Source organism: Anastrepha ludens, chromosome 2 (assembly GCF_028408465.1).
Source record: "Anastrepha ludens isolate Willacy chromosome 2, idAnaLude1.1, whole genome shotgun sequence".
Taxonomy (NCBI): Eukaryota; Metazoa; Arthropoda; class Insecta; order Diptera; family Tephritidae; genus Anastrepha; species Anastrepha ludens.
In genome coordinates this window covers 59705336-59777424 of record NC_071498.1, presented here as the reverse complement: position 1 = coordinate 59777424, position 72089 = coordinate 59705336, and the positions used below count along the sequence as shown (strand labels likewise).

Here is a 72089-nt window from a genome sequence, read left to right as displayed (position 1 = left end):
GAAAAGTCTTGTTCTCACTCATCGTATTGACAGTTAAATACTCCAGTATTCATTTTCGAAATGCCCCACCAAATTGTTTCATCAAAATCTGGGTCTTTTGCTTACTGGTAGGCAAAAATATTTATGCAAGTGTGCATGCATACATACAAATATTAGTCACACTTTCGCACAAATCTATTTGGGTTTCTGAGTATTTTTGCATATCTGGCCGCAATAACGGTAAGTGTAGCAGAGTAACATATACCGCCCATTCAGCTTTCAGATCTCACTACAGCCACCCGGTGGCAGAGAGTACAAACCATCCAACTGGTGCTCCCTTCCCAGTGCTTCTAACAACCGTTTCAGCGCCCATTTGTTTCCTTTGGCTTTTGCTTTCGTTGTTTTTTTCAGAAGTTGTTTACTGCATCCTACCGCTTTGTTTCATAAATATTCATGCGTTTCGGTTTTTTAATTTAAATGCAAAAATCCTGTATGAATTGATTGCAATTTAAAAAGAGCAGCAGGAAAATGTTTAGCTACTAACCAGAGGGTCGAAATGGAAAGTATAATAAAAGATAAAAATTAAATAATGCAATAACGCCTCTGTAAAGCTATTTATTTTCTTGGACACAAAATCCAATAAGTTTTAAAATTTTTTCTTGTATTTTTTTAATTTTATTTTTATTTTTATTTTTTTTTATTGAGCACTTCTTTAATTGCCTAGTGCAAATGGTTGCCCATGTGAGAGTCCACTTGGACGAATATACAAAATTTTATGCGTTTTGATATCGTTTTGAAAATAAAAGAGAGAAAAACAGGAAGGACAAAATGTGGAAGAGGGGCGTGTGTTTGGAGGTTATGGGAATCAAGATTGACCGATGACTATTTAAAATTCGATGACTATTCGAAATTCATCAGGTGTGCTATATCCGCAGGTGTAGCAAAAATTGTTGAGCAAAAATGTTTGAGTCTAAATTTCTGGAGAACAGAACAGCTGAATAGAAAACGCTGAGATAATTACACCACATCCTTAAGACAATTGCTACAGAAAGGTCTTGAAGCAATACCCAGTCTCATCGCGTAGATAACTAGTGGACAATACCCACAAAGGACGCCTACGAAATTCGAGCGCTGCGGCTTTCTTAGACTTGGAAGTCCCTCGTGTGTTGTCAATATACTCATGCTCGGAAAGATCTCACGACTTTACACGACTTTACGCTCGTTGACACCCATCGAGTGGATGTCAACTCCACCTTTCCAAGAGCAGACCACAGGCTTTCGCGGGAACCCCAATCATTTCATTTTGCGGAGAAACCATCCCGAAGGTTACCTGCCACTAGCTAGCTCATCCATACATCCGTTCCCACTACGTTCCTGTGAGTACGAACTCAAATAAGACTAATATCGAGCTATTCGAAAGCGATGGTTCGGTCTAGAATGCCGCAGAACTTCAAAGTGTTTTGTGACCAGCCCGAACAGGAAACTGTCGAACTTTCTTCTAAAACTTGGAAGAAAATAAGTTCGGTTGATTGAATTCATTACCGATTTGCCTGTCTTGCGTAGACGAGGCGTATAGCACTGGGCATTTTTTTGTTAGTGCACTGCATTTGCTAGAACGAGAAAAATTCGTTCCCTCAAACTGGAGGATATTTTCAGATTTATGCCTCAATTCTATCCAATCTCTTTCTTTCTGTTATTTCTCTCCTTTCCTTCTTTCTATCTACCCTTTCACTTTCCAGAGATTTAAATACAATGGACTTTTTAGCCTGAGTGTTTTAGAAGTTAGCAAATCTCTTGGTGCTTCCTGGCTCGACTTTTCAAATATTAATTTCAAATTCGGAAACAGTCGGAAGTGAATAAATTGATTAAATAAGAAGTGCAGAAATTTTTTGCTAGATTTGAGACAATATTACACTTCAAAAAGTTCTTCCACACTTTTGTATTATGTGGACCCAAAATAATTTTATTAAGAAGCATATTTTATACTCAAAAATGTTGAAAATTTTAAGAAGAGCCGAAGATATTTCACTCAAGCTAAATGACAAAATGAAAGACAATGACCAAAATACTTAGTTCTCTTGACATGGACTCGCACAGAACCGTTGGTGCATTACTAATAACTGTAAAACAGCAAAGAGTTTCCTAAAAATATCTGACAGCTGGTAGCATAATTTCCTTTCAAACAGAGAAGGAAGAAGAGGATGAGTTACGAACACTGAAAGTATTAATTGCCGGGCACAATACATGGTAGTACGGAGCATTTTCTCTACCGGTGTCTGACTTTCGCCGGACTTAGACCGTACATTTCCTGGTCAGTTGTAATGAACTTTATCTTTCCCCTGGCAAACTGCTTCGATACAGAAAATTATCCGAGAAGTTTGTCTCCTCTATCCTTTAAATGTCTGAAATTCGTGAGTGTCTGGAAAATTGCCACTCACAACTCCATTCTACTGAACCAATACGGCCAAGGTGAAAATACTGAAAAGGCGTGCATAAAAATGCGGTGGATTCAACAATGCCATGTTGGGAGGTTAATAATCTCAGTGGCTAGACTAAACTTCTGTGGGCATTGAGAAAATGTAATACGGAGACCGGTCTAGTCCAGGAATTAATTTCTTTCAACGAATGCCTTAAGAGAATTGAGATAGGACAGGATAGGAAATAGATAAAGGTCCTAAAGGTGCTCAGATTGGAGGTACTTTTTCCAATAGGATTTTTTTAACCGATCCCTAATAAATAATTTTTTTTTTCGTATTCATTGACATTTCATCATGGAAAGACTTACGCCTCAATGCCGCTTATAAATCGTACAATTATATTACAGAGCATCACCGCGATGAAGCCTATTTTTGGCTTGAAGGCTACTTCGAGAAAGAAAATTACAGTATTTGTGCAGAAGAGCAACCCGAAGGTAAGCCTTTATTTCCATTGAAAACAACCGCTTGGTGCGGCTTATGGTCTGGAGGAATCATGGGCCCATATTTCTTCAAAAACCAGGCTGGCGCCAATGTAACAGTGAATCTCGAACACTATCGCATCATGATAAACGACCAACGACTTTTTGATACAGGAAATAGAAACCCATGATCTCTGCGACATTTGCTTCCAGCAAGATGGCGCTACCTGCCATACATCCCGTGAAACAATAGATTTACTGCGTTCTCGTTTCGATGCGCAATTTATCTCTCGTCTTGGATCGTATGATATCACACCTTTGGACATTTAATTGTTTAGGTATTCCGGCTTTGATTGAGGAATTTGAATCAACCATAACTGAAGTTATTCACGAGATACCGACCAAATTACTCCAGCGAGTCACAGTTGCGGCCAACATTTGAAAGGGTTTGCCTTTCAAAGATAAATGTCATGAATGCTTTGCCACAAAATAATAAATATTGTCCAATCGATTTGAATTTCCGTTGTTTTATTCCAATTTAAAATCCGATACCTCTAAGCTGATCACCCTGTAATTGGCTTTGAAATAACTAACTTTTGGTCGCATAAGGTGTTTGTGGTATGGTAGGAGCTTCAAGCAGGTTTACCCCATAGAGCTGCAGAGCTTTGAGGAACCTAGTTCGCGTGAAGCGACGTTGATGACTGTAGACGGGATATGCCTACAAAGCAAGAAGAAGGTTTCTCGCTGAAGCAATAGATTAATATCAATCACTTGTAGAATAAAGGTGATTCTCAAGTAAAAAAAAGAGTGGTTAAGCTTCTCATGTTAATTTACGAGCTCTCTTCAATGCCTGTCTATTTATACTAGATAATTTTACTACTGTACGTCAGTATAAATTTTTTCGAGGAACCGTGAACTTAATATTTAAATTATTTCTGGCAAAAAAATCGGATGACTAAATATGAAATATGCAAAACAACATTCAACTAATTTACAAGAACTTTTATACAACATTGTTGTAAAATTTACGTATTTGAGAACATACAAATTCAAGTCAAATGGCTGTATTGCATTTGAGTTCACTTAAGCAAGCATATTTTCAAGAGTGCTGCGATTATTAGAAAAATAAAAAAGAATGGTGCGGAATAAATCGCTGAATTTCTTCCGATATTACACACAACTACAGTTGCAAGTGCCCCAAACTTGTGAGTTCTGCGAGATGATGCTTCTCTTAAATGCCAAGAGACTAATCACTGCCAAACACATTGAGATGAAATTCACATTTTGAGCTGCGCAGTTAAGCGCTCTTTTATGGCCCGGAACGCACAAAAACTGTCAATTAAGCGACTAATGAGTTTCGAATGGCCAACGCGATTGGAGAGTGAGTGCTCACGAATCGCAAGATTTGCGAGTTTAGCGATACAATACATGCAATATGTGCGCATGTGTTGCAAGTGATACATTAGTAGAGAATCGCGTAGATGTACATATAAGCGCGTCAAGAAGGCTAGGGATGCGGGTTATAGAAAACTCTGTTACAAGCACTCAGAAACTTTTGAAAACTTTGAATTTGCCAATGTACTTACACACCACCTTTGAGCGTATCACCTTTCACACTCATCCGCTGAGAAATACACTCGGAGGTTTGCCATTGCCTTCCGACGCACGACCACTATTAGGAAAAACTTTTTCTTTATTTTGATGTTTCACCGGGGATTTCGAACCTACGTTCTCTCTCTCAATTTCGAATGGTAGTCACGCATCAACCTATTCGGATACGGCGGCCGCCGTTTAATATCTTACCATTTCAATAATTAATGTCTATCGTAAGGTAGATCCGGCAGCCGCATCGCACATAGGAACACCCGCATCGCACAGGGACTGGGCTACATTTCTCCTTCCACATGGAATCGCCTTGAGCTTTGAAAAAAGCGCAAACGGTTGTTGATACCTAAAATGTATAGATCATCCATATTCATTAAGAAGTAAGATATATCGGTTCCTGCTTCTAGCTAGAGCCGGGCATGTGCAAGGGAGGTGTTGAATTGTTTCCAACTCCACCTCGTTCCTACAGCTAAAACATAAATCATGCATTTAAACGCCTAACCTCTTTGAGTGATTTCCAATGAGACGATGACCTGTGAAGGCCCCTACTAAGATTCTAATTAGAATTCTATTCAATTTTATAATATTCTTGGATACACGTAAATTTAGCATTGGTCATGTTTGCCTAGTAATTTCACAGGTATTGGCAATAGTCCATCTTTAATTTACAGAACTGATTAGTGCGTCCACAACAAGAAGCATACAAGTTTCGAGAGCTACTACCATAAAATTATTGATGTTTGGCATACAGGTGCCTTCTCTTGCAAGTTGGTCAGTCCCCTGGGATGCCTCTGTGGCCTGGAAGCCAGCATAAGAGAAGACGATGCTATTTAGCCATTAAGAGATTGGCGACGATGTAAAACACTCCTGGATGCATTCAGATCTCGTAGGACAGCATGGCTGCCTGATAGAATGCGGACATCTTTTCATGATATTCTGTTTATCTCTAACAACCGTAAGGTTTCACGAATAGCGTTTATTTCAGCTTCGAAAACACTAAAGTCATCCGGTAGTTGAAAGGCTTCAGTGATAAAAAGATGTTCGCAATATAACCCGGATCCTACACCGGTGTCCATTTTAGATCCGTCCATGTAGATCTTAACGGGTATGTTGAGTGATGGATCTTCTGCAAGCCGTTCCAGTCTAGGAGGGACTTTCACTGAAAAATTCCTTTCGCAGGAGAGAATAGGAGGATGATAATCAGAATCGCTTTGTATATCTATATAGGAGTCTAAGATGGTTGAATGTCCACGTGTGACAGTCTTCCATTGTGAGCTCGCTTTGTTTGCAGAAAAGATCAAGAGGCAGCAGATGTAACATGGTGTCCAAAGTCACGAATGGTGTGGTTTTCATGACGCCACATGTTGTCAATTCCGTTGATCTCTGCACCTTACTCAATAAATTAGAATAGGTTTTTTTCTGCATAGCACTCCACCAGACAACATTTCTGTATAGAAGAATGAGCCTTACAACTGCAGTGTAAAGGCAACGAGCAACCTGAGGTTTAATTCTCAAGGTCTTACCTAAAGCGCCCTTATATATATATATATATATAAATGGCGCATACACCCTTTCTGGGTGTTTGGCCGAGCTCCTCCTCCATCGTGCGTCTTGATGTTGTTCCACAAATGGAGGGACCTACAGTTTCAAGCCGACTCTGAACGGCAAATATTTTTAAGAGGAGCTTCTTCATGGCAGAAATACAATCGGAGGTTTGCCATTGCCTGCCGAGGGGCGACCGCTATTAGAAAAATGTTTTTCTTTATTTTGGTGTTTCACCGAGATTCGAACCTACGTTCTCTCTGTGAATTCCGAACGGTAGTCACGCACCAACCCATTCGGCTACGGCGAGCGCCCTTGCAGACATAGAAAGCTAGGCTAGCTTTCCTAACTGTTTATAAGATGCTTGACTTCCCAGTCGATTTCCCATCTATGGTTAGTCTCTAGTACTTGGTTTGTTCCGAAATCACAAGAGATTCCCCCTTAAGCATAATTGGACTTAACTGGGAGATTCTATGTTTCCTAGGCAACATTATGAGTTGTGTTTTGCCTGGGTTGACTTCTAGACCACACATTTTTGGCCACCTAGAAAGTATATCTAGAGCATTTTGCATGATGTCTCTTAATAAAGATATGAATTTACCAGAGACCGCAATAGCAACATCGTCGTGCGATCTGGCTCTAACAAAGGGACTTACCCGAAGCACTGTTACCGGAAGCTCTATGACATGTGGGCTGTTAAACTAGCAACAACTAAAAACGGTCACAATAGAGAGATTTCTTTAACAGAATAAACTCTCAATATTAATGAAGATCTTGAACGGGCACTGTCAAATAGCAATTCATAAAGTTTGACTGAATACTTCAAGCAATAACTGCCCTGTGGAGGAGTTGTCTAGTGAATAGCTCCGAAGCTCAGTGCTTTGCGGAGACTATTATTCAGATATCTAATTACTCATTTCAACAACACGTCTGCTGAATCTGCAAGTTCCATTGCAATATATTCGCAGGTTAGTAAGATGCTAATTCAATATGCAGTGCCCTCTTAGAATTCCTGTTATAATTCGAAAATTATTCGTATCTAACTCCATGCAGTCTTTAAAAAGGTTTAGGTTAAATCCACCTATTTATGATTTTGATTGCAATAAACGCTGGCCGCCGTAGCCGAATGGGCTGATGCGTGACTGACATTCGGAATTTCGAGAGAATGTAGGTTCGAGTGTAGGTGAAAGACCAAAATGAAGAAAAGTTTTTTTTCTAACAGTGGTCGCCCCTCGGCAGGCAAGCCTCCGTGTGTATTTCTGCTATGAAACATCTCCGTATAAAAAATACCTGCCATTCAGAGTCGACTTGAAACTGTAGGTCCCTCCATTTGTGGAACCACATCAAGACGCACACCAAATATAGGAGAAGGAGCTCTGCCAAACACCCAAAAAGGAGTAGGAAAAATAATATGTCCTATACCACAAAATAGCTCTGGACCTATAAATGACTAACCCGCCAGTTTCTTGATTAATTTATCTGCCTTTTCGTTCCCAGAAATTCCTATGTGCGTGGAATCCATAATAAAATATGTATCAAGTTGTACAGACGTCAAATATTCAACTTATTAAGGCATTCCAGCATCAGTTTAGATGCAACCTGGAAAGAGTTGAGAGTCTTAATTGCTGCCTGACTATCAGTAAGGGCAACTATGCATCTGTTGTTATATTTAGTTGCGTTTCAGGTTAAAGTGACCGCATATTGGCATAGACTTCCGCATTATATTTGTATTCTTGTCTAGCGCTTCCGTGTATATTTTCCCGAATCCACAGATACCTGCCCCTGCACCTTCCACGGTGAGTGATTCGTCCGTGTAGCATCTTATCGAGTTGTAGTTTATCTCTTTGGCTTTAGGTAACCCTTCCCCAGTATTTTTTATTGCCCAGTTAGTTCAGTCTTGAAGTATTTGATAAAACAGAGCATCAGTATCATCGTGTTCCATGAGATCTCAGGGGTCATGCTTCCTTGTTTTTATGAGCGCCTGAGACAATGGTAGCTTTAGTTGTCCTTAGTATGGCCCTTGGGATTGCATTTTAATGTGAAGAGCTGTGAGTTGTAAAAGAATCTCCATGGATATGTGTGATATATGGAGATATATGTAGATGTGTACATGTTTTCTGTTATGCAAACACGAAACCTTTGCAACCTTTTTAATGGGGAAAATTGATATTAATTTTGCTAGTATTTAATTGACTTATTTCATGCCAAAAGGAAGTTATTGTTAAATCCTCCTTATCTTTTAATCTCCGAAAAATCTTAAAATGCATTCATTTTTTCTGCCAATTTTTGGAAATAATAGCAAAGGTGATACGCTCTTTGCCTCTCCGGAAATAACTGGTTTTGGGCTTATGATTGGTATCATTGAAAAAAAAAATGCTTTCTAGGATTCATTATTTCTTTCTAATCTTGGAGCTGTTGAAATTTTACTAAAAACCGCAATTTGTATATTTTAAAATAACTTGTTCTGAAATGGCTATCACTGATACATACACTCTCGCTTACTCTCTTTAAGTACCTGCTACCTCTCAGCCATAGTCACAGTCTTCATATAGAGAATACAAAAGGTGTCGCCTTTTTGAAACCGCTACTCAACTTATGGCAAATTTGACAATTGAGTGACGTCAGTAAAGAAAATAAACATATCTTTGTGTGCAAATTTATGCACGTGCAGATGTGTGTGTACACGATTTATTCTATATACTTGTCTTGCCTCTCACTTTTGTTTATTCTTCCCCTTCTTTTCATTTATTTATTTCCTGTGTTACCGCCACGGCACTGGGGAAGGTGTAGCTTTATATTCAATTATTCCTGGGTCATAGTTCTGCCAAAGATACATCGAATTTTCTCCTTTTTGTCCTAAGTGTCGGTATGCGAAATCTTTATCGGTAATGTCTGAAAATGTCAACAAAAAACGGCTTAGTTAGTTACTAACTTAATGACAAACTAAACTAATAATGAATTTTCTTACTTTTAAGTAAAAGATAAACTATTTGGGTGACTGATATTCAAACAATGTGATCCATTTTCGCTACATAATTTCCATAAATGTTTTCCTAGGAATATTCCCCAATTGCTGCTATTATTATAATTAAAGTGCTAAATAACAAAATTCAAGTGCTAAGATGCTTAAAATTCCTAACTATTGCCCAACCAGAAATGAGCAAAACTGTGAAAACCAATTTTCCTGAATTTAAATACTAAAAATATATAAACACTGCTTGGCATATTTGCTGGCATGAAAATATGTTGACCTAAAATATTGTCAATTAGAACGAAAATATGTTGAGTCCCTGGCAAAACTATGCTAAGTGCAACAATTGTAAATGGAGAGCGACAAGTGGAAAGCAAGTAGCTAAATAGCAATGCCCGCAGGCAGCAAGCAGAAGGAGAGAGGATGTGAATTGAAATGCGAAAACTTTAATTGCGCCTTTTGCCTTGGAAATTAATAGGTGGGGTGAAGGAAGAGATGGTCAGAGGTAGAAAGAGGATAATTTCAATATTGTTGCATTAGAATGGAATGTACAAAAATTCAAGTAATAGGAATATTGAGGTAAATGAATACGCTCATGGACAATTACGTGTCATTATGTGCAAGAACAGAGAGACGAAATCCTGAAAGCATCGAAACTTTTGAATGAGTTCAACGCTTGAAATGCTTGAGAGTGCTAATAAAAAAATGACAACAGTAGTCACAACGCAATACAAGACAGAGTGTTAACAGTAAACAAAGCCTATTACGCCCGCACAAAATTGCTGAAGTCTAACTGCTAACACGCGACACACGAAACTCTGCCTCGGCCAGTCAATATTTGCTGTCGTACGGCTGCGAGTGCTGGACAATGACAAGCAAATACGAAAGAAAGAGTGTTCGAGCAAAAAGTGATTCGAAGAGTGTTTGGCCCCATACGTTACAACGATTAGTTGCTGAACTTATGCCGGGAAGAAGATATCGTTAAACACATAAAATCCCAAAGGCTTCGACTGTTATTACACACTGTGCGCATGTAGGACAGCCGTCCTCAAAAATCCTCCTTAACAACAAAATCTCAAACGACCCACGTCCGCAGACGTTCAAGATTAACCTGACTTGATAAGGTCATCGCCGACCTGGAAAAGCTACGAGTTAGGAGCTGGAAGTCTGCTGCTATGAACAATGCAGATTGGAAGAGGATTTTGGACAAAGCTAAAGCTCAACCTGATCTGTAATCGCTACTTTATCATTACGAAGATGATGATGTGCGACATTTCTACTTTGGACTTTTATTTATTTAAATAAATAAAATTCCAAAAAAATAAATAAAAGCCCAAATTGGTAGAAATGTCGCACATCATCATTATCGCCATCATCAAGTAACGATATCGTACACTAAATAAACTATTGCGAGTTAATTTTCTGCCCCAGCTCAAATGATTACACAACAAAAACCATATAAACTTTGTTCTCAAACTTTGAACAAAGTTTAACATTTTTAATCAGAATCTGTAGAAAAAATGTTTGTGGAGATCTGGACATCAGTAGGTAAGTAAGTAAAGTGCAAGTTGCAAGTGACTATAGAATTTTTACGATTTTTTTTTTTAATTTTTTGCTGACGGCGCTAGGCTTTTCTTTCAAGTGACGGTGGGATGCCTTAGCGAAAGAATTGTACAAAAATCACTTGTATTTTGTAGTCATATAGAGCTTGTTTACACTGACTTTGCTATACTAAATTCAAAGGTCTTAAAAATTGTAAGAAATCTTGTTAAAAAGGTCAAAACTTTGATGGAAATCCTAGCAACGAAATAATTGTGGTCAGCGACAAAATAGTTTTTTAATGAACTAGTTGAGAAATTTTATTCAAAGCCTTTCAAAATCAAATTACTTTTTTAGCAATGCCTGGTTTTGGCAATCCAATATTGTGTCTTGTGCCAAATATCAAGCAGAATATCTAATAAAGTGAGACATGAAAATCTAATGCTACCTCTCTGAAACCACGTATATAAATAATTTTATTCAAAAGAGGGCTCTTAACAATTATATGGGAAAAATGGCATAATTTAGGTGTCCGCGAGGAGCACAGGTATCACAGGCAAAATCCGCTAAAAAGTCAATTCATGAATGCCTAGTTGTTGAGAACGTCGAGATATCGATGTTGAAGGTTGTTCAGCAACGCTTTGCTTTACAACAGCAATAACCTCGAAAGGACGTCCAGCTTTTAGCCTGCCACAAAAATTGGTGACTATTTCAGACGATTTTTCTCAAGAAAAAAGTCATGAATTATGAGGTTTATTGTTCTTTAAAAGAGACAATTTTCGCAATAATAATTGGAGGTGATTGGCCGCGCTCCTCCTCCTATTAGTGGCGTTCGTCTTGATGTTTTTCCACAATTGGAGGGACCTACAATTTTAAGCCAACTCCCAATGGCAAATGGTTTTCTATGAGAAGCTTTTTCATAGCAGCCGCCGTAGCCGAATGGGTTGGTGCGTGACTACCATTCGAAGTTCAGAGAGAACGTAGATTCAGATCTCCGTGAAACACCGGATTTCATCTGCGCTCTTCGTGGACACTTTGCCATTGCCTGCCAAGGGCTGACCGCTGTTAGGAAACATTTTTTCTATCATTTCGCTGTTTCATGCAGAGATTCAAACCTACGCACTGGCAAATGGTACTCACGCGTCAATCCATTCGACTATGGCAGCCGAATTAGTTTGATAAATTGTATAAAACAATCTTACTATCCACACCTCGTTCGTTTTAATATTCAGCTTTTTATTTATTGTTCCAAAATTTAACTTAAATTCTTTTAACAAAATATTTGGTTTAAAATGCAATGGAAATAATAAATGAATCTTATATTTCATTTACTTCTTAGTTTTCTTATGTTTATATGATCAAATATATTTCATATACATCATCCGCATGCATTGGTTCGCATAGTCGCGTGGCTACTCTTCTTTCCCATAATAGGTTTGATGCATCCACTAGCGCAATTTCTTCTTCGTTGAGGCTCACAAATCTCCCAACTCAAAAGTAAGCACTTTTATTTCAACTGTGGGTAATATATTAGCTATGAGATTTTGCCACAAAATAAAAGTACACTTAGGTGGATTTTCATCTTTTCCTAAAGCACATAAGTGCCTTCTTTCCATTGTATTTCATTTTTAGCTGATACGTTTCTCATCTACATAAAAGATATCTACCGCCTTGTATGAACTGTATGTAGACCAGTTTTGTTATCTCGTCTTGATATTTTCAATTTTGCGGTCATCTTAAAATATTTTATTTTGGTTTAATGCGGCAATTAAAGTTAATCCACTTAAATGCTTATCGTTTGATATCAGCAAAGTGCTGACAAAAGAAAGAAATAAACTTTTACTTTCAAGCGGAATGTTAAATTTGCTTAGCTCAAGTAAAGAAGTGTTCACAATTTCAAGTATTTGGAAATGTGTAAAACTTTCTCACATCGAAAATATGTAAATAAATGCATTTGAATGTTTTTAGACGACAGCTGTGCAACTATTCTTGCCATCATGTCTTTGTATCTGGTGACTAGACAGTATATTTTTATCAAAATTGACCAAAAAAAATGTATGTAGTGCGGAGACAAATTTCTCTGCAACAAATTCTTTTGAATAAAATTTTATTTTTTGTTGTTGAAGATAGATATACTTGTGAACAAGACAGCTGCGTACAAATGCTGGGTTGCCAACTATCTATCAAATGAACTAAATTAATTGAAATAATAAAATATGAAGCATATTTTGTTAATTAAGTGGAATTTAATACAGAAATATTTTTAAATATGATTCCCACCTATATAAAAAATGAAAACCAATTAAATAAGATAGTTAAGAGGAATAAGAAATACAATATTGGTATCAAAGCAAAGCCCTTTGAGAAAGTTTTAATCCAGTTTAAATATTTTTTTTTAAGTTTTTAATAATTTTTGTTTTAAATTTATTTTTTTACAGCGCTACCACTAATCTAAGAATGGGAATTGATGATAATTTGAGGTGGAGATGAAATTAAACGTTGTTATTCCTATTGCTTTTTTGCCAGGACAGACTAGCAAGTATAGCACTCTGACCACATTGTTCATTGTACTGCACTCCGGATCCCTTTTAAATTTTCTTTAAATCCGACCTCTGAAGAAATTTGAGTAGATCTTGTAGCGCTTCTTAACACATCAATGCCAAAGACCTCAAACCTGATTTCTGATTCGTGCGAGGAACGGGTAGACGCATAGAAAGTGGTCCGCCGTCTCATCCTCCTCTCCACATGCTGGGCAGAGTGCACTGTCTGAGATGCCTACCTTTTCCATGTACTACGCCAATAGTAGCCCGTCGTCAGTCCAACCAGCTGCCTATAGTACCTTCTGCTTAATGACAGGAGGATCTGCGACAGTCCGTCGGACATGACAGGTAATATCAATTTGTCCATTGGCAGCCTATCTCAGCCTACCAGGCTCGCTTGTGGGTTAAAGTAACCCGTTTGCTAACCGTGGCTTTGATGGCTGCAGAAGGGAGTGGCAGAACGGGCTTTGAAGCCAACTCCTTTGGAATAAATTCAGCAAATGTTTTTATTTTTATTTTCTTTTATTTTAAATGTTAAAATGAGCTGATATCCCTGAAGTTCCGCTCAAGTATATTCTATTAAGCTTTGAATTTGTAAGTTCACTAAATACTAATGTTGGGTATGGGAATAAGTTTCCGCTCTCGTAAAGGGTGTCGCTGCTGATATTATTTTTGTGTGGTATATTGATCAATATGTACGGTAATCACGTTCCTCCAAATGCAATTTGTAAGGAGTGGTTTCGACTCATCCAAAGTGGCAATTGCGACGTGAGTGATAAAGATCGCGAAGGGGCACAGAAAAAAATCAAAGATATTCAACTACAAGGATTATTGGATGAAGACGCATGTCGAACCGTTGATGATATATCTAAAGAGTTGGCAGTTGACAGATCAACCGTCGGTAAATCTTTGCACGCGACGGGAATGGTCCAGAAAGCTAGAAAGTTAACTGAGTGCAGCATCAACTGAAGGAGAGGGATATCGATGGACGTTTGGTGATGTGTGAGAAAGAAGAAAATGTTTTCTGCATCGCATCGTCACTGGCGATAAAAAATGGATGTATTATGATAACCCTAAGCGTGGAAAAAGTTCGAGCCTGCCAGGTGAGCCAATCCACCGACAGCGAAAAAAAAATGCATGCTTCAAAGGTTATGTTGTGCGTCTGGTGGGATGAGATGGGTGTCATCTATTATGAACTATTTAAACCATCTGAAACCATAACTAGTGATCATTTCCGACTGCAGCTAATGCATTTTAATCGAGCTCTCAAAGAAAACCGGCCTGAATGGGACGGTAGGAATAAAAAACTAATTTAGCTGCATGGCAACGCCAGGCCACTCGTTACTAAATCGGTCCAGAAATATTTAGAGGGACTGAATTGGGAAAACCTGCCCCAGCCGCCGTATTCCTCATACATTGCACTTTCGGATTCTCATCTGTTCCGATCAATGCAGTCAGCCCTTACTGGAGAGCGGTTCACTTCTTACGAGAACATCGCAAACTGGCTCAATGAATGGATCAAGTCAAAAGAACTCGAATTTTTCGTCAGAGGAATCCGTAAGCTGTTTGACAGATATAGTAAGTTGAAGCTTCCAATTGCGCATACCTCACATAATATCATGGATTATTTAATTGGGGAAATAAACCGTATCTTTGTCTAAGAAAAGACGAAAACTCATTCCCATACTCAATGATAATAAAATATTTACCAAATATTAGTTCGGTTAAAAAGAAATCCATTATTTTTGCGTTAGGTTTGCGTTTAAAATGGTTTAAAACTGGTTTATGGCCGGTACTTATCTTCAAGGTGATGCTAAGACTACCAACTTGGCGGTCAACTTCGATTAATTCTGTGATTTTATCGACATTTTCTTTAACATCGAAAATGACGGAACGAAGTCGACGAGACCAAACTGCACCTAATAAGCTACTACACCATCGGCACCATAGCTTCGACACCAAAGCTTCTTCGCAGTTTCTTTCCAGGAGATGCAACCATATAATAGAACGGATTTGTCGTTCGAGTTTCCCAAAGCTAAAATAATAATAATAAAAAGTTCGTTTACTTTCATTAAATTTTCTTCAAATTAGAAGCTAATTAGTTTTACACTCAAGTTGTTATCTTTTTAAACAGTTGGTTTAAACAGCTGACGCACGTTTCGTGTTTTGTTTCACCCACAAACATATTCAGTTTCGTCTATAATTTAACCATGAATCGTCTTACAAACGAACAACGCCTGCAAATTATTGAATTTTATTGTAAAAATGCGTGTTCTGTTAAGAAAGTTTATCGCGCGCTTCTTCCATTTTATGGTCAGTTTAATCGACCCACTGAAGCGGCTATTCGAGCTATTGTGACTAAATTTAGAACCAAATTTACATTATTAGACATCAAACCACCAACACGCTGACGTAGAGTGCGAACTGAAAAAAATATCGTAGCTGTATCGGCCAGTGTTAATGATGACCATCAAAATATCGTTTCGTCACCGTCCGCACCCTCAGCAACGTGGAAGATTTTGCGAAAGGATTTAGGTGGCAAGCCTTTCAAAATACAGCTGGTGCAAGAATTGAAGCCGCACGACCTACCGCAACGCAGAACTTTTGGTGAATGGGCTCTTGGAAAGTTGGCCGAAGATCCACTTTTTTATCGAAAAATTGTGTTTAGCGACGAAGCTCATTTTTGGATCAATGGGTACGTAAATAAGCAGAATTGTCGATTTTGGACTGAAGAAAAGCCAGAAGAATTGCAAGAGCTACCAATGTATCCAGAAAAGCTCACAGCTTGGTGCGGTTTATGGGCGGGAGGTATCATTGGACCGTACTTCTTCAAAGATGCAGCGAATCGTAACCTAACTGTGAATGGTGAGCGCTACCGTGAAATGATATCCAACTTTTTTTGCCCAAAATGCAAGAGCTTGACTTGCATGACATGTGGTTTCAGCAAGACGGTGCCACATGCCACACAGCACGCGTAACAATGGACTTGTTGAGAGGCGAGTTCGGTGAACATTTTATTTCACGTTCGGGACCTGTCAATTGGCCACTCAGATCGAGCGATATAACGCCTTTAGATTATTTTTTGTGGGGCTATGTTAAAGCTCATGTCTATTCAGACAAGCCTGCTTCAATTAACGCATTAGAAGACAACATTAAATCATTTATATGTGAGATACCGGCCGAAACATTGGAAAGAGTATGCCAAAATTGGACTTAGTGGATGGACCATTTGAAGCGCAGTCGCGGTCAACATTTGCATGAAATAATCTTCAAACATTAAATTATATGGACTGTACTATCGACTTAAACAAAAATTTCATGCATTTTTCTGAATTTTGCATGTGTTTTTTTGAAAAACTTTCCTATAACTCTTAAAAATTCACCCTTTACAAATTTTTAGAAAAATTTACGACAATGTCCAGCTTACTCAGATCACGTGTCATAGAATATCTCTATTGTACAATGGGCGCAAAAATACTCATCGAGTTTTGTTTTTGTATACTGCAACTGTCTACTATAGTTCATAAGTGTCAAAAATTAATTATGTACAACGCCATTTGCAAAAATTATAAATCCTCCGATAGGCGATTAATTTTGAGCAAACTGGTAAATTTACTAAGATGATAATTAACAATAGCGCGCAAAGTAGAATATAATTCGAGCTTATTATATGTACTTGCGTATACTCGAATAACGGAATAAGAAATCCAAGTACTTAAAGAAATTAATAATAACGTCCCCTAAAAGCAGGAAATGGAATTGAGTCAAAAGGAAGTGTATGGAAAATAAATGCAAAATTACTACGACAGCAAAAGCGGATTTACAATTTCGGGATGTAAATTGCAGCATAAAATTTGGCAACACATAATTTGTTGCAAGTACAATCTACAAATGTACCAGCAAACATTCTTGCTGCATTCAATCACTCACACGACAACTGTGTCACTACATTTCCTTTTTATTTGCATCGCCAGTCCGCAGTTGGCAATCTATCAACGCCATTGGCGTCGCAATCAAAGGGAGGAACAAACAAACACACGCAACTGCCACTATTGTGGTGGTCATGTACGAGTAGCAGCCTCACATCACCAGCTGCGAATCAGATAAATAAAAACAGGCGAAAAAATGGCAAGCAGTTGTAAGGATTTTATTTAGAGTGCGATTTTTGTTGCGATTGCAGAGAAAAGAAATTTTACTTTTGATTTCTCGCTTTAACGACATTTTAATGGTGCAGCAATAATGATGCACTTCCGTCACGCCGTTGACATGTCACATCCGGCCAACAACCGCACATATACAGACAGCAGAACACACACGCCCGCTATGCTGGCTTGCTTTGGTGCTGGCCAATGGTAGTGGTGGCGACGTGGGTGATAAATGTGTGTGTTGCATGTCACCACTACAAATGCATATCAATGCATGAATGACAAATTGAATTGGTGCGAATAGCGGGAAAGCAAGAAAATGAGTTTTTCCATAAAAAAACACTGTGCTGGCAACGAATTTAAAATTGGCGCGTAGAAGCTCCTCAAAAAACGACAAAAAAAACCAGTCGTAAAAAAATCTATTGCGTGATTATTGTGCGTTGTTTTTTTTTTAAGTTTAATCTTTTCATATTTCCAGGGATTTTACTTTCTCGCTCACTTCTTCTTTCCAAGCGTAACTTAAGAGTTTTTGCCGACAATTTTAAGCTATCTTCTTCTCCTAATTTATGTAGGCAACTTCCGGCAAGTGCAACCGTCGACATTTTATGCCACAGCCGTAAAACACAAAGACACTTTTAACTGGTTAAAATGCATTTACTTACAGAAATTATTTTACACCAACACATGCACCCTTTACACTTATCTAAATATATGTGACTAGGCACGTAAAACGCGAGCAGAAAAACGCACCTGTGTTGAGACGGGTCTGTAGGAATGTGAGCTGCTAAGGTGAGCTACTTGCTGAGCGAAAAGGGCTGAAAGGGAGAAGTATTTTGCGAGGAGCTCGTAATCAGACTCCTCAGGTTCAGGTTACCGGAGCAATACAATGTGTTATGCGCAATCAAAGAAACAGCTAATTTGCTGGTCACCTGTGTGACAACTGTCACAGAAGTAAATATCTATGCCGACAGCCAGGCGACAATCGGAATCGATGACGGTGTATTTGAAACTGGTCGGGGAAGGCCTGACTTTACTTTCAATGGCATCAGAATTCTTTCATATAAGGCTCGTCTGGTTAACTGATCACAGAGATATGTATTACAGGACACTGTAAGGTATGTAGATGGGATGGCTAGACAAGGGATCTCTGACATAGTTCGCCAGCCAAAGGAGAGAATTGTGATAGAACTGCCTGCGGTGATTTTTGTCAGGAAAATTTTACTAATTGAATTTAATGTAAAAAAATTATACTCAAAAATCCCGAGATGTGAATCAGTTAGTCCCGAGATTCGAAAATTTGAAATTAAAAACGTATGGAGCCTCGTAGTACCGGAATATCAAGACTAGTACTCGGACTGGCCAAACTGGTTGGAAAAATAGTTCTAGCACAGCCCTCAAAACATAGTATGCGTATGGAGAAATCTGTACAAAATGCGGGAAGGGAATGAGAAATTTTTCACCAAAATACTACCATGTCGTACAGAAAATTGCCTTCAGAGGCCAACCTCCTTCAATCTAATAGCGCTCTGAGCATGATATCAACGGAAAGTAAGTGCAGAATGACGCTAAGGGCAGCTATGGGGCATATTTTACACGCCCCAGTGATGCCAGTATATGCAGTTCTCTGCACTCTCTAAGTGCATCCAGAGTACGACACGTGGCTCGAGACTAAATTTTTTGCCAAAAATAGATTTACAGGAGTAGAAAGCTTTACTGGCCCTCTTAACTCGATTTTCAATGCACAGCTTCCAGCGCACAAGCACGTAAGAAATTGCTTGTTTAATCTAGAAAGCCTAAATTGTGAAGGTTTGTATTTTCGGATGAATACCATCAACTCCTTTTTATCAGAGTTGACTCTGACTGCAAGCCATCGGCATAGGTACCACCTCTACTGCACCCATGTTAGAACTACGTCAATAGCTACTATCCAAAAGAGAGGTGAGAGGACACCACGCTGTGGTGTACCCTTATGCACGCATCTAGTGTTTCTGACTGTGAAGTTACTTGGTAAAAAATATAGTAAGTCATCAAAAGTACGGAAAAACTACTACTACTCCTTATCACTAGAAAAGTTAGCGAATATTTCTAAAATACCTAAAAAGTCAGTGGGCCAAATAGATCGAATGAGCTACGCTACTCTGTATATTTTTGCTCATCAGCCAATTTCTTACGAGGTGCTACAGCAGTGGCAGTGATTTTGCGAAACTTTTTGTATAGAATTGAACTTTTTTCCTACCTGGCAAAGCCAGCCTTCTCGTCAGCTTTTCAAGATTGTCTATAAAAGTATGTGCGTTAACTAAGGCAATGAGAAAGATCAACACTGGCGGCTGTGTAAAAAGTTTAACGAAAATCTTGGCACTCTTATGCACTTAGTTTGTGTGCTTGTGTGTGCGCGTATGTGTATGTGTTCAAATGCCACTACTAAACCATTTGAGAGTTGTAGCCACTTCCCATCGCTTTCAGTTAGACACCACTGAATCACGCAGAGGTCACAAGTGCCACATTTTGAATATTCAAACTCCGGTTGATGTAGAAAAATCCGCCGCCAGCCTAACATAAAACGTTTAGTCTTTTCGACGGCAACTTGAGCTGAACGTCTACACCCCCGCTGAATATAAGTTTTAAGTAGAAGATACTTAAATAGAAAACTAATGGAAGAGGTTGCGCTTTTCAGTACGAAAAAAAAACGAAATTTTTAAACCAGTGAGTAAAACTAAAAAGTGGTGAGAAAAGTTTTAAGTTGCCGGAAACGTTGCACATCTCTTACGCGCTCGGTGAAAATATCCAAAAATTTCCTTTTTTCGCTGTAATTTCACTCTTCCTTATTTTGACAGAAATTTTGCTTGGCCGTTCTTACAACATAGCTTGCAACCTCACTGGTGCTACATGCAAACGAATATCCGAAATTGTTAGGCTCTAACGCACTTGAAATAAAGTATGCGAAAGTATAACTTTAAAAGTTGAGGCATTTAGCGTTAAAATTTTTAAAATATAAGCATTTATGTGGCATGCAGATTCGTGCGCGATTTAGCTTTACTACTTTGGTTTCAGTGTCACATTTTTGTAAAGTAAAAAATTCAAGGATTCACAACTGAAAAAGAAAGGATGAAGAATTGTGAATAGTGGTAGGGAATTGAAGAATAATCGCTTTTGTTTGAAAGAAATATGGACAGGTAGTATGATATGTTTGTAGCTGAAATTTCATAGGTGCTACTGTGATCTTTAGGTTATTCTTCTTCTTCTTAATTGGTGCGATAACCGTTTAAGCGATTTTCGGTTGATTATTTGCTGTTGACCGTCTGATATTTGACAGTTTATATTTTGTATTATTTTATTACGGGCATCAGTCAACGCTCTGTTTAAATATCGGCTTATTTAATGTTAATCCTTTACGTAGATTTTCCGAATTGTTGCTGCAATGAATGAAAAGCGTTAATTAAAAGGTTTCAGATTGCTCAGACTTGAACACAGGGAAATATATTTCGACATACTTACAATTTCTTAACTGCTAATGGTCGAGCAATCTTTTTGGTTTTAATTATTTCATCCAAGCTCAGATCCTTAGTCGTTGCGTACCGTGAATTAATAATTTTTCAACTAATTTACCTTCAAATATTACGAAAAAGAAAAAAAAAATTGTCCCCGTGTACGTCTGTTAAAAAAGACAACTGATGTTTAGCGCAAAGTTGGATGCGCTTACTCTATTGGGAATACAGGGTTGCCCATGTTCGACGGACCCATGTATTTTTTGGGGCCATTCCAATCGACGAGGCCTGTCCGCAAGCAACAATCTCTGCGTCAATTGAATCTTATACGGAAATAAATGCAAATCAATGCGGATAATTCGTTGTGAAGTGGTCCGTCCAATGTCCAACTGCTGAGAACGGCGATTTTGGGATGTCCTTGGCGACGCACTTTTCACATTATTTAATTTTTCATACGCACGTTGAGTTATCACAATTGACTCTTTTTGTTGAATGTAAAGTTCAACAATTTGTGAGCGGTCGCGTGGTGTGTACTGTTCCATGGTAAAAATCTGCTTGGACTGACGCTTCCAACTCGGTATGTTATTAAGCGATGTGACGTCTCTGTCAAAAGATACAGGGTTGCCAGATGGGTCCGTCGAATATTGGCTACCCTGTAGTATGTAAGCAGTGCTATTTGGTAAAAGCAAGACACTTACGCCGAAGCAAATATGATTTCAACGTCGCTGCTTGGTATTCACAAGGCAGGATTGATTTAAAGAATGTTTAGGAATTAACGCAGTTAGGGCCTCCGCACACGGGTCGTATCGTCAGTGGCTTGTCCGCACACAATGCAACTATCTTTAGTAAAAGTACGAGTTGTCAATATATCGAGCAATGAAGGGGAATTTGTTTGTAAATTTTCTCTATTTGTATTCTCTGCAAATGTTGTGAATTGATTTAGATATATACTCTTTCTCTCTATCTCTCTCTCTCTCGGGTCTCTCCCTCTTTATTTGTCTGCCTGGAAAGTTTCACTTCTGTTACGCACCAACCGATTCGGCTACAGCGGCAGTAAAATGTTGAAGGGACTTAATTATGCGAGCACACGTGTAGCTTCCTTTGAAATTTGGTGGCTCGAAATTGACTTCAGAGCCATGCTCTGTAATGTTTATTTTTTTTTTAGTTTAGGATCTATATCTGCTAGGAACGATGTCGAAAAAACCAGTTTCATACAAATTGGCTCGCCCTAATTCTATATAATACCCTATGAGCAAAAAGTACTGGAAATGTTTAATTTAAACGAATCGCGCACGTGGGTACCGGTATTGCACCATGAGTACCTTCCATCGAGCCAGACTGTCAATAAAGAATATTATTTACCCGTTTTGAAGCGTATGAGAGTTGCTGAACGTCGCAAACGGCCGGAAATGTGGGCGAATAAATCTTGGATTTTGCATGATGATAACGCGACATCGCACCGAACCCAAAATTGGATTATTTGACCAAACACCAAGTAAATACCATCGTGCAAGCACCGTTTTCACCTGATATGGCCCCGTGCGACTTCTTTTTGTTTCCCAAGTTGAAGTTACCACTTCGTGGAAGGAGATTTCAGTCAATAGAGGAGATCAAAAAGAATGCGAGAAGAAGCTAAAGGCCATCCTGTCGTCGGTGTACCACGGGTGCATGGAGGACTGGGTTAAACGTAGGCACAAGTTACTTCATACGGGTCATATTTTGAAAGAGATAAATAAATTTGCCTGAAATTTAACTCTGTTTTGTTTTATTTAAACATTCCCGTATATATTGTATAATGGACGCTTACACCCTTCGTTTCGTTGGTTGGCTGAGCTCGTACTCCAATTTGTGATGGGAATCTTGATGGTTCATCAATCTCAAGAGAGAGTCGGCAGTCTCTTTCATTCCCACCGCGAATTTTCGAGCGATGGTAATTTAAGTAATAGTGATTTGTCAGAAAACCTACTATTTTTCTGATATCTACTCTGCGCATGTTGTGCAATTCTCTATTGCACGTAAGAGGTCTTATAACGAAGTTCTTGTGTGACCTCCCAATGCGTAATTCTTGAAGTATTCATCAAACTATTTACTCTGAATTTAACTTCTGGCAAGTTAATCTCATTGTATGGTTCTTAACCATTTGCTGTCGACCCCGCCCAACCGAGTTAATCAGCAATTTCATTACCTTTTATTCCAGAGTGACAGAGAATCCAGTAAATTGCAATTGCATTTGTTGCAAGTCCATTAGAGGAGCTAAGGCAGTCGTACACTAGTTTCGATTTCACAGAATGTGTAGCTAGTGCTTTTATTGCAACTTGATTATCTGAGTACACAGCTATGAATGCACCCTTTTTGTCTCTCATATAATTTATTCTCGCACAGATTGAAATGGCTTTTATTTCAGCCTAAAATACACTAGGCCATTTACCCATTGGTTTGAAGATTTTAGTGTTTGGTCCATAGATCACCAGACCGACTACAGTACTTGTTTCCGCACCATCTGTGAACAAATCGAAACTTTTGGGATCGACCCAAAGTCTTCCCAGCTCCCATTCATCACAGATTGAGATTATGAATTCAAACTATCGGTTAAAACGCTTTTTGGAATCATATAATTTGTTAATGAACAAATTATATTCTGATTTCTTTGTTATGATAATTTTAATGCGGTACGATCTTCCCCAAGTAAGATTTGCAATTTTAATGCACTTCTGGTTGCACAATTTTAAGGAAACTATTCAGTGGCCGCCGTAGCCGAATGGGTTCGTGCGTAATTACCATTCGGAATTCACAAAGAGGTCATTGGTTCGAATCTCGGTGAAAGCAAAATTAATTAAAAGCATTTTTCTAATAGCGGTCGCCCCTCGGCAGGCAATGGCAAACCTCCGAGTGTATTTCTGCCATGAAAAAGCTTCTCATAAAAAATATCTGCCGTTCGGAGTCAGCTTAAAACTGTAGGTCCCTTCACTTGTGGAACAACATCAAGACGCAAGCCACAAATAGGAGGAGGAGCTCGGCAAAACACCTAACAGAAGTGTAGGCGCCAATTATTTATTTGTAGGTCCCTTCACTTGTGGAACAACATCAAGACGCAAGCCACAAATAGGAGGAGGAGCTCGGCAAAACACCTAACAGAAGTGTAGGCGCCAATTATTTATTTATTTTTTTCTCAGTAGAAACTATTGCTTATATAGCAAGGGTCGAACAGCTGTTCATGGCGCCAGTTATTGCCATGGAGGCTTGTCTTCTAAAACTACGTAGTAGTTGTTTGGTGATTACTCGATTGACTTTCGGACTTCCAAAGAGGAAGTCATAGGCGACGATTGGTCTTTTCATCAACGTTTTAAAGTCTAGATCCCATGTTTTGCCAAAAAGGCTTTGACAGGACCACATAGCTCTAGTGGCGTTTTCTATCGCCGTGTCGAGGTGTGAGTTCCAATTTAGACGTTCATCGAAGCCATTGCCGAGATATTTTACTTCATTGGAATGGCTTGCGGAGGTCCAACCAAAGGAGTAATGATTTTCTTGCTATGATTAATAGGAAATTGGACAGCACGGCACCAGTCTGATAGGAGGATCAGCGCTTAGTTTATGATGTTGGAAGTTGTACCTCAAAATTCGCCTGCCACAATGGCTGCATGATCGATACAGTTTTAATGCAATTGGGTGTCTAAATTGATAAGAACAACTCATTAGTAACAAAAAGTAGGTATTGAATTTAGTTTATTTTTTCGTAAAATTGTCATTTATGAAATAAAATTTTATTTGCCTTCATTTGCAAATAATAATAAATAAATTTTTCTATTGGGTCATTTTGAGACTCAATTTATTCATATGAGGTGGGCATTGAATTAGTGCAGAAGGGCTTTCGTTGTCGAGTCTATATTGAAAATGTCAAGTTTCTTATTTCAATACACACAAATGACTTATATAACTACACTAACACACCGACACACACTATTTTTCCTGGTACCAGTCCACACTCATGCTACGCTTTACGCTTTTAATATCAACTTAACCACTTCTAAATTTATGAGCTCCAAGTGGAAATATTTGTAGTTGTAGCGGTTGGAAGTTGTAATTTTACTGGCGACCGTCGTAGCCATTTCCATGGATGCCAATGCCAATATTTCAAGGATGTGCCATCACAGTGGAAAGCGGCAAAATGTTGCATTGTTGTACATAAATAGCATCATGCAACATGATGTTGCAACAAATATTAAGTGTGCTATGAAGTAAAAAGAGAAAAAAGTTTTCTATAAAATACCATACTACGGGTTTCAGCAAACAAAAATAGCAACTAGAGTTAAAGCATTTGAAATTACGACAACAAATGCTGCTAAGTAGTTGTGGCGAGAGAAAACAGTGTTTTGGTAAACAAAAAAAAAAAACTATATTAAAATTTTAAAACTATAAACTCAGTTGGGTTGGCAAGCAGCTTAGACATGTGCGCAGGGAAATCTGTGGAAAATTAAAATTTTAAGTCGTAACTAAATTAAGAAATTTAACGAATTGGCGCTTCTTGCTAACGAACACTAATTACGAAGCATTAAGCAATGCAGGAGAAAAAATTCTTAGAAGCTACGCTGCTTAGCTTGCTGGAAGGTGTAGGATGCGAAGTGGCTGATCAACACTTTTACGTTGGTTTTACGACAAACAGCTTAAATCACAGCTGCCTGCGAACCCTGCAGTCATCGCTGAATGGCCACTACCTAACAGACACTTTAAATAGAGAGGAGGTAAGCAATTTGAATGCTACTACGGCAGGGCAGCACAAGTGAAATTTTGAGTAGATCGTTGCTTCTAAAGGTGAGAATTCTAACTCATCCATTTTGGGGACAGTAAAGGGAAATGTTGTATGTTGATGATAAGGCTCAGCAGGTGGCTTAGATTTAAGTTTGATATTTCCGCAGGTAAAATTAAAATGTACTACCTAAATAATTAAAGAAAAAATCAAGGAAATAAGACAATTCAATTAAATCGTGCGACAGTAAAAGTTTCTTGGCTCGATTATGCAAATGAGTTTATTTCACGCTCCAGGATATTGAATCTTGAACATTTGAGAGAGAGTTTTGGTATTCGCAGTAGGTCTTGCTTTGTACAAATATCTAGGAGTAGACCTGCCGAAATAGCGCTATATATATATACAGGAGAATGATAGATAAGAATCAGGGTCTCCAACCGAAATTTCACTTTGGTCTTACGCTGCAATTATGAGGTCTCTTCTTACATATTGTTGACTCGTTAAGCGGTCTGTATTATCTATAAGGTGCAACCAAACAAACGAAAACGGAAACCTGGTAAAACGGACGTGCAGAGCATGCTGATGGTATGGAGAAGTCACTTCTCAAAACTACTGAATGGCGATGACGCAAACACCTGCACCAATGGAGAAGTTGATCTGAGTAGTGCGGTTGCTGATGACGATGTCGACGTTGCACCACCCGATTGTTAGGTGGTTTTGAGAGCTATTGCCCAACTTAAAAACAACAATGCTGCGGGTGCGGATGGCCTGCGGGTATATAGGACAGCAGATTGCGATTGACGATTACGAGTTCGGCGTATTCAAGGACTTTGTCCATCTAGCATCCAGCACTAACACCAACCACAACCTCAGCCAAAAAATCCAGCGAAGAATAACTCTTGCCAACATGTGCCATTTTGTGCTGGGTAGGCGATTGAAAAGCAGAGCTCTCTCTCGATGCACGAAAAAAAGCTCACGCATCCTTCCGGTGTTACTGTATGGCGCTGAGTCCTGGGCATTGACGAACCCCGATGGACGGTTATTAGCAGCGTTCGCAAAGATCTATGGTCCGATTTGCATGAATGAGGCATATTGAATAAGATGGAACCATGTACGAGCTATACGCCGACATCGACGTTGTGAAGCGCATTAAAATTTAGCGTTTGTACTGGCTAGTCATGTTGAGCGAATGGACAATAACGCTTCAGCAAAGAAGGTGCTCTTTTCGAAATGTACTGGTGGAACTCGCAAGAAAGGACGTCCTCGTCTACTTTGAAAAGACCAAGTCGACAACGACCTGACCGCCCTTGGTGTTTCTAACTGGCGGTAACGCGCGCAATGCAGAGGCAATTGGCACAACATTTTGGTAGCGGCCAAGACCAACCATCGGTTGTAGTTGCCAGCTATGTAAGTAAGTACAACAAAACCAACTCCGAAGATTATAAACATCGATCTGTATTATAGGAAGGGATGCATTTTTCTCGAATCTAGGCGACACACTCAACTTACTCACGCACATATTACCAATAGATCCAGGTTCAAAGGACATTTGGGCAATGCAAGATCCCGTTTCAAGAACCTTCACTCATTAACATCACCACTGCTGCCTACTACTGAATTTTACCTTCATAAAACATTTATTTGTGGTATTTCCGTCTAGAGCAGATTGGAGAAGGAGGCGAATCTTTATTTTGTGAAGATATCTGTGACAACTGGTCCTAGATGGTCTGTGGTGTTGGGGCAGTATTTTACTATGCATTTCTATAACCGTTCAAGTCAATGCATCTTCTAATGCAACTAGAAGCTAGCGGATTCCAGGCAGAGCTACAAGCAACCACAGCAGTCTTCGAGGCCTGCAAAAAAATATGGGCTGACTAAAATGAACCAAAGACCAAACAACTGCTTGGATATGGCCGACCCGATATTTCAGGTAGAGGTGCACGTGGCGAGTTTAAGCATACCACACAACGACTATGCCATAGTTGTGGATCAAGGAGGAGGAATAATCCCCTTCTCACTATTTTTGCAATTGCCCGACGTTATCAAGAGTTGGATTGTAAACTTTCGGCAAACCTTAACTCAACAACATTGAAAAAATTTCAGGTTTAGAATTGAGGTCTTGTTTTTTCTTCTTAGGCACAACAAGGTGGCTATAGAAAATAGCATTCCTGAACACTGAACCACGAAAACAGCGAATAATTGTGTTACTAAAACGACACCAGTCTATAAGTGTCTGCAGGTTTGAAAAGACAGCCACTCAAACAACAACTAGAGCAGCTCTTCTGACTTGATATTGAGAGAGACAAGAAGAATTTCCGTTAGCAGGTTGTGGAGGAGATATAACTAAAAACTGGTCCGGAAAAAAACTTTGCATTGATAGAAGTATTTTGCTTTCAAAAATTTTGTCATAAAACTGGAAACAAAAATTGAATATTTTCTTTGGGTTTCTGCTTTCCTCTGTATCTGCTCAGACTAATAAGGCATAAGATCTGAATGTAACCTTAAGCTATCACTCGAGATGTTAATGAAATAAAGCACTGACGTTGTTGCCTTTCCTCGTTTGAGCATTGGCTTATTTGCGCAAGTGCCAGAGGGTTGGGCGCATGCATGTTGCGATGATTACTACAGATGTTTCAGATATGAAAGTTAACAGCAGACTTTTGGCAGCTTCTGTTTAATCAGTTTTATTGAGAGAACTATCTTAGGATCGTTTGAGAAGAGTTCACTGCAGGTTTCAAATAAACTTCAACTTCTACAATATTCTCCGCCATCTTAACTCAACCTATCATTTTGCATTTTCCCAATTTGGTTTTCGCTTAATTCCTCAACTGTTTCACTACAAATTTTCTCCTTTCAGTGCATTTTTGATGCGAAAGTACTCCTCCCTCTCTCCCTAAATTTTTGGTTGAGCTGCAAATCGCATTAAGTATTAGAAAATTTTGTATAATAATTTGCTTGAGTTGTTTCGAAAATTTCTCGTTTTTTCACAATTTTGCTTACGGCGTAGAATGAAAGCTGCTTAACTCATATAAAGGAAAGCGAGAGCAACAAAACCAGCAATAACGAGTGGACTTTCACTCAAGAAAAAGCACTTTTGTGTGAAAAATTATTTTCTTCAACGGCAATGAAGAGGAGTTTTTAGCTCAGATTAAAACTCTTCATCATAGATGCAGTGGAAATACAATTAATAAGTTAATACTTAATTGATTTTGAAAGTGTAAGTCTATTTTATTGCTCTAATTTTTTGATATTAAATTGGTTGTGCTATTTTATAAAATAGATTTAAAAAGATATAAGATATAAGCTCTCATTAAATATAAGTAAGTTTATGACATTTGAAGTTTGAATTCTAACAACACCAAAGCGTGCAGTTTAAGCAAATTTATAGGAAGTATTGGGTTGACAACTAAGTAATTGCGGATTTCACAAATACAAGGCTTCAATTGACTTTATAGGTTTGCAGACGTAGTACAAATTTAAAACAAATTTTGTTATTTGATAGTTGGAAACTCAGCTGTCAATCAGTAAAAAAAGTTTTTTGATCGGTTGTGTAGTTTTCGTTTGGTGTTCGTTGAAAAATGGAAAATCAAAAGAAACATTTCCGTCATATACTTTTTTTTATTTCTGCATAAGAAAAACCGCATCGCAAGCTCATTAAAAGTTATGTGCTGTTTATGGTGACGAAGCGTTAAAAAAACGGCAGTGTCAAAATTGATTTGCCAAATTTCGTTCAGGTGATTTTTCACAAGGCAAACTGAGCAGAGTTCAAAGTAAACGAGAAGCTCGCCGTAGCCGAATGGGTTGGTGCGTGACTCCTATTCGGAATTCAGAGAGGAACGTAGGTTCGAATCTTGGTGAAACACCGAAATTAAGAAAAACATTTTTCTAAAGCGGTCGCCCCTCGGCAGGCAATGGCAAACCTCCGAGTGTATTTCTGCCATGGAAAAGCTCCTCATGAAAATATCTGCCGTTCTAAGTCGGCTTGAAACAGTAGGCCCCTCCATTTGTGGAACAATATCAAGACGCACACCACAAATAGGAGGAGTAGCTCGACCAAACACCCCAAAAACGTCAAAGGGTTCCACAGACAATTGCACTTTGCGAATGATATAGAGCTTTTCTCTCAATTTCCCGAAGGTTATAGAAAATAGGTTATAGAAATATTATTGTATTAAGTAAAAAACTGTCTGGAAAAACCGGTTTTTAAGTGAAGAATCTTCCAAAGAAATCTTATAAAAATTCTACAACAAGAGATCCAAAAACGTATGAACCAGAGCTTTGTATGTCAATAAGGATGTCTTTTGCTGCCAGATGGAAAATTAGAAATAAAAAATGTAATACTGGAGTCCGATTCAATTTGCTGAAATAAACTCTTACATGGAAGGCATCGCTATTTTTAGTTTTAGATTGTAAAAAATTAAATATTAGCTCACGAAAAACGGCATGGTTAATATTTGAATTTATTATAATTTTATTTAATTGTTATTTAAAATAGTAGTTTAACCTATATGTACTCTGGATGGAAAATTTATTTTTTTGTTTTTCATTATTTTTAATAGAAACTTTTTTTAACATTGTCTTTTTTATCAAAATATTATTCAAATATTTCCAATACCAAATTCATATATAATATATGCATACATACAGACATACATTTTTTATATTTCTCACTCACAATATTTCTATAACAAACACACACTACCCGTTCCAAATAATCTACACACTCAATTAGTTTAAAACGTTTTTTTGTTTTTTTTTTCTTTGTTTTTATACTTCCCTTTATGAAAGTTTTTTTCAAACGCCCAATCGTCATAATGAATTAAAGTTCAGTTGACTTCAAATGAAAAGTTGCTCGTTATCCTATTACCGTAATATTTTTGCTTTTATTATTATTTTCAGCCATTAACCTTTTCCAAGCACAAAAGCTCATGACCACACACACATGCATACATGCCGAGCGCACCCCAAAAGTTTTTGTTAAATTTCTGACTAGCGTGTCGGACACACACGTAAATCCACTCACAAACTTACATCACTCACTCACTCACATAAAAGTAATTTATTCAATAGTCTATAACTTTTTGCATTCGTCCCCTAACGCTTTTATGATCACTTCGCACGCAGTTAACACTTTCAAGTGGCGGTCAAATGCTAAGGAAAGGCGGGTTAGACAGTAAACGAGGTGTTACTTGCATATGTATGTAGGCAAAGTGTATGTGTGTGTTAGTATTATGCTGGGTGTGCGGCATGACGGCTGTATTGACAACCACTGTGAATAAGAAATATCAAAAATATTTTTTATAATAGCAGAAGCTCCTGCCTGTCTAGGTCGAACCTTCAACCACATTTCGATCAGTAAAAACTTCAGAAATATCTGTTATTTGTAAGCGAATAAAAGTATAAAGATCTTCTATTGCAGTAGTTCACAGGAAAAAGTCTCAAAAACCAGGTCATCCAATTCCTATGTAAAATCTTTCGCTGCCCGTCGGAAATAACGTCAGCATCAAATAACAGGTTTGGCTATCAGAGCATAAAGTGACGAGCTTGAAGAAAGATTCCATCAACAAGGGAAGCTAATAGGACAACATAACTCAGGTATCTAGGACGAAGGAATGATGAATGATGGTTGTTGGTTAACAGTAACAAGTTCAGTAACTAAAAAAAGAAAGCGAATTAAATAACCGAATTTAGATTAAAAAAAAAAGTAGCTAACCGGAATAATTTGTGTATTTATATATTTGTGAAAGAAATTTTTATTGTGCTTCTTAGTAGTTATAAGGGATATTGTGCGCTCCACTTGCCGTCTTTTATATATATATATGTACAGGGCCCGCCATCTCTCGTTACGGATTTAAACTAGGTATTATTTGAAGAATGGTAACACTTAGCTGTCATCTGATTTGACAGAAAATTAGTTTTATTCCTCCGCTGAACGAAAATGGTTGTGTATACGCTCAAAGAATGCTGGGAAATATTGCGACATTACTTTGAAAATCACGGTAATGTTGCAGAATGTGTACGAAAAATACGTACGGCAATGGGATGAAGAAAAGCACCGAATGAAGCGTATATGCGTTACTTTGCGAAAAAAGTAAGAGAAACTGGGTTGCTTATTGACAAGCCAACGCGTGAGCGACCAAAAACCGTGCGTACACCCGAAAATATTGCTGCTGTGGCCGAGAGTGTTCGTGAATCACCAGGAACATCAGTTCACCGTCGTTCTCAACAATTGGACATTTCGGAGACATCTTTGAGACGAATTTTGCGTAAAGACCTTGGTATGACGCCGTACAAAGTCGAATTGGTTCGGCAGCTGAAGCAAACCGACCACCCAATGCGTTTTCGCTTCGCTTCATGGGCTTGGGATCGACTTGAAGAAGATGAAGACTTTTACCGAAAAATCATCTTTTCGAATGAAGCTCATTTCCATCTCGGCGGGTATGTTAACAAGCAAAATTGCCGCATTTAGGGCTCAGAAAACCCGCACGCACTCGAAGAAAAGCCGATGCATTCACAACGAGTCACTGTTTGGTGCGGATTTTGGTCGAGAGGCATCATTAGTCCATTTTTCTTCGAAAATGAGCGAGGAGTGGCATTGAAGAGGAGGATATTGGTGGAATTTGGTTCCAACAAGATGGCGCTACTTGCCACACAGCGAAGGCTACGATCAATCTTTTGCGCACTGTCTTCGAAGATCGCATTATCAGCCGAAATTCTGATATCGTTTGGCCGCCTCGGAGCTACGATTTGACGCCGTTGGATTATTATCTTTGGGATGCCGTCAAAGACCAGTGTTATGCCAACAAACCAGCAACAATTGATGCACTGAAGACCAACATACGTGATGTCATAACTGAAATACAGCGGTATACAATCGAAAATGTGTTGAAAAATTGGACCGATCGTATGGGATGGTGCATGGCTAGCCGAGGAAGCCATATGAATGAAGTTGTATTCCATCATTATCCGAAAAGATTGTACTTCAAAATAAAAAAAACAGTTTGGAAAAATATTGAGTAGTTTCTTTTTTATAGCATTTTTAATTCCGTAAAGTTATATGGCAGACCCTGTATAATTGGCGCGTACACCCTTTTTGAGTGTTGGCCGAGCTACTCTTCCTATTTGTGGTATACGGGTTGATGTTGTTCCACAAATGGAGGGACCTACAGTTTCAAGCCGACTCCGAACGGCAGATATTTTTTATGAGGAGCTTTTCCATGGCAGAAGTACACTCGGAGGATACGGATACGCCATTGCCTGCCGAGGGGCGACCGCTATTAGTAAAAACTGTTCCTCCATTTTAGGCTTTCACCGAGATTCGAAGCTACGTTATCTCTGAAATTCGAATGGTAGTCACGCACCAACTCATTCGGCTACTAGCCGTCTTGTATCCCTTGAAAAATAATTATAAAGATGCTTTTATTTATTTATTTATTAATTTACTTAGAATGTAGTTATACATAATCATATTACAAATTAAGAATAGAAAGTCTCCCGCACCGGATAACACACGCAATATGATGATAAAGAACGAAGGTATTAGCTAATCATATTTTCAAGAAAATATTGGAAACTAAAATGATACCTGACGAATGGTTTGAAGGCACGACGGTTCCCATCTATAAAACAGGAGATAAACAGGGCATCTATAAGCACAGAGGAATAATACTGTTAAATATAACACTTAAGCTCCTAACGAAAATGATCACATACAATTATATTTTCGATCAATCGGCAGTTTATACACAAAATTACTAGTTTAGTGCCTACGAATGTACTTTTTCTCTTGGAATAGGCGCTGGTATTCCATACGGCAGCGTTCTAGGTCATATTTTATACGTATTTTAAACAGTTAGTTTAAACAGCTGACGCACGTTTCATGGTTTGTTTCACTATCAAACATCTTCAGTTTGGTGTATAATTTAACCATGAAACATCTTACAATCGAACAACACTTGCAAATCTTTGAGTTTTATTATAAAAATGCGTGTTCTGTTCAGAAAGTTTATCGCGCGCTTCTTCCATTTTATGGTCAGTTTAATCGACCCATTGAAGCGACTATTCGAGCTATTGTGACTAAATTTAGAACCAAATTTACATTATTGGACATCATACCACCGACACGCTGACGTAGAGTGCGAACTGAAAAAAATATCGTAGCTGTATCGGCCAGTGTTAATGATGACCATCAAAATATCGTTTCGTCACCGTCCGCACCAATTGGGCCTCAGCAACGTGGAAAATTTTGAGAAAGGATTTAGGTGTCAAGCCTTTCAAAATACAGCTGGTGCAAGAATTGAAGCTGAACGACTTACCGCAACGCAGAACGTTTGGTGAATGGGCTCTTGGAAAGTTGGCTGAAGATCCCCTTTTTAATCGAAATATTGGGTTCAGCGACGAAGCTCATTTTTGGATCAACGGGTACGTAAATAAGCAGAATTTTCGATTTTTGAGTGAAGAAAAGCCAGAAGAATTGCAAGAGCTACCAATGTATCCAGAAAAGCTCACAGCTTGGTGCGGTTTATGGGCGGGAGGTATCATTGGACCGTACTTCTTCAAAGATGCAGCGAATCGTAACCTAACTGTGAATGGTGAGCGCTACCGTGAAATGATATCCAACTTTTTTTGCCCAAAATGCAAGAGCTTGACTTGCATGACATGTGGTTTCAGCAAAACGGTGCCACATGCCACACAGCACGCGTAACAGTGGACTTGTTGAGAGGCGAGTTCGGTGAACATTTTATTTCACGTTCGGTAGCTGCCAATTGGCCATCCAGATCGTGCGCTATAACGCCTTTAGATTATTTTTTGTGGGGCTATGTTAAAGCTCATGTCTATTCAGACAAGCCTGCTTCAATTAACGCATTGGAAGACAACATTAAATCATTTATATGTGAGATACCGGCCGAAACATTGGAAAGAGTATGCCAAAATTGGACTAAGCGGATGGACCATTTGAAGCGCAGTTGCGGTCAATATTTGCATGAAATAATCTTTAAACATTAAATTATATGGACTGTACTATCGATTTAAATAAAAATGTCATGCATTTTTCTGAATTTTACGTGTGTTTTTTTGCAAAACTTTCCTATAGCTCTTAAGAAATCAACTTTTACATCTGACATGCCAATGGCGAACCAAACAATCATAATAACATTTGCCGATTATATTTCAATACTTTGCACTCACCGGGTCAATGTTGCAACGTCTATACTACAAAGGCATATAGATGCAAACGTGACTCAAAAACTTGATAATAAAGAAATCAAATGCGTTCATATTACTTTTATTCTAAGGAGTGCAGTTACAATTAATGGTCAGAATATATTACAAAGGAATGGAATAAACTATCTTGGAATTCATTTAGATAGAAGACTCACATGGCGAAATCATATTGAAAAGAAAATGACTAATATCAAGCTTAAAATGAAAAAAGCTACATATATCGGGTGCTTAATTCGAAATCAGTATAACCTCTAGAATACAAAGTATGTAGTAGCATAGCCATACTAAAACTAATATGGGCATACGGTATAAAATGTAGGGAGCTGTTACGCCTTCAAAAATCGAAAAACTTCAGAGTAATCTAAAGCCTTGCGGATAGTTGCGGAAGCTCCATAGCACATAAAGAACGCTAACATTCACAGAGACATTTCCATGCCTCGTGTAGCCGATGAAATAGTACGTTTGAGCAAAAAATACCCAGGTACAATAGTTAGAAGACCATCGCAATAAACTAGGCCGAAATTTACTTCTAAATGAAGGTCACACATAATTGAGAAAAAAAACATTTTCAAGTCTGCACTATCTTAATTATATCATCTCACACAAGGGTCCGTCCACGAAGGCATTAGAATCGCGGCCATTCCGGCTTTCAGTAAGCTCTTATTGTCATAAGAGATAAACGGAGAGAGACTCGACACCGGCTCCCTCCATCCAATCCCATCACAAAAAAAAAAAAAAAAAAGGACAAAATTGCACATAATCGTCTTGAGTGACAACGGAAGCTTTAAGGAAACTGGGAAGAAGGCTTTTCTGGCTCCTAGCTACGAAAAATCGGAAACTGAAAATCGGAAAAATCTGACTCCCTCCATTCATTCACTTGCATCACATTCACTTCCGATATAATCATATAAATATGTACGCATATACTCGTATTTCATTGAACAATAATTAGTTTCTTAGCAATGGCAAGGAAACATAATACTCTAGCACATAAGACTTGTAAACCTTTTGTTAGTTTCTTATACAAAAAAGATTCAATAAATAAAGAAAATGAGGAAAAAAATCGGCAGCTAAGTTTCGAATGCAAATCTCCGAAATGATCCATGTCGAAACAGCCGTTGAGGTGCTGACTAGGGTGAAGCAAGTCATAGAGCAAGTGTGAAGCAAGTCATAGAGCAAGTTATGAGTTTTCAGTACCTGGGATCGACGATAACATCGCATAGGCCTAGTGGAAGAGGTCAAAATGCAAGTTGCTAAGGCAGCTCAAGTTTCCGGGTAGCTGCGAGATATAGTCTGCAAAAATAAAAACATTTGTGATAGAAGCCAAACACTTATATATAAATCATGTGTCGACTCTATCATAACATACACAATACCAGTATACGACTACAACACAGCGTATCCTTACCACCAAAGGAATTCAAACGCTCAGAGCGATCTGTGGGCGCACAAGACTTGTTAATATCACAAACGAGATCAGTTCATTATGCCATATTCAAGGCATCTGAAACGATGGCATGAGTGTTTGATGTCAGAGTCACAAAACGACTACATTATTGAGTTGTTTATCTTTAAATTTTTTGTATCATTGTAACAATTGAAGATATCTCGTGGATGATTTTCAAGTTTTAAGAGAAATTTCGTTGCAAATAACAAGAACTAATTTTAAATAAAGTAGTAGAAGGAGAAGATTTTATAAAATCACGGTAAATAGTAGCAGGGGCTATTGGCCTCATAAATATGTTTTTAATATGTAGTTTCATAATTCAATATTTTGAGCTCAAGTAAATCGCTACTGCTAAGGTCAGCTAACGACATCACAAAATCGATTTTGAGTTGGCCACTTGTTAAACCTTACTTACGTATAGCCAACACAAAAATGAGTACTTTTATTCTCAAGCGAATATGGAACATATAGAGGAATAGAGGATTTTTTTCACTAATACCTTAAATTTTTCCCTTAAAATGCGGAGCTTCAGAAATGAGTAAGGAAAAGCTTTCAAAAACTGTTTCCATATATATTTACTATTACATGAATTGAAAGAGTTTATCTATTTGCAACATAAAACTTTTTTTGTTCCTAAATTTTTGTAAATATCTTGAAAATGCTTAGTTTTAGTGAGTCGCAACGCATAAATAAATGGTAGCAAATTGAATTACCTTTCACCTTATCACTTGCTTTGATCGGTTAACAGATTCTCCAGATATTAAAAGTTTGTATGATCTACCTAGTTTTCTGTAATTCAAAACCGTTATTTGGCGGCATCCCAAAAACAATATAGCAAAAGAAAGTAATTAAATGAGTTTTCCGATGCAGTGATCAACTTTGTTTAGGTCTGGTCCTTAAATAGAAAAAAACATTGAAGAGCACTTCGAAAATTGGAAGAGAGCCAAACCTAAACTCCACTGTTGGACTTTTAATGTCCCTTCAAATACTCACATAAAACGGCTTAAGGATCGTATCGCAGCCAGGTTAACTCTACTATATCCTTCATTTTAATTGTTTCTTCTTTGGTCATTAGTAGTATGTATATCCCAGGGTACAAGACAATATCAAAAATGTTAAAATTTTAACATTTTTATCATTTTAACTCAAAAATTTAACATTTTTACCATTTAACTCATTTTTTTAACTTACAGTTACTCAAAATTTTAACATTTTTTAACATTTAACTCATTTTTTTAGCTTATATTATCTCACAAAATAAACGTTTAAATTTTGATGTGGGTCGAAGAGTCCAACCCTAAATTATTGTTACTCGTAGTTAATATTTTTAAGATATTAAAGATATCTATTTTTGATGTACTAGTAATCAATATTTAGGTTGGTACAGTTAAAATTTTGTGTTGGGTCGATGTCTATTAAGTGAAAAAATGTTAAAATATTGATTACAAAATATTTAAAGTAATCTATTCAAAAAAAAAAACAAAAAAGGATACATTTATTTTTTAAAGTACCTTTCAAAAAAAACGACGAACTCCTCAAAACAAGAGTCTTTGAGTCAGATTTGAACTTGCAACAAAATTATTGTTATAATTCCAACTGCTTAACCAACTCATCTAAACATCATATTCTGAAGTAATGTAATTACAGCTGAGTAGTATGCAAAGCAAGCAATGCTGATCTTATCAACATTGCTCACAATCTATAAATAGAATAAGCATAAGCACAAACCAAAAAAAAAAATGAAATACTGTTGAATACGAGTCACAAACTGCAAGATAAGCATAATATTTGATAAGCTTTTATACATCAACACATGGTTACAAGTGCAGTATGTATTTAGCGTTAGAAGAGGGTGGACGCAAAATAATTGAAACTTCAAATTTGAACTCTTTGAAGTTCAAATTTATAAAATTTACCCAATATTGGTTCATAACTTAAATCTCTTATTAAATATGTTATTGGATTAGATGGATAAATTTTACTAATATAAAATATTTCTCGAGTCCAATTATTTTTATATTTGTTTTCAAATTGTTTTTTATGTGATTGAATTCTTACTTTTTCTCCAATTTTAAAAACTGGTTTTTCTAAATTGTTTCTATTAATTTTAAAACAATTATCAAAAATTAATTGTTCATTTTTTTCATTTACTTCACATGGTTTCATACCAATAGTTCTATGTACATCTTTGTAATTATATTCATATAATATTTTATCAATTACATCAATCCAATTAGTATTTTTCTGAATTTCAAATCGTATTTTTAGTTTTTCATTAATGGTTCTATTAAATCTTTCTACAATTGATGATTTCTTTTCACTAAATGTTTGATACATGTTAATATTGTATTTATCTAAAACTTCTTGGAAATGTTTATTTAAAAATTCTTTACCAGAATCTGTATGAAGTAATTTTGGTGCACAACCTGCTTTTTTAATAATATTTAAAAATGCTTCAGAAGTTGTTTTTCCATCTTTCTTTTTTAATGGTTCTATATAAGCAAATTTAGAAAATGTATCAATTACATTAAGCATATATTTGTATCCTCTATTAATTCTAACATTAACTGTTGTCATAATTAGTAAATCTGCTGCCCATAGTTCATTTATGCCTTTAGTAATAATTTTTCTTCTTTCAAAATTTTTTCTTACTGGTTTATGCAACTCTTTTGCTATTTTAAAATCATTATTTTTAGTATCAATAAATTCATCTTTATCCATTTCAAAAATATTTAAAATTTATTTTAATTAAATAACAATGATATCAGATAAAGTTTTAAAAGAATATATTAAAACACAAAAAGACTTAAAAAATAAACTTCAACAATTTAATTTAAACAAAGTAATAAAACAAGAAAAAATTAATGAAGATCTTCAAGCAATTATTCAACCATTAAATCAATCAGTTATTAATGTTCACAATTTAAATGATAGCTTTAAAAATTGAATAGTAGATTTAAATCAATCATATAAAAAAACAATAGATGGACATTCACAAAGTGAATATGTTTCAACGGAGTCGAAACCGTTTGACAATAATATGAATTTACAAACTAATGAATTTAACGAAAAGCAACTATCACCAATTAGAAAAACAAACAAACAAAAATTAGTTGAAAGTACACCAACAACTAGCACATGTTCACGAAGCGAACAGTTAACTCCATCAACATCAAAAGACGCTCTTTTGCGTAGTGCAAATGAAACGTTATCTACACCAGTACAATTTATTTCAGAAAAAATTGGAAATATGGCAATGAAATATTTAAATTTAAATAATTCTGATATGAAATTATGTGACAATATTTTTGGTCTAAGATCTGAAGATGGAAAAGATTTATGGATTGGTAATACTGAAGTAAAAATTAGTAATAATGATATTATTTTAAGTAATAAAACTTATAATGGAACAAAAGGGTTATGGGAATTAATAACTTTAAAAGAACCATCAACAGCTGTAACAAATAATGATTTACAAAATTATGAAGAAATTATATTATCAACATATGCTTACATGCAAAATAATGACAAAAGTTCTAAACGTATTAAATCTAGCGTTGGAAATAAATATATGAATTTTATTAGACCAATATTGATTAAAAATAAAATTATAAAAGAAAAAGTAGGATCTGGTTTAAATTCAAAAAATAATCTTTCAAAATCATTACAAAATTTTAAAATTAAAACTAGTTTACCTACTGAATATGTTCGTTTTGCGAATCGTTCACAATGTGAACGTGTTTATTGGAATGATATTAATGAATTAAAAGATAGATTAAATTTGTTGTTAGGAGAGTATAATGCAGGAAATGATAGTCCAGAAATACATAATGAAATTATGAATATTATTGAGGAACTAAGAGAAGAAAATATGTTGACTCTCTCCGAAGGAAACGTATTAACTGTTTAATTAAATTACATATAAATTTAAATAAATTAAAAAATTTTTTTCTAATAAATGGGAATTGATAAGTTTGGACAAAAATCTTTTTCAGAAATAAATTCATCTAATGAATATTCTCTTAATAGAATAATATCATTAGAAAATGAAGTTGAAGAAATTCGTTCAAATAGTGATCAAATGAAAGATATTATTAGTAAATTAATGGAATTAAATCAACTACTTCAAAAAGAAGTTGAAAAACAAGAAAAAGATAATGTGGTAGCTTTTGGTGTTGTATATAAAGAAATAGAACAATTAGAAAATAATTTAAATCAAGATATTATTAACATAACTAAACAAGTAGATTTTATAGAAACAAATATTGAAAATTTTAAAAACAGTTTAGAAAAACAATTGGATAGTTATTCGGAAAAACAAATTTTAATTGATAATTATCTTAAAGATTTAGTTTTACAAAATAAAGACAATATTAATCAAAATAATATTACTAAACAAAATGATGAAACTAATAATAAGATTGATAAAAGTATTCAAGTAGATGAATATATAAAACAATTAAATATTGAAGAAAGTGAAACAGATATTGAAGAAAGTAAACTACAAATTGAAACAAATATAATTCAAAAATAATTTAAAAAATTCATACATATATAAATGATAAACAAAAATAATAAATCAAAATAAAAATTCAAATATTCAACATCGTTGAAATATGTTCACATCATATTTCATTTGAAATTAAAAAAAAAAACTTAATCTAATATAATTAATAATTTAATGTATAGTAAATAGGAGGGGTTCGTTTTAGTTACCTACATTTCCTATTTCATAATGTCCCCAGGGTAATTTGTAAGTCTTATTTAACTTATCGTTATCATTATTATTCAACTTTTTATTGAAATAAAACTTATCATCATAGGGTGACAATCCTATTTTATTCTCTTCTGTAGTATATAGTTTATTATCATATGATCTAATATTATGAACAGTTTCATTTTTATTTTTTAAATTAATTAAACAATTCTTATAATCTTCAATTGTTAACTTTTTAATATTATTTTTCTTTATTCCTTTACAAACTTTTTTATCACAAACATCGGTCTTAAATGCATACATTTTACTTCTAAGTCCACAAAATTCTCTAATTGGTATTCCATTATATTCATCTTTAAATTTTCCTGGTACTTTTTTATTAATATTAGATTTTAAATCTTCAATTGGAAAATTATCTATATAATCACTGGTATCATAATTATCTAGATCATCTTTCATTTCAGAATAAATATCAAAATCATCATCAATATGTTTACCTTCAAAATAAAGAATAAATGAATCAGTATCTGTTCCTAATAATTTCATTCTATTACCATATTTAGTTTTAAGTTGTACATACATTTTAAACATTAATAATTTTGATAAATCTAAAATATTTTGACCTCCAAAGATAGGTTTATTTAATTTAATATTTGTATTTTTACCAAACACTACACACATATTATGATCTATTATTTTTCTTGATTGATATGTATTTCTACTTATTAGTTTTCTCATAATTTTTTCAGTTTTAACTATTCTAACATTAAGTCTATTTCTAACATTTTCCATTTGCTTACCATATACACTATTATTCATAAGTTTGAAAAAATCTTTTTCAAAATCGTTTTTAGCTTCTTTTCTAAGTGTTGTATTTTTTTCAATATAATTTTTTAACCATGCTTCTTGTCTACATTTAATACCTCTATGAATTTTAGTTAAAATTACACCATTATTTAAATATTCTTTTAATAATCTTATATCAATTATATAATTTTTCTTTGGTAACAACGTACACATTAATTTTTTAATTTTATCATTTGGTTTACTACCAATCCCTTTATTAATTAAGTCTGTTTGATTTGGTGATAAATCTTCAAATTGTGGAACATAATGATGAGGTGCTGGAGCATAATCATTATAAAAGTTGTGTAATTCCGGAGGAATACTTATATCAACTTCTAATGTATATCCAATATTATTATCATCAAAATCTTTATTTAAAATATTATCAACATTACAAAAATATTTAATTTCATCTTCATTTAACCATTCATGATTACCAACACTTAATTTTTGTGACATGGCCCATCCATATAAATTATTTGCATCTAAATATAAAATATAACTTGTTAATTTTTTAGAATCGTATATACCTTTAAGAGAAGCTTCCTCTTTACTTAATTTATAAACTTGTTCTACAATATCAGCATGTTCCTTTCGGTAACCGTTGACATGGTCAATATGTTCACTCTGTGAACCGTTTCCTTCGGAAATGTAATAATAACAATTATTAGCTTTAGCATAGTTATGTGCAATTTGTGATATTCCACCTCTAGTTCCACTTTCATAAAATTCATACATATCTTGATCTGTTAATAATTCTAATTTTTGTTTGGTTAATTTTAAAGCAGATGAATTACTTAAATGTGGTGAACTTATATAATGTATAGGATCTAAATTATAATTTTTAAAACATTCTTTTCTAAAATTATCAAATACATCACTTAAAAGTATAACATCTAATTTCAAATACCAGTTATGATAGTCTCTAAATGTTTTACAATTAAAATGTTTCCAAAATTTATTTGCAAATTTATAATCGTTAATATTAATATTTCCATTTAATGATGAATTAAAATTTTCAAGATTTGGAAATTCTGTTATACTTAATTTTTTATAATCATCAATAAATTCATATGGATATACACCTTTTCTAAGTAAATAACATTTATTTTTTAATGATAGATTTTTAAAAATATTATTAAAGTTTTCTAAATGATCAAAATTAATAGGTTTTATATTTTTAGTATTACAAACTGAACAAATACTACAAGCATATATTTTATTCTCAGTATTTTTACTAACTTTATAAGATACATAATCCATTTTTCTTATTTTCTTACATGTTACACAATATATATCATTAACATCTAATAAATTTTTAACAGCTTTATCTAATGAAGTATTTATAAATTCCATTGAATCTATAAATCTTAATTCTATTTTTTCGACAACTGTATATAATTCTAAATCTGTTGAATTACAATTACGACAAGTGTTTCTTGTCTTTAAATTATATTGATATTTACATTTTTCATTTTTACATTTTAAATATTTAGTTTCACCTACAATAACTGGTTTTTTAATTTGTTTAAATTTTTCAGTACTCGTTGCTAGAACACTAGTTTCAGTTTCAGGATGAAATTCATCTAAATATTTTAGAAATAATTTTGAATCATAACCTTTTAAATTATGAATAATAATTGGTAAAAATTTTGGCATCTTTAACTTTAGATTACATTTATTACATAAAGCCATTCTATATTTACCAGTTGTATGGTCATGATCCCAACATTTTTTATTTTCTTCAGAAAATGGAATATCACAAATTTCACAATTGTTAGTATTATCAAACTTTAATATCGATTCTTTATCCTGAATTATATTATTCAATTTTCTTACTTCATAATAATCTTTAGCATATTTTATTAAATTATCTAAGAATGATTTCAATAGCACTTTTCTATTAGAAGTATTCTTTGAAATATATTGTTTGTTATAAGTGTTATAAATACCATAACTATTTGGAATGTGTTCATGAAGTAATATTGTATTTTTACATTTGTCAGATTTTTTTTTATTAATTTTTTCCAAAGTACATTCAAAATCAGCATATAAAGTATATGGATGAAATAATTCTGCACCATTAGATTTATATTTTAAAATATTTTCACCCTCTTTAGGTAACTTTATATTTTGTAATAGGTCTATTTATAAGTTCGTGCGGTTTTACAACAGATGGCGTAACTTGATTATTATTCCATCGATCCACATTTCCAAACATTCATTGGAGAGCTACTGTCGTATGGCACAAACGTCAGTATAAGTTTTTTATTTGAAGCGTAAACAACAATATTTTTACCACACTTGAAAATGTCGAATTTCGTGCCAAATAATGTGTTTTTGCGGGGAATTCTTCTTCATTATTTTAATATGAAGAAAAAAGCAGCCGAAAGTCATCGTATCTTGGTGGAAGTTTATGGTGAGCATGCGCTATCTGAGCGAACGTGCCAGAAGTGGTTTGCACGCTTTAAAAGTGGTGATTTTGCCTTGGAAGACGAAGAACGCGAGGGTGCGCCGCCAAAGTTCATGGATACCGAATTGGAGGAATTGCTCGATCAAGATCCGGCTCAAACGCAAGAAGAGGTTGCAAAAACTTTGGGAGTTGATCAATCAACCATTTCCAAACGTTTAAAAGCCATGGGAATGATCCGAAAGGTAGGCCATTGGGTGCCGTATGAATTGAAGCCAAGAGACGTTGAACGCCGTTTTATGGCATGCGAACAACTGCTTCAACGGCACAAAAGAAAGGGTTTTTTGCATCGAATTGTGACTGGCGATGAAAAGTGGGTCCATTACGACAATCCAAAACGTCGGGCAACGTATGGATACCCTGGCCATGCTTCAACATCGACGTCGGCGCAGAATATTCATGGCCTGAAGGTTATGCTGTGTATCTGGTGGGACCAGCTGGGTGTTGTGTATTATGAGCTACTGAAACCGAATGAAACGATTACGGGGGATGTCTACCGACGACAATTGATGCGTTTGAGCCGAGCACTGCGAGAAAAACGGCCGCAATACGCCGATAGACACGACAAAGTTATTTTGCAACATGACAATGCTCGGCCACATGTTGCACAAGTGGTCAAAACATACTTAGAAACGCTCAAATGGGATGTCCTACCCCACCCGCTGTATAGTCGTCTGGACTTGCGCCATCCGATTACTATCTCTTCCGATCGATGCAACATGGCCTGGCTGACCAGCACTTCCGTAATTACGATGAAGTCAAAAAATGGATCGATTCGTGGATTGCGGCAAAACCGACCGAATTTTTCACAAAGGGAATCCGTGAATTGCCAGAAAGATGGGAAAAAGTAGTAGTAAGCGATGGACAATATTTTGAATATTAAATTTGTAACCATTTTACGTCAATAAAGTTTCAAATTTCGAAAAAAAACCGCACGAACTTATTCATAGTCCTATTATTATATTATTATCATCTTTTAATAAATAACATGTTTTTATATGTTCTTCTAATTTATCAGATTTTTCAAAATGTTTAAAACATTTATTACAAATATGTAGATGCTTATCATATTTGTGAATTTTACCACTTAAAAATCCAGATAAATTTTTAATTAATACAAAATGAGATTTGTAATTTTCTTTAGTAATATTTTCTTCTATATATAAAATATTAATATGTTTTCTGAACAATCCATTAACTAAAGAACCAAAAGAATTACTTTTATATATTAATTGAATTTGTTCAGTTGTATCATTTTCTTCTGAATCAAAATGATAAAAATTCATGGTAATATTAAAATAATCTTCTAATTTTTTAACATTTTCTTTACTAACTATAAATGGAAATTCTAAATTTAGATTTTTAAATTTATCATCATTTTCTAAATCTTCAAGATATTTTTTATATTTTGTTGGTCTTTCTGGATGAATTTTTAACACATCTTGATAAATAGAATATAAGATACAATATAAAATACATTTATTATCAGTATTTTTAATATTAACACAATTTCTATTAGTAAATGGAATATATGATCCAGCAAGAATTTGAGACTTATCTCTACTAATATGTGTTTTTACTATTCTAACAAAGCTAGTAGCAGATTTTATTGTACATTTTTCTGAGAATTTATTATTTATTTCCTCTATCATTAAATAAAATTCTTTTGTATAGTTTAATTTATTAACATAATGTATTTCTGATCTATACCAATATTCATATTCTTCAATTTCATTAGTTTTTTTATTAATAGTCGTAAGAATTACCGCTGTTCCTAAAGACACTTTAAAATTACTATATTTTTTAAAACCTTTGAAAAAATATTTGAAACAATTTCTTTTTATTAATTCTAAATGCTTTTCAATATCAAATTCTTCATTATTTGTAAACTCTAAATCAGCAACCATATTGTTAAAACATGAACCATTTAATTGTTTTTCTTGAATATCAATAATATCAAAATCATAATCATCAAAATTTTGAAATATATTTTGAATAACATCATTATTATGCTTTTCTATTAAAACACTTATTATGTTTAATAAACTATTTTTATTTTTATTGTACCAATATTTTGGCAATTGAAAAATATGTTTATTTGCTCTAATATATTTTTTTAAATTTTTTAAATTTTTAGATTTCAATTCTTTAATATTAAATGGATTCATTTTTATTTGGTTGATATTTTTACTTAATTTTTCCTTATTTATATAGAAACATTTTTTTTAAATAAATTAACTTCTCGTCTTTATACAATATAAAATTATAATACTTTAAAGTGTGATGTAAATACCAATTAATTTTATTAAACTTAATTGGATATTAATTTTTATCATTAATTTTTTCATTATTTTCTTTATTATTAATAAATTTAATATGAAATTGAGATTTAAAATGACGTTGTTTATTTGATAAAGTATAATTTACACCACATTCACACTCTATTTTTTTATTTCTACTTGGTAATGTGTTACGATATGCAAATTTTTGATTGTAACATTTTTTACAATACCCCTTATTCAAATTAGAAATATTTGTTTCTTCCAAACATGAAAAACATATTTTTTTACTATTTATAATAGATAAACATATTTTTTCACCATTTACTATTTTATGATATAATCTTTGTTGTTGTTGTATTATTTCACCCATTGTTTCCAATTTATTAACAAATATTTTTTTTAAATTTTATATCAATTTACATTTCTAATATTTAATCTTATACTAATTTTTTCTTTTCTAAAATCAATTAAATTATTATCCTGATCAACAATATAAATAGTTATATTTCTAATAGTATTTGTATTTACTGGATAGTATATTAAATTTTTAGGTATTTCATTTATTTTTTCACCAGGTTTATCATTAATAAAAAATTCATGAATAATATTTGTTTGTTTATTATTTTCATAACTACCTCCTACAATATTACATTTTATTCTAATAGAATTAACATTCATAATATTTACTGGTAAATCAGATGATACTAATGTATTAGGTTGAATAATTTGTTCACTAAATCCTAGTAATGAAGCTATGGAATTTTTTTGTGTAAAATCAATAATATAATTACTTTTAATTTCAACTTTTAATGTTGTCATATTTGGTTTAATAGTAATACCCTTTATTTTCTCTTTTATAAAATTGTTTATATCATTTATTTCATATGAACCAGTTGGAAATGTAATTTTTTTGTTAACACTGTTAATTGTATGTAAATTATCTTGTGAATCATTTCCTTCGAAAATATGTTCACTTTGTGAACCAATGACAGAGTCAACATAATGTAAAATATTATTTTTTAATTTTTCAGATATGTTCGGTATAGAATTATAAGTAGAAAAATTAAGCAAACACATTTCAAAATCATGTTTAACTTCATTTGACTCTGTTGAAATATGTTTATTATCTAAAATTATTGGTTCATCAAAATTACATGAAATTATTGAAGTATTTCCATCTAATGATATAGTCGGCATTATTTAATTAAGTAAAAATTTTAAACATAGATGACCACAAATTATTTCATTTATTTCTTGATCAATATTATTATTAAAAATTACAGTATTTTCATTAGTTTTGAAATATTTTTCTATTAATATTGGTAATTTATTTATAGCAAAGGAATCATAGTAAAAAATATGATTATTATATTTTTTATATGCTACCCAGTGTGTACCATTACCATCATTATTATCTAAATTTATTATTCCACATTCTTTATCTTTTATCTTTTCTGGTAATCTATCTTTCATGAATACACCCCTAAAATTTGCTATATTAAATTTTCTAGCATATTTTTTTAAATCATAATTACTTAATGGTTTAATTGGAATTAATTCAAAATCAAATTTTTTTTAAGTAACATACCATTACCAGATTTTTTAAGTAACATACCATTACCAGATTTTATATTTTTTTCTTCTAATGCTTTATTATGACGTATTTTTTCTTCTAATAATTTATCGTTAGTTTTTTTATCATTATATGCTCTATATAATGTTGTTCCTGCAGTAACTGCAGCTCCTATTGCTGGAATAAGTGGTAATAGTGCTGGTAAAAATCCGCCAATTTTTTCATTATTAAAACTTTGTAACTGAGACATAGATAATTTTAATATAAAAATTTTAAAAGTAGTTTTATTATTATCTAAATGTTTTTTTATTGAATTAATTTGTTTTCTAGTTAATGGTAAATATGTTTCATTCATTACACTTTCTTTAGTTCTTTGTAATTGAATTGGTTCTAATTTTATAGTAATATCTGTTTTATTTTTCATAGCATCATAAACTTGTTTTTGTTGATCCTCATTTAGAGATATTGGATATTTAATATATCGTCCACATTTTGGAATAAAATTAATTTCATTTTCATTTGTATTATGTTCACTTTGTGAACCGTTAACAGAGTCAACATTTATCAATTCTTCAGTTAATGAATTGTGAGTTGTTAAACCCATACCCATTTTTCTTTTAAATTTCATAGCATTAGTAGTTAAATATGCATTTACTTTTTCTGATAAACTAGCATCTTTTGCTGAAACTCTTGACCATGCTTTATCTTCTAAAATTTTATCAGCTTCATGTCTTTTCTTTATATCGTTACTTTTAGAATATGCAATATCATGTTCTTTAGCTGCTTCATCTAATTTATTAATTGGATGTATATCTTTTTCAAGTTTTAATTCAAGATTAGTACCAGGTCCTAAATAATTATATCCTGGAGAATGTAATTCAAATGGAAGATTATTTATAAGATTATTTATAATACCACTACCATAATATCGCACCATTTATTATAATAGAAAATGTGATGTATTTATTTATTTATTTGGATAATTATTAATCATGAACTGAAGGTAAACTTGAAATATCATCATCAACTTTTTTATTAATATTAGACAATTCGTTTTTATTTTTCTTATTTATTTTAGTTACATTCTTTAAAAGTTCCTCTGTTAAACTATTTGATTTAGTCTGTCGAGAATTGTATTCATTTGTCGAGAATTGTCGAGAATTGTCTTCTTTTGTCGAGAATTGTCGAGAATTGTCTTCATTTTTAGTGTTTTTGCCAATAATTTCAATACCAAGTAATTTAAGTCCATTATTAAGAGAATCGCGTGAAATATGATTTTGTTCGCAAAATTTTACTTTAGTTAATTTTAAAGTACTAGCTTGTTCTAAATAATTAATAGCTAAATTTCTTTCTCTAATTTGTTTAAGTTCTTTAGCATTTTTTGGAATATGAATATTTTTTGAATTTCTAAAACTTTTTGTTTTCCCTTGTAGTGATACAAGTGGTGAAACAGTTCTAGTAGAAGGGCTTGGACGATTGTATAAATTAGTTATATTCTTATACATTTTATTAATTTTAATTTATTTATAAAAAAATTTTTTAAAATAATTATATTTTTCTTAGTGTTTCAATATAAAAAAATATTAAAAATTTTTATTATAATAAATGTCGAATATACATACAATTGAAGAATTTAAAACAAATACTGATGTGCCTATCTTGAAATTAAGAGGATCTAGTATAAAACTATTAAATAAAGAAGAAATAGAAAAAGAGGTTAAACAAACACAAGAATTTATTAGGCAACATAAATCTCAGTTTAATAATAGAAGTGGTTTTGTTCAATGTTTAAATGATGCACTTAAAAATAATGATCATGTATGGCATGAATATGCTGTTTGTATTATGAAAAGTGTTAAAAATATTAAAGATTATAATATTGAATTACATTCAGAATCAAATAAAATATTAGTAAATGAATTATTAAATGAGAAAGCTATATTAGAATTTAGTTTAATGAGTTATGAAGAAATTATTGGCAAATTAAATGATGATATGTATGAGTTACAAGTAAATTATGATATTCTTGAATCAGAACATAATAACCTTATAAATAGCATTGAAAATAAAAACGCTGCATTAGCTGAAAAATATAAGAACAATTTTATTAAAAGACAAAAAGCTATTGAAGAATCTAAAACAATGAAGATTGGACTAGTAAATAAAAAAATTACAACACAAAAACTCAATGATTTATTGAAAAGTGTAAGTAAAATGAAATAAAAAAAAAAATATTGTTAATAAATGAATACTTGTGTTAATATTATTCCATATCAAAATGATTGTATATCACAGTTATACATAATTGATGCTAATAATAAATATAATGGAGGATGTAGATGTGTCATAATGGATCCGTCTTTATTAAAATTAATTTCTATTGTAATTTTTATTGTAATTGCAATTCTTATATTTTATGCAATATATTTAGATATACAAAAAAAGGTAATTGAAAATGAATGTAAAAAGATTAACAAAAAAAAAAAATATTAAAAATATTTAGGATTTTTTCTATTGCATTAAATGAATAATTGTAAAAACAATTTTGATAAAAATAATCAATTATCAAAAATAGATTTTATTATTTCAAATGGAATAGATAAAATAATGCAAAATGAATACATTTCAATGGTACTAATTATTATTCTATTAATAATGTTTTTTTATAATTTGATAAGACAATTAAATACAAGACTACAATTATTTTAAACATAGGTTTCGACCTAGTCAAAACATATTAGTAAATTTTTAATAATATTTTTTAGTTAAATAAATGAAAGAAGAAAAAGGTATCGAATCTTATGACTTTTATGAACATTTGCCATCTAATTCTACACTATTAAATGAATATGGAAGACCAATAGAAATAAATATTAATAATCAAGACATTAAAACGTTACCATCAAAAAGTTTACTTAATATTAGAGGTCAAATTATTGCTAAAGATAAAGATGGTAAAATATTAGATAAACTTAATCCTGATAAAATAAATTTTGTGAATAATGGTATAATAAATCTGTTTAGTAAAATTACATATTTTATTAATTCAGTTGAAATTGATAAAATTGAAAATCCTGGAATAACAACAACAATTAAAGGCTTAGCATCATTTTCTAATGATTTATCATTAAATAATGCTGGTTGGCAAATTGTAAATAAAGGTAGTGTTTGTAATAAGAAAGGTTATTTTTCTGTTAGCATTCCATTATGTATATTAATTGGGTTTTTTGATGATTACAAAAATTTCATTTTTAGAATTAATCAAAAATTAGAATTAATAAGATCAAATGATGATACAAATTGTTTAATTATTGATAATAGTTTAAGTGATCATACTTTTTCTATTGATATTAATCAAATTATATGGAGAATGCCTCATGTTAAATTTTCAGTTGAAGTTGATCATGAAATTAATAAAAAAATTTCAAATAATACAAACTTTCAAATGTATTTTAGAAATTGGAGATACTATTGTACTACTGCAATTCCAGCTGTAAAGACTTATACCTGGAATATAACATCATCTAGTGCTAAACCTAGATATTTTCTTATTGCATTTCAAACATCAAGAAATCAGAATAATTATGAAGACAATAGTAAATTTGACCATTGTAATTTAGAAAATGTTGTAGTTAAATTAAATACAAATAGATATCCAAACTATGATATGCAACTATCTATTAATCAAAATAAATTTGATACATTATATAATATGTTTCTAGATTTTAAAAATTCATATTATGGTTCTAGTATAAATAATTTACCAATAGTTAATTGTGATACATTTTTAAAAGAATATCCAATAATATGCATTGATACATCTAAACAGAATGAGGTAATTAAAGAGGCTGCTATTGATATTAAAATTGAATTTAAATGGACAGAAGATTTTCCATCAAATACAGTCATTCACTGTTTAATTATTAGTGATGATAGTTATTCATATAATCCACTAACAAATCAAGTAATGCATGTTTGACTTGTTTTTTTTTAATTTTTATAAAATTTAAATTAACTAAAAATTAATTGAAATAAATATGTAATTAATTATATTAATAGATTAAAAAAATTTGTCTAAAATTCTAAATTATGGATGGTCATTTAAAAGTTACTAAATTAGATAATAAAATTAAATTAACTATTCAAAATTTTGATACTCATAAACCAATAAAAAGATTAAATGAAATATTTCCGAATATTATTAGAGCAATTATTTGTGGACCAAGTAATTGCGGAAAAACAAATGTATTATTAAATATATTATCAAAGATTTATTATTCTGATATAATAATTTGTTCAAAAACTTGCTATCAAGAAAAATATAAATTTTTAGAAGATATGATAATTCAATTCAATAAATTGTGTGTTAAAAATGATTTGGAATCTAAAGATATAAAATGTTTATCAATTCAATCTCTACCAACACCTGAAAATATTAAACCATATTCTGTAATAATATTTGACGATATCTCTACAGAACAACAAGATAATATTGCCAATTATTTTGCTTATGGTAGACACAATAACATTTCTTGTTTTTATTTATGTCAAACATATTCAAAAATACCTAAACAATTGATAAGAGATAATGCAAACTATATAATTTTATTTAAACAAGATAAGACTAATCTGAAACACATATTTAATGATCATTGTAATGATATTGATTATGATATTTTAAAAAATATGTGTATTCAATGTTGGAAAGAACAGTTTGGATTTTTAGTAATAGATAAAGAACAAGAAACAAATGATGGTAGATATAAAAAAATGTTTGAATTTTTCTTTACAATATAAAAAAATGTTTGAATTTTTGTTTGAATAAGATTTTTATTTTTTATTATATCCAGTTATTTTGGAAATCTTTATATTTTTCATTTTTTTCATCAAAAACTATATCTAATATTTTTCTATATTTATATAATCCATCAATGGTTATATCTAAATTTTGCAATTTTTGGTATTGTGTTACCAAAAAGCCTATATAACGTAATTTACAAGCATAGCTTTCGCTTATCTTAAATTTTTTATATATATCTTTCATAGTTGTATATTTACATTTTACACCAATTTTTTTATAACCTTTTTCTAATTGCAATTTTCTTGCATATTCTTCTAAAATTAATCCTATTGTACAATTTATATAAAAAGTATTTTTCTTATTTTGTAATAATAATTTATTAATTTTATATAATTTTGTAATATTATCATCAATACTATCTTTTTGTAAATTTTGTATAAATTCATTATCAATTTTAAAATCTAAACCAACTGGTTTAGATTGGTTTACACGTTTTGATTCCAATAATTCTTTTAAATCGATGAAATCAAATTCTCTTTTATCTTTCTTATAATTTTTTTTATCTTTTTTATCCATAAACATATTATCCAAAAAATTTTTATATTTTTCATTTTTTAATTTTAGGCCATTGCCTTCAAATATATATTTTTCTTTTAGTTGATTAAAAGAAGAAATACGTTTTTCTATACAAAAACTGGTGAAGGTTTCAAGATCTTTAAAAAATTTTTCCCCTTCTTCATCAAATCCATCCTTGCTTTCATCGAAATCCATACTTTCTTCTGAAACAAATAAATAAATTAATAAAAACTTAAAAAATTACAAAAAAAAAAACTTACCAGCCATAGTTATAAAATCTTTTTGTTTTGTTTTTTTTTTGCGTCCACCCTCTTCTAACGCTAAATACATACTGCACTTGTAACCATGTGTTGATGTATAAAAGCTTATCAAATATTATGCTTATCTTGCAGTTTGTGACTCGTATTCAACAGTATTTCATTTTTTTTTGGTTTGTGCTTATGCTTATTCTATTTATAGATTGTGAGCAATGTTGATAAGATCAGCATTGCTTGCTTTGCATACTACTCAGCTGTAATTACATTACTTCAGAATATGATGTTTAGATGAGTTGGTTAAGCAGTTGGAATTATAACAATAATTTTGTTGCAAGTTCAAATCTGACTCAAAGACTCTTGTTTTGAGGAGTTCGTCGTTTTTTTTGAAAGGTACTTTAAAAAATAAATGTATCCTTTTTTGTTTTTTTTTTTGAATAGATTACTTTAAATATTTTGTAATCAATATTTTAACATTTTTTCACTTAATAGACATCGACCCAACACAAAATTTTAACTGTACCAACCTAAATATTGATTACTAGTACATCAAAAATAGATATCTTTAATATCTTAAAAATATTAACTACGAGTAACAATAATTTAGGGTTGGACTCTTCGACCCACATCAAAATTTAAACGTTTATTTTGTGAGATAATATAAGCTAAAAAAATGAGTTAAATGTTAAAAAATGTTAAAATTTTGAGTAACTGTAAGTTAAAAAAATGAGTTAAATGGTAAAAATGTTAAATTTTTGAGTTAAAATGATAAAAATGTTAAAATTTTAACATTTTTGATATTGTCTTGTACCCTGGGATATACATACTACTGTCATTTTATTTGCATTAATCGAGCAAAAAACGTGGTACTGATTTTTCTCTCTTGTGTGGCGCTAAATGCAGAGAAAATGCGGTAAAATCTTAAGCATCATTAAGCCTCTTCATTTCGCCAAGCATTAGCACGTTCCGAGTAGATTGCCTCTTACACCCTTTATTCGGTGTTTTGCTGAGCTGATCCTCCAAATTGTGGCGCTCGTCTCGTTGCTGTCCACAAATGGAGCGACCTACAGTTTTCGCCCACCTTCGTCGTTAAGATTATTACCATAGAAAAAATGCGTAGCAGGCTTTAAAAAAATGTACGCTTTTTATTGACCCAACACATTACCGAGTGAAAAAAATAGCAATAGTTCCAGTGATCGAATTCTGGAAAAATTTACGTCAAAGAAACTCAAGCAGGCCAATCGACGAAATAAGCGATGAAACGATGCAGACGAACATGCATGAGTGCTCTTATATCATTCCTCATACATCGCAAAAATACTACGAGGTGTGTTCAAAAAGAATCGCGAATTTTTAATTTTCGCAGGTTACGTATACTCGAATTTAGATTTTTTTGTGGCGATATGTTAGTACTCATGTCTCTCACTCATGCCGACGAGTTCGGTCATTTTGAATGTTCAGTTAATTGTTGACAGCTGCTTTGCTTGCACGTGTGTCGGCTCGTCTTCGACTTTTATCTATTCAAAAAGATGGATCAAAGAACCTGTATTAAATTTTATGTGCAAAACGAAATTAAGTGCGCGGATGCATTCCGAATGTTGACTGTGTCAGACGGAGAAGCTACTTTGGACCAAAGCAACGTTTATCGGTGGTACAAAATGTTCTCAGAAGGCCGAGAAGATGTGAACGACGAAAAGCGCGCCGGACGCCCGAGCACTTCAACAACAGACGAAAAAACTGATGAAGTGAAGGAAATGGTATTAGCTAATCGTCGGATCACCGTTAGAGAAGTTGCTGAGGACCTAGACATATCGATTGGCTCATGTCATTAGAATTTTTTAATGATTTGAACATGAGACGGGTCGCCGCAAAATTCGTACCAAAACTGCTCAATTTCGAACAAAAGCAGCATCGTATGAACATTGCTAATGAGATGTTGGACTCTGTCCGCGACGTACCAAATTTGCTCCAGAGGGTCATAACTGGTGACGAATCGTGGATTTATGGTTATGACATGGAAACCAAAGCTCAATCATCTCAATGGAAGCTGCCGCACGAACCAAGACCGAAAAAAGCGCACCAAGTTCGGTCGAATGTAAACGTTTTGCTTACCGTTTTCTTCGAATGCAGGGGTGTTGTGCAACGTGAGTTCTTGCCACAGGGTAACACGGACAATAAGGAATATTACTTGCAAGTAATGCGCAATTTGCGCAAAGCAATCCGCCAGAAACGCCCGGATTTGTGGAAGAATAAAAATTGACTCTTGCATCACGATAACGCCCCTGCGCACACATTGTTGCTTGTGCGCGACTTTTTGGTCAAAAACAACACACTAATGATGCCACAGCCACCGTATTCCCCAGATCTGGCCCCCTGTGACTGGTTTCCGAAACTGAAGAGGCCCATGAAAGGACGACGCCACGCTACGATTGACGAGAAGGGGACAAAATAGATATTAATGGAAAAAAAAAACACGAAATTCGCGATATTCTTTGAATACATACCGTGTACTTGTTTACGCAGGTTCTGCTGTGAAGAAGAGGAGCCCATGGAAGACTTAATGACCAATTATGAGGCATTAAATTACAGGAAACACAGAACCCTGGGCTGGTACCTACTAAAGGATGAAGATTAACAAATGTTCCCTCCTAGGGAGCTGGTTCGATTTCAGGCAATACTAAATAATTAAAATGAAGCACTTAGGGGCGCACAATAGATCAATCTGGTCGCGGCTTAAAGACCTTAGCCTAACTCGTACAACCATTATCATTACCATCCGACCGACCGAATTTGTACTTTTTTCAAATAGATATGAAACGTTCCAAACTTTAGGGTTTTCAGTGCTTTGTTATACTATAAACCTTTTCAGCTGCATAAAACGCTGAAAACCATAATACCCAGGCTGCTTAGTAAAGAGTTTAAGCAGTAATGCTTTAAAGGTTCGCCCTGTGTAGGCAACTTGACTTAGAAACTAACCCAGATTTCAAATCACACGATTGTTCTGACTTCTGATGGAGATAACCTGCTTCACTCGACTGTAAAAGTTGGTTTTTTTGTTTTTTGTCTACAACCCAAGTTTCTTCAATACTTAATTATAAATCAATATATAAAATTTTTTTTTTTATTCTGCTTAGATAATCCAAACCTCGCTGACGCATTCGTTTTCCATATATTAATTTGTTTGAGAGCGGTTAGAGAACAATACTGTTATATTATTAGTTTAGCGTAAAAAAAATAAGAAAGCCCCCCAGGATTAAAAGTCTTGCTTCGCCATGGAGGATCAGGAAACCAGGCTTAGAGTTAGGTTCGAGTTACAGGAGGTTGGGACTACATTTTTTAGGAGCATTTCTTCAGCTTATTTTATGCTTACGGTAAGAGTAATTACACTATTGCGCGCCAACTTCAGATTAAAATAAAATCTGTTTTTATTCTAATCAGATATGGAGTATTGAAGTGGAGTATACAATTTTATTTGTTTAATAGTTAATTCATTAATTGCATTACTTTTGGACCTAACTGTACTATGTGTTTTAAAAAAAATACCCATTGCGTATATATCAAACATGTTTTCCTGAGTATAAGCCTTATTTTTTGTATAACTGAATAATTCTCACATTTCTTCCATGGCGAAATAATTGAAAACTTCTTCAATTATGAATATTTACAGTTGTGTAGGTACACATTTGTGCAACACTATGAGCTTCAGTGACAAGGAAAAGAAATTGTATGAAATTCTCTAAATTTTGAGTACTGAATTTATTGCGTATCAAACTCTGTACAGCTGAGAAAGTTTGCTATACAAACAAATGAAAGTTGGAAATCAAAAATCCTTGCACCAGTGACCGTAAAGCCAAAACAAAAAAATTACATGGAGTAATCTGTGAATATTATTTTACAAAGTAAACTAAAATATATTAAAATTTGCTGTATGTGCAAGCAAACATATAATGAAAATTTGTTTGCAACGGAGTTTGACAAAAGTAAAGGCAAATGAATTTGTAGGAAAATGTTATCAGCTATTTGATGTTTAGAAGCAAGATGAATACAAACCTACGATAGTCGCATCACATTTGAATTACAGATTATTTAACATTCATGATAATCAATGACTAATTTATTTTATAACACAGGTTTACAAATAACGTTGGTCCACACATTTCGTTTTTTGAAGTGATACCTCTTAGGCGTCGATGGACGAGCGAGAATGGAGAGTAAAATTTCGAGGCCATGCAACGTTTTGGGCATTTTCGTTCCGCGAGAGAGAAAAAAGATATAACGTAATTTTCCTAAGTTTTTACTTGTGGTTGTTAATTTCTAGTAAGAAATAACACTGCCTACTTATTGGCGCTTGTTTATTGGTGCAAACTTGTAGGAAATATATTTTTGGTGCCTACTGTTTGGGCCGTTTTTTGGTCCCAATTTTTTGGCGTTTTTTTTTTTTTTTGATGCTTACTTTTTGGCGCTTATTTCCGTTTCCTGGCAAGTGCTTGTGCGTACTATAAAGTGCTATCCATTTCGGCGTCGGATTTATTTGTATTGCCTTGCGGTAATTTGTGCCACTGCTGCGATCCTGGAATCGCTGCGTTTGTGCGGGTGATAAACCCTCGGAGTAATGCGCGTTGTTGCCACGATTTGTGTCCGGCGTTTACCTACACCGGTCGACCCTTTTCGGTTTTTTGTAAATTTTATTTATTTGTATTCTCTGCAAACGTTGTGAATTTATTTAGTTATATATTCTTTCTCTCTCTGCCTTGGAAGATTCACTTCGGTTATGTGTAATTTTGTTTTGTCTTTCGAATGCCACCGTTCAATTCGTATGTGAGATTCATTCACTGATTCCGAAGATCGTGTTAATTTTTTTGTATTCCCAAATTTTCGATTTATTTACAATTTACCGTTATTCACAGCGGGATGTTATCTCGCTGTTACTGTGGAACCTAGTCTTAAATGAATCGCTTATTACCATGAGCAAGAAAAGAAAACATAGTTACTTATGAGTGCGATATAGTCATTCTGATGACAGGGAAGTTTCTCGCGACTATCAGCGAGCTCATGCAATCAGCGTTAAGGGCGATCTCTAAGTGGGTGACCTCAAACGGTCTAATGGTTAACCCAGCAGAGACCGAACTAGTTCCGTTCACTAGAAGATATAAGATACCGAATTTTCAGTTACCACTTATAGATAGAGATATATTAGATAGATAACGCTCTCGAATGAACCCTTTCGTGGAAAAGGAACACCGAGGAAAGGAGGAAGAAGGCTTGTAATGCCCTCTTTAATTGTAAGAGGACAGTGGGCGTACAATAAGATCAGCACACCAATTTCGACTTATGGAGCTTTCGTGTGGTGAGTGGCGGTGCAGGCACAATCCTACTTAAAGAATCTTATAAAAGTCCAACCATTAGCTTGTGTAGGAATAACAGGTGTGCTCCGATTGATGCCTCAGGCGGTGCTGGAGGGGATCCTACGGGCCCGACACTCGAAGTGCAACCAATTAAAAATACAGAAGTTTAGTTTAATCAATTCAAAGTAAAAATGTGTGAAAATAGAACTAAATTAAGAATCAATTTACTTTTGCTCTATATGACCACCTTTTGCCTTGAGATGGTCCAGAAACGAATCGCAAGCTGCTCGAATGTATTTTACAGGTATTTTGGGCCTCTCGCGAACAATGGCTTTTTTCAGAGCCTCAAGACTGGCCAACTTTTTAGTTCGGACTTTGCTCTCTAAAATGGCTCAAAGAGAATAATCCATTGGATTTGCATCTGGTGAATTTGCATGCCATTGTGTGGACGTTATGATGTTTGGAATCTTGTTTTTTAGTCATTCTTAGTCCATGGTCTGCCACCGTAATATTTGTCTGCCCACGACTTCAAAGCAACCTACAGAATACTCTCCCGATAATATTTCGCATTTACATTGACGCCAGGTACGATGAAACCGATTGGAGAGCGCCCATCTGTCGCTACAGCGGCCCAAAAATTACCTCTGGCGGGGGCTGCCTCCTGGTGACCAATCGATTACTCAAATTCTCTTATATTAAATAAACCCTATCGTTTTTTTCTCGTCAGAAAACACATTGTTCGGAAGCTGCTTCGCTCTCTCAAGTCCGATTTGTTGCTGCTTTGGTGTGAGATCATGCGCCTTTTGGATGTTGAAAGGCTTGACTTTAACATCATTTTTCAGTATGCGACGGTTGCTACGGTCAGATATTTTCAGTTCTTTTGCCATTTGATTGGCACTTCGTCGGGGTTTTCCTCAAGTCGCTTCTTCACTTTTTGAACCATGAGTTTACTCTGAACAATTATCCTTAAATTGCTCATTTAGACTCCCAGACCGATGCGGCGCCTTCGAAGCTGAGATCTACGCTATAGAAAAACCAGCAAAAACGATAAGACTAATGGATTTACCTCCAGCAAACCTTACTTATTTTAGTTGATAGTCACGCAGCGATCAAGACACTGGCCTCAATGTACATCAATTCAAGATGTGTAAAAAATGCTGGAGGTTACTCTCGCTCATCCAACCACACAACCCCACACTTTGTTGGGTTCTCAGCCACTCTGGAGTGCAGGTAAATGAAAGAGCGGTTGAGTATGCAAGGATAGTCTCTGAGCTGGACTTTCAGCGAGTAGTAGAGAGCATAAATATTCCTCTAAACGAGTTATACAATGCGATTGACTTGAGCGTAACCGCGAAAACCAATAGACGTTGGTCTCTGACTACTATCTACAGGGTCTCCAAAGCGCTCTGACCAAAACTGAATCTTAAAAGGACAAGACGTCTGCTTGGATTCAACAGATCAAGTACCAGCGTCCTCACAGGTGTTTTAACGGATCTCTATTGGCACCCTTGGGTGTAGCTTACAATGACTTCTGCCGGAGCTGTGGAGATTAAGAAGAAATTGAGTCGACAAAACACCTGTTATGTGAATGGCCTACACTTCAAAGAAGCCGTGCCAAATATCTTGACGATTATTTCCTTGAGGACCTAGGAAATTTGCAAAACGTAACACTAGTTACCTTCTTAAAAAGATCTAAGTGGCTTAAGCAACTCAGTTAGGGGTAGGAAAACAAATGCAGGTATCACAGGGGGCCTTAGGGCCACCGAGTGTCTCGTGTTAAACAAGCAACCTGACTAACCCAACCTAACCTACCGTTACTCAGCTAAAAGTCAAGAGTAGGTCCACTTAATCACGCACATCCTAGGAATGAGCTCAACAACTTTAATATTGATTATGGCTTAAGGACAATGAAATTCTCCATATGCCACACATACCTCACTTTTCGATAGATCTAATAGTTTCTGGGAAATTGATTAATCATTTTATAAAACAAATTTAAAAAAATTTAAACAAACAAAAGTATTAATTAAAGCGAATTAAATTTTCCGTCTTTCATTCATAGTCAATAAAATTAAAAGTTTTCAAGATATTTATAAAATTTGAAAGGAAAAATTTTCACACATAGAGCCCGCAAAAAATGATAGCACCGGCACATTTTTACCTGTTTTGGCTATTTTTCTTTATTTTTTGAGCGCTCATTATTATTTTGTGAAAGCTCACTGCCTAACAAAAGCCATATAAATTCAGGATCCGAGTTTTGGGCAAAAAATTTAAAAATTCCACAAGCATTTCATCTCAATTCCTTGGTTTCTAATTCGACTCTCTAGAAAGATTTTTGGAATACATTTTTATGGCTTATGCAATTTTAGGATAACAAAGTTCAAGTTTGAAGTAGCTAAAAATCTCATTGATTTTTGATAACTTTGTACAATAGGAGAGCTCAACAGTTTTATGTCGTCTCCGAGTAGCAGATGGTTTTTATGGGAAACCTTTTCAAGTCAAAATTTCACTGGCTTGCCATTGCCTCTTGCGAAGTGACCAATCTCGTTTCACGTACGCAGTGAGTCTTAGACTCACTGGTCGAAATGTTAAAGCTCTTTTGGCTACACTGCAATTTTATTATACGATTGATCCCCTCTTAATAATAATAATAATAATAATGATCAAATAATAATCTCTTCCACCTCACCTTTTCAAAGTAATTTATTGAAACGTCCTCACCTGGCCGCCTTTCACTGGCGTCTGCCGGGAATTTTGAAATTATGTCCGCTATTCGAATTCACATACATACATACACATACATTTGTATATCTAGTGTTTGTGCCACCTACCAAATTCATTAAAATTAAGCTTACTAACAGCAACACCTCACCATCCATAATTTCCCTCACTCCTCTTCCCAACCACATCGGACTCTATGGAGTTGATTATTCTGTTGACCCAGGTGCACTTGCATTCTCAATGCTTTGAAAGTTTCGTTATTTTTGTTGTTGTTTTCGCACTTTTGCAACTTCCGGCATTCATTAACGTTTAATTTCACTAATGCCGGCGGCCACCGAACACGCTGACCACAAGCATAACCACAACTGCGGCGGCTATAAGGCAATATATGGTGAATTCCTTTGACGGGCATTTGCAATTGCCGCCACGGGACAGTATGCAATGTTTGAAAATTCTGTATACTCGTATAGTGCTTGGAATACTTTCAAAATATTTTTTTTTTCTTTTTTGAACATTCGACCACATAAATTCGAATGATTCATTGGCTTGATGCTGTATTTATATATTTTATATTATAATTAGTGGGGTAGGTGCATATTTAACTAAATACACAGTGGCGAGCATAACTGAGTGCATGGCGGATTTTTTTTTTAATTTACTACGTTGGAATGAGCTAAATCTTTTAGTTTTATTTTTTGTTGTTGTTGTTTTGAATATTGTTCATGCTTTTAGCAAAACCCATGTAAATCAAACTTCAGGCACAACAAATTTTCATATAAATTTTCAACTTTTTAATCTGAAATGGGAAAATTTTTGACTATGTAATTAAAAACAAAAACGTTTTATGCGGCTAAAAAATCCCGAAATTAAATTTGTTTTAGGTTTTACTCTCACCAGGTCCTTAGGTTCTTAATATCGTGAAGAAAAAGTGCAAAAAAAAAAAACATTGACCCAAACAAATACTTAAAATCCACTACGCGGAAGAAAATTCCGAGCATTAACCTTAATATTAGGCGACTAAGTAATAATTGATCGCCGCCGTAGCCGAATGGGTTGGTGCGTGATTACCATTCGGAATTCACAGAGAGGTCGTTGGTTCGAATCTCGGTGAAAGCAAAATTAATAAAAACATTTTTCTAATAGCGGTCGCCCTCGGCAGGCAATGGCAAACCTCCGAGTGTATTTCTGCCATGAAAAAGCTCCTCATAAAAATATCTGCCGTTCGGAATCGGCTTGAAACTGTAGGTCCCTCCATTTGTGGAACAACATCAAGACGCACACCACAAATAGGAGGAGGAGCTCGGCCAAACACCTAACAGAAGTGTACGCGCCAATTATTTATTTTATTTTATTTTAAGTAATAATTGAACAAAAGTATGTTTGTTATATGAGGGCATGTTTTACAAGGTGGCGCAAAACATAATTCCCCCTATCCGAAGATTTATAATCTTTGCGAATTGTACTCAATCGTCGTACGTCAAACATATTTAAAAGAGCTGAACCAGTGAGCTGATAAATACATAAAAACATACAGCTTGCATTTAGCTAAAAAGTGTTAAGAATTCAAGTACAAAAAGTTTCTGCGATGTTTACTTTTATTTTTTAAAATGTTAGATAAAGTTTTCAAAATTTCAAAAAAAAAAATTAAAATCAAAGAAACGAACAATGAAATGAAGTAGAAGAAAATGTCAACTTAAATAACAAAAAAAAGTATAAAAAATAAACTGAAATAAATTAAAATTAAGAAAAAAGTTTAATTAAAAATAAACCAAAATCAAAAATAAATTACAATTAAAATTAAAAACAAACTAAAATTAAAAGTAGATAAAATTAAAAACAAAAATGAAGTAAAACTAAAAAAAAACTGAATTAAAATCAAACAAATAATAAAACCAATTTGAAAAAAAAAGTTTAAACTCTAATGAAAAAATATAATTTCTTAAAAACAGACTAAAATAAAATAAATTAATAATTAAAAAAATTTTATTAAAATAACCCAAAATTAAAACTTTAATTAACAAAAACTTAAACTAAAATTTACTTGAACTAAAAATAAAAATAAAATATATTTGCAAAAAAATTAATATAAAAAATAAATAGTTATTTAAAAAGGAACCAAAATATAATATTAAGTTACAACTAAAAAATGTTTACTAAAATTAAAAATAAACTAAATTTAAAATTAAAAGCAAACTATAATTAAAAATAAAACTAAACTAACTTAAATTAAAAACTAAACAAAATTTTATTAAAAATAAAATTAAATTAACTTTTAAAATAAAAACAAACTAAAAATGAAAGTAGTTAAAATTAAAAATAGAAATAAACTAAAATTTCAAAACAAAAAAAAACGAAAATTAAGTAAAAAAAATGTAAAAAAAATTGTATTAAAAAAATATTTAAAAATAAACTAAAATTTAAAAGAAACGAAGCTTGAAAATAGAAATAAACTAAAATTACTAACATTAAAAAAATTAAAACCTCAATTACAAAAAAAAAATTATTTAAAAATAAACTGTAATAAAATAAATCAAATTAACAACTATACTATACAACTGTATTAAAAATAAGCTAAAATTAAAAATAAATTAAAATTAAAAACAAAGCTCATGGGGATTACTTTGAACGGGACAAAATAGATATTAATGAATAAGTAAATAATACTTGAAAAAAACACAAAATTCGCAATACTTTTTTAACACACCTCGTGTTCTCAGTGAAGCGCGAGTCGTTGAAGACAAAGAAAACAATTAACTGAATATACCTAACATAGCTATATGCGGGTATGGTAATTCAAACCAGGGTGTGAGTTCCATATAATTTTTTTATCTTTATGAAGGGTTGTCAGAAACGTATACCAATGAGATACACGCTGACATTATAACATTATCCCAGCAGATATCTACATACAGTCCACGATCGAAGTCAAATCGTTAGGAGAAGAAACCGGCATTTTGTAAATCATCTACCATGCGTGAATCGCATAAGCAGACTAAAGAAAAAACTAATGATGATAATCCAGTGCTTCAGAAAAAATGTTCACCCCACCTTTTCGAATGGCGTACCAAAGAGGTACTGTTTGTAATCGATAGGCCTCTTCATTTCGCCTTACGCAGATTTGAATTTTGTTCACAAGCCTGATGTTTGTAAGCCAGATTTCAGAGCCATACAAGAGCATCGACAATGCATTTGAGACTTGGAAATTCGGAGTTTTGCATGCCCTCAATGATCATATGGAACAATGTTGTAAGAACACTCTGTTTGCTTTATTTATTCTGGCGGAAGCGTGTTTCGGCGTGTTTGAGGGATAAGAGGTAGATATCATCAGTGTAAGAGAGATATTCAAGGTGGTCATGGAAGTTCTAATGAGTATCACTCCTTTCCCCCTTGATGCGGCTTTTCAAGATATCATCAATCACAATTAGGAATAACAACGGAGACTAAAGACATCCTTGTCGTACCCCAGTACTGGTGGCTATACTTTCGGGCAAGTTACCATTACACTACATTCTACATCTAAAGTTGTTGTAGTGAGCGCGAATGAGCGTAAACGATTTCGTTGAGATATTCCAAGCGGGTAACTCTGCTGTATTCGACAAACGCTAGTTAGAGGATTGCCTGCCATTCTTGTGCTTGTTACACAATGATACGCGAGTGCTGATTTGGTTGATGCAGTATCAGTTGCTTCTAAAGCCTGCTTGCTGTTTCCCCAAAGTGTTGTGTATGGTGACTTTGTTGCGATTTAACAGTACACTGGACAGGATCTTTGTCGCTATTAGAACGCGAGGATTTGCTCAGAACAAAAATTTTGCGTTTAACTAAAATGTACATTGGTAAATTCTACAAGACATAAAACTAAATATTTTGAATTGATTAGCTTTAGGATAATTTTTCACCACAGGTTGTTGGTTAAGTAACCAAATGTATGGACATCAACGCACTTTTCCATTCGTAAAAACACACATCGTTTTGTATCGTATCATATAATTTCGTATACCCTACAACTTCTAGACGGCTCACCAGGCCGTACTTAAAATGCTTCTATGGCTCGCATTTTAGTATTTTGAACGTGACGTGGATGCGGACTTGCTAAGTTATGGTTACAAAAATTTTATTTTTGAAATGTATTTTTTTCCGAAAAATTTCGCGGTCTAGTGGCTGGACGCTCACATATAATTTGTGCAAATATGTTTTTCTATTTTTATGTAGTTCGCTTGAAAGAAACGTATATTTTTTTTTTTTTTTTTTTTTTTTTTTATTAATTTTTTTTTTTATTTGGTCTTGGAAGGTGTGACACCTTAATGTCCTACACATATGTACATATAATTTATTTGATTTTTTAACTCTGCTCTTATTTGTTCATCTGCAGCCACATTAGCGCGTAATTTATCACCACAGTAATTTATTAAATTATTTATTTTCCACAATATTTCGCTCATCCTTTTGTAGTGTGTTTCACTTGTAAAAAAAAATCGAGTTTATGACATAATAAAATAAAATATGGCGGATAAAAATTATCGCATTATTAGGCAAAGAATTTGAATTTTATTTTTGTCCTGAAATTGGTTGTAATTTATTACATAGTCCAAAAAAAGTATATAATCCATAATAATTATCTGGGCTGATTAACAATGAGTGATAATCACAGCAGCATGTACATAATTTTAACATAAGTTTACACTTGAAAAAATGAGTTCATTCCACTTGAAAAATGAGTTCATATGTGCATAAATAAATACACGTGGACGTGGAAAGCTTTTCATGGAAAATTTTACATTTTTTTCGAAGTGTAGCGCTACTTGAACTATGTCGGCCCAAGGACTTTTTAACGCATATCTTGATGAAATTGGCACATTAAAGTAAAATTGGGTAACTGAACTGGAATTAATATTGGACATTTTTATACAACTTTTAGTATCCGAGATATTGGATGTTCACTTAATGCAACTCCGGAACTTATTTTTTGTTTAAATCTTTTTTAACTCAAACTTTTTCAGGCTAAGCTATTTTTCAATAAATAAATATTCTTGCAAACAAATTATAGTATACTACTCAGAATTTACTGTTTTAAACTTGCTATGAGGGGCTTCTTCTGTGAACAACTGTTGTTGGACTGCGCTCGACTTGGAGCACCCATACTGTCGTTTGCATAGTTCTAAGATTCTTCTTCTGTGGTAATGCAAAAGACGTGCTTTGAACCATTGTGGCTGAATTTTTTCTGAGCTTCTACAATTTTTTTTTTTTTTTTTGGTATATTTAAGAGAGTTTGAATAAATCGGTGTGTTCACCAAATGTCTTAGACGTGTTTTTATTCACTCTGATTCTTTTTCGAGTTATAGTTTTAATAATGTAAATTAAAAAAAATACTGAAGTAGTGACTATTGAATTTGTATATAAATAATTGCCAAAGGTGCAAATTAAATCTAGTTTGAATTTATGCAAGAACAAAATTTTTTTATGCAAGGAGTGCCGCTCACTTTCCCTACCACCTGTTATGGAGAATATGCTTTCTCTAGCAGTCGTAAACACCGCCAAGCCAATTACTTCAATTCAAACAAAAACAAAACCCCGGGCTCTTGAGAAGACGCCTGAAGTTGTTGTTGGTGTTCTTCTGCTTTCAGCAATCGAATCTCTCTCTCGCTGTTGCAGTGTTGCCTAGCTTTGGATAAAAAAGCGCACTAAAATGCCCATTTAAAGAAAATAAAACACCAAATTTTTATTGAATTACTTAAAAAACTTTGTATGCGTTGTCAATTGTCTTTAGAATGTGCGTTTTTTTTAAATTAATGTGTTATGCTTATGTACAATTTAATTTATGATTTTTTTTTTTTTTGTTAAGCGAGACTCTTTTGTTAAGGGAACGACTTTTTTGCTATATTTGACGTTATGTAACTATGTAAGGTACTGTTTTTGTAAAAATGTCATTATGGTTCCTTTAGTATTTTCTGGTATTTTTTGGCTTATTTTTACAATGAATACACCTCTTGATGCCCTATGTCCCACTAAGGATTGATGGCCGGAAGAAACGATCACACCTCTATGGTTTTAATTCGCATTCAGTAAGTTCAAACGCTTTTTGAAATGTGTAAAAAGTGTTTCAATCTTAAGAAGAGCTGAAAGAAGAAGATTTAATATTCTTGCATAACCTTAAGTGGAGCCAAAAATTAAATTTCCACTTTCAAATTATCCAATTTTATAATAGTTAAAAAACTTTGATTAGCACTAAAATCTTCTCAGAGTGACCTCTTTAACCTTTTTTTGTTTAATAATATAGTTTTTTTTTTAATTTAAAGTTTCGGTAGCTTTAAATTTAAAAAAAAGGAAACAAACACGAAACTTCAAAATTTTCGCATTTCGGGTATAAAAAAGCACTAAATTTATTGTGAAGAGCAAATGGTTGGCAACACTTCATAACTCGAAAAAACGTGACGTCACGCACTCTTGATGGGCGCAATCTTCTTTCTATCATTCTTAATAACAACCACCCTGCAGAAAAAAATGGACAGCATACATGAAGTTCTCATGTACTTACAGCAAAGTTCCGCTAAAAAAGATGGAGTGAGTGTTCTTATCACTGCAGAGATCAAAACCTCAGAGCTCAAGTCGAGTAGTCAAAACGCACCCAAAAACCAATCAAGTACAGCTACTCGCTCATTTTTTTTAAAACGTATCAGCGACGCTGCTCTAAATTCATCTTCTGATCTTCCCCACTTTTAGTTCGGTCACTGCTACTGCTGCTTATAATGTTTTAAGCTGCACTAATACTCATGCGGCCGCCGTAGCCGAATGGGTTGGTGCGTGACTACCATTCGGAATTGACAGAGAGAACGTAGGTTCACACGTCGGTGAAACACCATAATTAAAAAAAAAAGAAAAACATTTTTCTAATAGCGGTCGCCCCTCGACAGGCAATGGCAAACCTCCGAGTGTATTTCTGCCATGAAAAGCTACTCATAAAAATATCTGCCGTTCGGAGTCGGCTTAAAACTGTAGGTCCCTCCATTTGTGGAACAACATCAAGACGCACACCACAAATAGGAGGAGGGACTCGGCCAAACACCCAAAAAGGGTGTACGCGCCAATTATATATATATATATGTATATATACTAGCTTTAACCCGCGGCCCCGCTCGCGTAGGAGTAGTTTTGAGGGATTTAGGATATGCATACAAAAGAATTACAAACAATAATTTCATAGAAACTAATTTTTTATTAATAACCACAATATTACAATACCCGGCATCCGTTGCTATGCCTCGCTGATTAAAATCAAAACAACCAATCAGAGAAATTCAAGCAAAATTATTTTTATTAATTTTCTATCTCAAACCGTTTTTGAACTTTGCATTCGGGTCATGCTTGGAACAGCTTATGCGGATTATGAAGTCTAGAGTGTACTGTAAATAGTGGGAAATAGGAAAAACTAAGATTTTTTAGATTAAATTTAAGCAAATATTCAATTATTAGTGACGAGTGAGTGTGGTGGCGCGGCCTGGGGCTGTGGGAAGAGAGTTCCATTATAAAAACATGCCTATAACCTTCATTGGGAGAAAATATGAATGTATAAAAGTTTTTACGCCATTTGGTGTTGTCGTTTCGTAGTGATGCGCGAACAACGTACAGACATTCACCTTTATAGCGGTAAAGCGAATAAGAAGATCATCAGCCACTGGTGTTAGTGTAACGACACCGACTTCAGCACTCACTGCTTCTCTCAGTAATGCTTCTGCTGCCGCTGCTAATATCAACACGTCAACTGCGCCCACTCTCACTGCTTCATTAACTAAAATTAATGCTGCTGCTTCGCGATCAAATGAATACTCAAACTTCGTGGACAAACATACAAGGGTGAAGGCATATAAATAATAAAAGGACACGGGATATAAATGTAAGCAGCATTGGTCTTAATTCTAATACTGAGCTGGATGTAGTAGCAATGAATAAGTGGTTACATCTTGCGACCTTTAAACCTTATGTTATTCAGGACAATATTGTTTCTCATGTTGCTAAGAAATTCAAAAATTGATAAAAATGAAATTTTATGTTTCCAATTGATCAAAATGGATACCGATATCCACTGTTTAAAAAAAAAAACTTTAAGCTTGTGGTTCCGCCATCATTATTTGGCCAAATTCTTAAACCATCGGTTTGTACAGTGGACGTCAAAGTTTGCTATTTCAGATTTTTTCAAAGGAACGCTCTCCAGGCAGAAAAACATAGCCAAATTCGGTAGTACTAGTACATCACTAAATTCGTACTATTTCTGATGAGCTCAATCGAATTGTTGTTCTCATGTTGGTTAGCCCTAATACTTATACCTCTGAATTGTTCTCATACTATTTTACAACGATTTGTTTGTTGTTTGACAAAGGGTAGGTAAGGGTATAGGTATATTCGATAGAACTCTTTCCACAGTACATCCAAAACTATGCTAATAGTATTTTTGAGTTATTTAATTTTTTATTAGTTTTGAGGTTTACCCAGGAGGCACAAATAATATTTTGGACACCTGCTCTTTTTTTATTCTCATCGAGGTCAAAAAGTTGTATGGGAGAAGGTGTTAGAGGCACTACAGCACGGATATAGTTTGCAAAGATGAAAAATGGCGACTTTGACGTCGATGATACGTCCCGCAGCGGAAGGCCTTTTGACTTCGATGAAGAAAGTCGAACGTCACTTTTGAAGGATAACGGTCGCCAAACCAGTCGTGAATTGGCGGAAAAAATGAACTGCGATCATAAAACGATTCTGAATCACCTTCGTTCAGTGGGATTTAATGAAACATTTTGAGCCTGGGTGCCTCACGAGCTCAACGAAAAAACGAAGAAAGTCAACTTCAAAATTACTTCTTAGCATCTCGCCAGCCATCGAGCAATGCGTGGCCATAAATAGCGCTTTTTGTACCGAATCGTCACGGGAGATGAAAAATGGTGCTTATTCATCAATATGAAGCACCGAAAGGAGTGGGTGGCTCCAGGAGATACGCCAAAGCCGAGAGTCAAGTCGGATCTTCATCCAAAGAAGATCGTGATATGTATTTGGTGGGACTGGGAAGGCATGGTGTACTGGGATATACTTGATAAGAATGCGACGTTCAATGTGGAGCTCTACATTGCCCAGCTACACCGCGTGAAGGAGACTATTCGACTAAAAAGAACTGATTGACATGGTTAAGTCATACTCCTTGACGACTACGCCAGGTCCATGTTGCAAAAGTCGTCAAAGCCGCATTCGAAGAGCTCGAATAGGAGGTCCTTCATTAAAGACTGTAAAGACTTTTATTGCTTGAAAATACGACTTAATTTTTCTTTTACGCTGAGCTGATGAAAAGTACATTTTACAAGCTCTTATTTTAAGATATTTTTGTCAGACAAAAAATAGTTCGTCATTTTCACTTAAATTTTCGAGCAATCACATTTGGCTGTTTGTGAATTTTTCATATCCAAACGCAACAGATAAATTGACACAAAAACAATGTACTCGTAAACAAACAAACAATTACGCATTATCCAATTGTATAGCATTTTTTTTTTCGTTTTGCTTTTTAATTGGCAATGTGTTTGTATTTACAGCTATTATAGCGCTATAAAATATTCATTTGCACCAATGCTTATGCAATGTTTGCATTCATATTTAAGTATATTATGTATGCCTTTATGTAACTAAAGTAAATCCCAGTGCTTAGCAGCACTCCAAATTCTTGCATATTCACAGAGAAAGGCATTGGTAAGTCAACAAAATTCGGAATTAAATCCGCAACTGCAAATAGGCCAAAATTAATATTACCAGCATACATACACACACACACACACATTTGTAAATAGTTAAACGAACAAATGTTTTGCTCACATATTCAATATCAACTAAAAATTGTTTACTAATACACAGGCAACAAAAAGTTGCATACAACATCCATCGGTGAAATACCAGTTGTCATACAAATAGCAGTGGGGCAATAAAAATACTAAATATCGATTAATCCAATATCCTTAAATAAACGTACATATATATGTTTATATGTGTAGTGTGTGTGTGTGTGCGGGGATGTTGTTAGATGCTGCCTTTGTTTGATTGCATCGTTGCAATTTGCAATGCAACACTTGCAGCAAATGAGAGCATTGAATAAATTCATAGAAATCCAATTTGGTTGTTTGCATGCAACAAATACTTATATGGATATGTAAATGCGCATGGTCTGTGTGATTCAAATGCGCAAAAATATTCACATTAGAGCGGGTAAGAAGCCAGTTCGAAAAAAATTTGAAACATTTTTGGGAAAAAATTCGCTGTTTTTTGATGAAAATACAACTTTATTCTGAAAAAATGGTTACAAGTGAATCACTGACAGTATTGCCCATCGCTGGCTACTACTTTTTCTCATCTCTC

At 34.0% G+C, this 72089-nt stretch overlaps 1 protein-coding gene across 1 annotated transcript; it reads right to left on the bottom strand.

The window, feature by feature from the left end:
* Positions 1–52724: 52724 nt before the first annotated feature.
* LOC128857790 (uncharacterized) lies at positions 52725–54445 on the bottom strand. Its single transcript, XM_054093551.1, has 2 exons — positions 53644–54445; positions 52725–53586 (listed from the first exon to the last, which is right to left on the bottom strand). Exons 1-2 carry the CDS (start codon positions 53711–53713, stop codon positions 52847–52849), a joined length of 810 nt encoding a protein of 269 aa, XP_053949526.1. The 5' UTR covers positions 53714–54445; the 3' UTR covers positions 52725–52846.
* Between the last annotated feature and the right edge of the window lie 17644 nt (positions 54446–72089).

Coding starts and splice junctions, on each gene's coding strand:
- LOC128857790 (XM_054093551.1), bottom strand. CDS start 53,713: ATGTATTTAGCGTTAGAAGAGGGTGGACGCAAAAAAAAAACAAAACAA. Junction 53,587..53,643: donor AGATTTTATAACTATGGCTG/GTAAGTTTTTTT, acceptor TATTTGTTTCAG/AAGAAAGTATGGATTTCGAT.